At 44.5% G+C, this 72,089-nt stretch overlaps 1 protein-coding gene across 1 annotated transcript; it reads right to left on the bottom strand.

Annotated features, from left to right (window-relative positions):
• Positions 1-13,688: 13,688 nt before the first annotated feature.
• Positions 13,689-54,976, bottom strand: SCML4 (Scm polycomb group protein like 4). The gene is made up of 7 exons (XM_058802717.1): positions 54,776-54,976; positions 46,252-46,381; positions 43,536-43,736; positions 40,142-40,336; positions 26,293-26,565; positions 18,056-18,201; positions 13,689-13,814 (listed from the first exon to the last, which is right to left on the bottom strand). The coding sequence occupies exons 1-7, from the start codon at positions 54,974-54,976 to the stop codon at positions 13,689-13,691; spliced, it is 1,272 nt and encodes a 423-aa protein (XP_058658700.1).
• Between the last annotated feature and the right edge of the window lie 17,113 nt (positions 54,977-72,089).

Below are 72,089 nucleotides of genomic sequence, written 5' to 3'. Positions count from 1 at the left end.
TCCTTGTGGAACTGGGATGTGAGGCCCAGCTGGGATCTTTAGACAGAATAGTAAATGAAAGTGCCTCATGGCCTGTGTTATTCAGTGATCTTCAAGATCAATGCTGGCTTCCTGAAGTCCAGTCTACTCTATACACTTCTCATAATCAAAGGAAGGAGCTTTCTCCCTCCCCCCATTATTTATTACAGGCAGTGTCTGAGCTTCAAACTGAGGCCACAGAGTCCTTTGCAGACACATAAACCAGCGATGAAGTTGAATTGCTTCACCTCAGAAACCAGGCTCTAAATGACTTCAGACAGCTTCTAAATATATTCAGTCAGAAGGAAAACTTTCTTCTGGCTTTAAAGCCTGGAGATAAAAGAACTGTCTGCTGAAAAAAGGCAAATTTCTCCTTGTCAGAAGAGCCAAAATGCTGCACTTGATTGTTTAAGGGCACAAGGGAAATACACGGCTTAAGTCAGGCTTGTTGTATGAACTGGGACTCACTCAGAATATGAGCATCCATATCAGGCAGAGGAACCTCTGGCCATCAGCAGGAGTTGGCCCAGAGCCTCCTGTCAACTCTGCCAAGGCCTTTGGCCTCTCAGAACTGGCATATGTGCTTTCCTGCCCTTTCTACTGCCCCTGGAATAGCAGCACAGCCACAAGCCACAGCTGGGGATGAGCAGCAGCTGGGTTTCTGTGTGTCTCACAAGCCTTCGTTTTTGGTCTTAGCCTGCAAAGGCATAGCATGAGAAGAAAACAGCTTTAAAACATTTTTTTTAAGTCTACCTTAAATTCAAGATTCATAAAGAGAGTCCAGAATCAATGAAATTAAGGGGTGTCCTGATTCATCTACTTTTCCTGCAACATTAGTGTTTGCATCTGATTTCTGTCTGATTAGGGAGAGCAATAAGAAGATAGAACCCAAAGACTATTATCCAGGGTCTGTACTCACTTTCACTGACATGGATGGCAAATTGACTTCAAGGGAAACTTCATCAGGCTGTAGATTTGATAGCATCATGGAGGAAAATGTAATTAAAGGGCAGAAAAGAGGGGAATCATCCAATGCAATGTATTTCTTGGATAGCTAGAGCTGACTCTATGTAACAGGGAAAGCATTTCTTATTTTCTAGGAGAAGATTTTTAATGATATTTGAGCTGAGATTTTTTGGCTGTTTTTCAGGCGTTTTATTGAGACATTGCTAGAGTATTCCACTAGCTGCTAGAGTATAAAGGGGGCAGATGAACCTTGAAATATTATGTCCTGGGACAACTCTTGCTCTTGTTTTCTCCCCAGTATAAATCCAGAATAACTGTAATGACTTCAGCCGAGCCACCTCAGATTTACATCAACACAAATGAGAGCAAGGCATGCCTATGCAGAGGCAGCCTGGGATTAGGAGTCTGCCTCAAATTGACACCCCAGCCTTAATTCAGTGGAGAACCCAAGGAACTGCTTGCCCTGCAAATGAGCATTGGTGCTGATGTATCACAGCGGGGATTTATTGAGAGGCTGGCACCTCAGTATCCATCTCTTGTTTACATAGCAGAGAAGGGTGAATAAATACATGAGATTAGCTCTGCACTGGTCAGAATAGGAGGTAATTCTGGCATTAGGAGAGCCCAGCCTCAGGGAGCATGGTAGGTAAAAGTGCTTTGTGTGTTGAACACAATGAATATTGCAGATGCATAAACACTGAGCCCAGATCCTTTTTTAAAAAATAAGGTGTATTAGAGAAAACATACATAGAACCAAGTAAATACAATTCTTTATTTAAAAATACAGAAATAATTTTGCAATAGTAAAAGAAAGTACTGGCTTTTTCTATGAAACATAAATCTGAAATTTTAGGACATTTTTACCTTATCACAGCTGGTCCCCTTCCATACTACATTCTTAAACATACTCCATCAACTTGTGAAACCCAAGCAAAAGTCTGTACAAAATTAAGGGTACAAAATTAAGAACATTTAGACCAGAAATACTCAGCTTATTTAAGATGCAAACAGTATCATAAAGCACACAGAACAGGCAATATACAGCTATACATTGAAACATGCCTCTAAATAGTGACAGAGAATCCACTGGATGGTATAAATTGCAGTTAATAAAGAACAATGTCTGAAGAAATAGAAAAAGAATCACAGTTTGACACTATATTTGGTAAATGGCTGCACATGTACTGAAACACTGTACATACAAAGAATTATTATATTGGTCCCACCCATACAGAACATGCTAAAATAACTTTTTATTTGGCTCAGATGAATGAAAATGTATGATGGGCAGGTGCATATCTGTGTACATACATCAGACCAGTGCATACATACACGTGGAAAGGCACACACCTCCACAGCTGAAGACAAATCACTTCCAAAAAAACCTTTGAGGCAGGGTGAGAGCAATACTAATACACTGTTTGTCATAATCCAAACTCCTGGATTATGACAAACAGTGTATTACTTTGGGAATCCAGGCATGTTATCCCCACTTGTAAGTTCCACATTCATTTTACCTCAGCTCTCCCAGGTCTGCATATTGGCAAAGTGAATACAAAACTATCCAATATAATGCAATGTTCACTGTTAGAGATTAGTTACTGAGGGAGGATTTGATAGCTGAGAAACAGCAAAGTATGAAAGGGTTTGCATTGTTTTTCCAATAAGAACTAAGGGGCAGATGTTTTATCCCTGACGATTGTTAGAATCATATGGTAATCCTGGCATAATTAAGAATTTATCCTGTATGTTACCTTTAGTAAGATTTTTTGGTCAAAAATGGAGAAGGCTTATATTAAGAAGAGCTGTAGGCATCTAAATCTATGTAGGCATCTAAGCAACCCAAATTGTTTATTATCTCCTGACAGTAAGAGAAAAATAACGTTGAAATATGGTGATAAGTAAAATGAGTGGACAGCAGAGTGGACATTAGGCTTTCCAGAATCAGAAATTACCAATATTCAGCATGTTGAATGTACAGCTTGAGACAAAGCTCAAGACTTATGGCAATGGTACAAATGTTCAGGCTTGTCATGGACTGGCACAGAACTGCATTGCTGCATGGGGGCCTTGAAGCTGCTCAGAGGCTAAGATGCTTTCTTGTTCCTCGTTGAAAGAAAGCAAAACAAAACAGCACCAAGGCAAAGATGTGTAAAAGATGAATACAGAAATCCTGACTGCTCTCTCGTCAGTGAGTGTGCCATGGGTAGCCTTGCACTGATGATCTGGATTTATACCAGCATCAGGAAAGAAACAGCAAGGAAGATTTGTGTGCTCAAACACCCTGTAAAGCTGTGTGGTGCTAAGGACTGGGGACAGGGGTGGGAGAACTCTGAGAGGAGTTGATGTGGTCTTTTCTTTCCAAGGGGGCACTCAGGCAGCATCACTCCTGTCATGGCCCACAGGGCTGCCGTTTACAATGCTGTACTGCCAGTGTAAAGAAACAAATAAATAAATAAATAAACCTCACAGCCTTTTGCCAGCAGGAATAGAGTAGGAGCCTGGTGACAGCAGCATGGTAGTGCCAAGTAAAACCACACAGGACAGTGAAAGGAGGGGGACAATCTGAGCCAAGGACTTTTGAAAGTCCTCAGCCTTACACACACCTCACATCGAGTCACAGAATCATAGAACAGAATCATAGAATAGTTTGATTGAGTCATCAGCATCGTTCAAGCCCATAATCTTATCATGACAGCATATTTTTAATAAATAGGAAATCTAGTTATTTACATTCTATTTTGAATATATAGTCTGGCAGGTGAAAGAACCCTGGTGAGCTATTGTATGCACACTGACTTCTCTGTTATGAGGTCACTGATGAGAAACCTGTGCCATGTGCTGGACAAGCTCCTGTTATCTCCTTTGGGATTTGCATGAGAGCAGTCACAAATGTGTTTTTTTAATGATATGAGATGTGAAGATGTGCCTATCAACAGTAAGTGGTATAGGCTGTAATAAATTTGGGAGTGCCAGAATGCAAGTTTGAACTCTTGATTGTAACCAAATTGCTTGTCTAGTCAGGTTTGACTCTCTCTAGCAGATATTACATATGCTTGAAAAAATTAAAATAACTATATCATCACTTGATATGTGATGCCTGTTACAAAATATCTACTCCTAAGGTTGAACAGTACCAGGAAAGAGCTGTCATTCACCTTTCAAGGTTAGTAGATATGTAAACAATTCCAATGTTATAAAATATCTGCAAGATGTGATGAACGATGCCCTACCTATATAACTGCTGCAGAAATGGAGGCTTATCTTGCAAATTACAGAACATTAAAAATCAAAGCTAAGACACTTTCACCCCAATTAGCAATACAAAAACTGATAGCTGTACATACATCCAAAAAAAGCCCTGTACATGCTTCACTAGCCCTGGAAGATAATGCTGAGGATTTGGAAGAGAACTCAGAACAGAATTTAAATAAAAAAAATTAAAAAGTGTGAGCAGGAATTGCCTCTGTTTTGTGGCCTGATTTAAGGTTGCCACTTTCCAGCTAGATATAAATGGTTCTGCTCTCATCCTTGCTCTGTTTGGAAGCAGAGACCCAGAGCCAAGATCTGATCTCATTCCTACTGGTAGAAGTATGCAGTAGCCCCACAGAAGCTACAGCCATTACTGCAAACCCGCACTTGTGTGCAGCCATGCATGCTCTGCCCTGCACTATTGCACATATTTCAGTATGAAGGATGATGCTGTAAATATTGAAATGCCAGTTGCCGCACAGATTTCTTTCCCATCCTCAATACAGGTTTACAAGCCTGGCCTTCCCTCACTGCTGATATTGTCTATCCCACCGCCACCTTCCAGCTGGCCAACATCACTTCTCTTCTTCCTCCAACTGGATGGTTCTTTCCAACCTTCTGTTGCCCTTATCACTGGCAATGGGCACCTCTTCTTTCCAACCAACTTTCTGATGCTGGCTGAAAGCAAGCTGGACCTTCTCCAAGCCTGGGGAAGCGATGCTGGTGGCTCTGTACACATCAGTGCTCACACCTGCCTAATGGTGTGCCATTCCCAGGTCCAAGCCTGCTCCATGTGGCCATCAGCAACAGGGTGGGAGCCAAGGATTCATCCCAGTGAGCAGTGTAACAGGGACTCTTCAGAAAAGGAGAATTTTAGCAGCTTGACTATCAATAGGCAGCACAGGAAAAGATGGAAGCTACGGGGAGAAGCTGCACTTATCCTTCATAAAAGTGCTGAGACTTTAATGAGATATTTATTGCAAATAGTCATCAGCCAACTAGTTAAAGACCATTCTCAAGAAGTGCCTTTCATGCTGCTGAATGAAAGCAGCAGAAGAGTTTTTCTATGAGATAAAGAGTATGTCAAAAAGTGTACAGACAACCTAATTCAAAGATGTCAGTGCATGGTAGTTTCTGTCACAGTAGAACTGGTACAAGATTATCCTGTAAAGGGCACTTGATTGAAAGGAAAGAAAGGGTTGCAGAAAATTAGACAAAGAGAGAGGGGAAATGGAAGAACAGGGAAGAGCCAAAAGGTAGAGAAGGAATTGTGGCAAGGATGGAGGAGACGTGCATGGTTACTGAGAGAGGGAAAGGAAGGAAAAGAAGAAATGCTGCAGGAATGGAACTGGGGAGATAAAAATGAAACTACAGTGGGAAGATAGGAATGGAAAGGGGTGGGAAGCTCCAGGGGAAAAAAACCTACATAGCAGAGGAGAAGAATGAGTGCAGGGCAAAGGACTAAGTGATGTTTAAAGGCCCATTTGGGTATTATTTTTCAGATTCATAAGGATGTAATTAAGGGCTGTGTGAGGACACAGATGTGGACAGCACTGGGAGAAAAGACAGAGTATAGTGAGAGCAGAGGGTCTTGTGGCTAAGGCACTAGATTCAACCAGGAGGCTTGGGTCCAGATCCCTGGCTTCACCAAAGGCCAGGCTTAAGAGTGTTGGGAAGGAGGCAATGATGCTCACCTTCATGGAAGCTTTGCTTCATTTTTCTCAGTGTTCTGCCATTTTCCACTCACATCATTGTGGGAAATTCATGCCATTTACTTCTATTTTTTTCAGCATTTATCTACAATAGAAAACAAAAACTGTCTCCAGGAAACCTTTCTCCTTAGGTTGTCTCTCTTGCCCTACGAAGCTGTCAAGTCTCCAAGACAGGCTGAGCATCTCACAGTATCCCTGCACAGCATTGGACACAATCCTTACATGTCATTGTGACACAAATACTGATGGCAAGTTTTGATAACAGCAGCCAAACCAGCTTGCATTTAAATTTCAATATTGTCAGAGGACAGGTCTATCAAATGAGATACAGATTTTGTTTAAACTGATAAAAATGTGTAACAACTCTACTAAATTTAGAGTGTCAATAACTCTACTATAGTTAACACTGCCATTTACAGGGTCAGTGGAAGACTGGAATCTAGGTTGGCTTCTTGTATGTACATAGACAGAGTAAGCAAAAGATTTTTTTACTGCTAGGTTTCTGAGAGGCATAAAATGAAAAGCTGGGTATGTTGACCTGCTACACAGCTGTGGCTATAGCTGCTTTCTGAAGTTTTGTGCCACAAGATTAAAAAATTTTTAAAAAAGGAAAAAATATGTTTTTCTTTAAATACTGACTCTTACCAAGCTGATCAGAAACTTTCTGGATGCTATGGCATATTAGAAGAACCATGAAGAAGACAGATAGTTTTTAGAGACAGTCATTTGGTCTGAGTGGAACCTGGACATGCAGATCTATTCACTGCACTGCCACTACAGCAAATGCTCAGGGCCATAAAACAGGAAACCATCAAAGTGAGGGATGATATTAATCACTAGTCTTTCACTAGCTTGTAGTCACTTCAATTCAGAAGTTATTTTTCTCTCCTTCTACATTTCAGCTGGAAGACATTGAAACCTGTGAAACTGCTCCACCCTGAAATGTCCTCATTCCACTTGGACTTCAGATTTTTGCTACTCTTCATTCTTTTAGAGATGTCTGACAAAATGGAGTTGGTTGCACTCTCAAAGGGCAGCGTGATCCCACTTTTATACAACACCATGGGAAGACACTGGGTAATAAAGACATGCTGTGCTATGCAGGGCAAGTTCAGTACAGACAGGGCTGCCTGGAGACAGGGCACAACCTCCCTGGGAACCCCAGGGAAGCCAGAGGCTTTCCCATTTTTAAAAGCCCCTCCTTCCTAGATGCTCTGTCCTTCCATTATTTCACTCACTTCACAGCCTGTCTGTGCAGCCAGGCAAGCCTCTCTGAGCAACCCACAGACACTCACACATTCTCCCCAAACACTGCTTTTTGGCAGCTGCCCATGGAGCAAGAGGAGCAAGACTGTAGTCAGAGATGGAGTCTCTTCTGAAGCTCTTTGAGCTATTCCTGTCCAATTATGGCACTACCAAGAGACTTGACCATTTGAAGTATGATGAAGTGTGGTGGATGCTGAAGGAGCCAAAAGTTGTGGGTCACTGAGACTCATTTTGAAAAATTTTATTTTTAAATTCCACCTCAGCCTTTGCCTCAGGAACATGTGGAAATCTCCCAGTACAGTCATGTTCGGATCAGTGCAAGTTTCTGCCCAGTGGCACAGCTGAAATCCTCGGGGCATGGGCTTTGGTTTGCTCCAAAGTGGAAAACCCAAACCACCTTCCATGAAACTCATAGCTAAAATGCAGAGCTAACAGGAGAAGGTGTTGGGGTCAGGTAGAGGTGCAGCTGGAAGAACTCTGTTCCAGTGAGCTAGCAGCTCTGCTGGGAGCAGGGGAGAGGGAGCTGGCCAGCAGCGGTCTCTGCTCTTTGTAAGAGAGCATGGAATAGCTTGTTAGGCTCTGGTTACTATGGGATATGGCTGAAGCTTGACCTGCTTTTTGAGCCAAGCCCCAGTCTTATGAATTCAATAGAAAAACTTTTGCAGACCTCAGTGGGACCTGGGTTTGGCCTAACATGCTTTATTTAGAGTCTTGAGTGAGGGAAACATTTTTCTTTAGATTACAGTTGAAGGATTCTTGGGTTTCAGCTTAAGTCTTATGGTGGCAGGGTATTGTACACTCATATTTCTTTCTTTTTCTTTAATAAATCACTTTTCTCCTGTGCTTAGCCTCTGACCAAAACCTGTCTGCTTGAACTGCTGTAAACCTGGCTGGTCAATGACATCTTTGCTGAGAGCAATCTGCTCCAACCACACCATGCACGCACTGGCTGACCCCCAGGCTGCCACATCCCTCCAGCCTCACCCCCTCTTGCTCCAGGTACCTGGTGGGGAGCAGAGGCTTTGGGAACGAAGGGAGACAGAGACTGTAAATACATCTTTCTGTAGCTGCACTTCTGAGGCACAGGGATTTGCTGGAGCTGGGGCCAGAATGAGCGAGCTGTGCTCGAGTCTATCGGATTTGTGAAGTACAGATGTGATAATTCCGCTGCAACCACAAAAGAATTTACAACAGGAAGTGTTGCAGCTGTTGCTTATTAGCATTAGTACAAATTATGTGAAGCAAATTGTTAGCAGTCATGTTTCCATGATATTTAACTCATGGCAGTGAATAAAAGTGATTCTTTCTCAAGGAAAATTTTAGATTTCCAAGGGAATCAAATTCCAATTGTCCATGAAGGAAGCATGGATTGGAGAACAGCATGCAACTCCTTCAAGGCATCAGAGGCAGTGTGTGCAGCTACATGCTTGTGTTCTCTGGTAAAAATGTGTGAATTTAGGGCCATATTCTGGAAAGGAGGAAAATCCCTATGGCTCCATATGACCCAGTTGCCAGTGGGAAGGTGTGTGGGTGTGTTTTAACTTTACCTCGGCCAAAAATCAGCACATTCTGCCCCATAGTGGAGCTGCTGAGTAAAGGTCTGCCCACAGAAGTGCCTGGAAAGGGAAGGAGGATCTTGCTGACCTGCTGTTTCCCTGAATTTTTACCTTCAATGCGCTTGTTATGACTTTCTTCCCTAGCAACCCCAAGCCTGCTCATGTGGAAGCAGCCTGTGCCAGCAGAGCAGTTCCCTAACACAAGCTCAAGAAGTTGGATTTGGAGACAAAATCCATGCTGCAACAGACTGAATGTGCAATGACTGAAGGTGCAGACTGAAACATTGGGGTGTAACCTGCATGTATCTGACAGGAAAATCCCCCAGACCAAATCCCTGGGCAAATCCCTCTCTCCAGCCAAACCAGTTTCAAACCAGAGTTGCAGCTGATTTTGGTCCTTCCATGCCTGCTGCCTTGCTGGATCAGCCAGCAGCAGGCAGTCCTTTCAGGCACCTCCCCTGTCTCCCTCCTTGCTGCTTTGGGAAGAAGTGAGAAACTGGCTCTGTGGAAGGAGGCTGTAGGTCGGAGAGGGGAAGGACGTGAAAAGCACTTAATTTTAATTAAGAAAAAGGGGGCATTTAATTTTTGCCTCCCTTTCTGGTGCAGAGGGAGGATCAGTTGTATCCAGGCAGATGTCTGACCATGGAGATGCTCCTCTGTGGGGTGAGCTGAAGGGTCATTCACAGACTGCTTGAAGGATCTGGGGATCTCCCTCGTGGTGTCTTTCTTTCAGACAGAAGCTATTCAAATGAAAAGAGTAGGCAGGCAAACAAAGAAGGCACTAACTAATTAACTGAGAGGTTTGGGTATATTTTGGGGCAGTAAGAGCTGAGATTCCTCCCTGAGATTGCTCAGCCCCTAAACAGTGCAGCCAGTGATGGGGGGTGCTGCATCCATGGGCAGGAATGAGCCATGGGGTGGCTGTGCCAGGGCGAGAGGAATGACCACCCAGGGCTGCTGCAGCCAGGACCAGGCTTCAGAGGAGGAGGGTGTGTGCTCCTGCTGCTGATCCAACAGCGGCATTCTTTCCACACAAAAACTTTATCAGCCATTTTCTTGTTGTTTTGCTAATTATTGCTGGTTTTGCTAATAATGTTCCATTTAATCTCTCACAGCCATCCGTCCTTTACAAAGGCATGAAGTGTATCTCATGAAGACTGCTGACAAGCTATAGAAATCCAGCCATCAGTTTAAGGCCAATAACAGCCCAGAGTGATGCTTTACATGCCCGTCCCAAGGGTGCCTGCCTGCATGAATCACGCTGAGCAAAGTTGCTGACGCTGCAAAGGCTGCTGCTCTCCTCTGCCTGCCAAGCAAGGCAGTGGGCTCAGAGAGGTGGAGGCATTCCCAGAGGCATTTCTTGAAATGCAATTAGGTCTGGCTGGGAGGGAGGCATTTGCTGGTGCGGGAGAAGAGGCAGGTGGATGGGAAGCAGTGAGGCTGGCCAGTTCTGGCAGCTGGGGCTGAGCTGGTCAGCCATGGTAGATCCAAGAAGATGGTGTGCCAGGGAGCACTGGCTCTGTGCTCCCAATGCCCTGTAACCACCACTCAAGCACAGGAGGAATGGTCCCCAAGTCCTTGGACTTCAACTGCTTGCTTTTTTAAGGAAAAAAATAAAGTGAAAGCTCACAAAGAATTGAAACTGCCTGGAGCAACCAAAGTGCCTTTTGATCCAAATAGAAGTGCTTAGAAGAAGAAAAGAGGCACATGTGTTGCTTTTAAAGGTATTACACATCCACCCACCTGTTGGGAACAGTTAAAAAATACAACTGGCTGGCTACAGTCTGAAGGGAGAGCTGTGAAAGGAATAGCAAGCAAAGTAAGTTCTACAGGCAAAGCTTAAAGCAGCAGCCAGTGGAGAGGCAGCTGACATGGATACTCTGGTTCTTTAGTGCCTGTTCTGAGGAGACAGCCTGACCCCCTCAGCACAGCAGAGCTGCTTAATTACCTTCTCTGACAAGATTTGAAAGATAAAAATTAGGTACAATTTCTATATTACAGCGATTGCAATAATGTTTGTCTCCTAATTGCCTCTCAAGTGAAATAAAACAAAACAACATCATGCAATGAGGAAATTACTTGCATGTAAAAGGACTCCACTAACTGCCTCCCCTGTGAAAAACAGAACATTAAATATCATGGCCTGGACGGTCCTTGATGTACCTACAAGTGTGATATCAAATGAGATGGCACCACTGACTGTGTGTGTCAGGTGCATACACGAAAACCATCTCAGCATGTTAAATCATGTGCATGAACATCATTTCCACCATGGAGTCTCTTCACACTGTGTTGGTATGGTCAGCCCCCTCATCTGTAACATCCAGAGTAGGGGCAGGGAGTGGAGGGAAGGGGTGAGACACAGAACAGGCGTTAGACACAGAACAGAATCAGAAGGCTTCTTGATGAGGAAAATCTAGCTGTGGGTTGTGGTTTTCCCCCCTCACTCTCAGAACAAAATGTGAAGCTACAGATCCTCCAGGAAAACACAATCAAATGCAAAAATATTCTTGGAACAAAAATGTTCCACTTCCAAAATGTCAAAATGATGTTTTGACACTACTGAAAGCTGTAGTTTCAGTTAAATAGAATTTAATGTTAGAAAGTGACATGCTTTTATGAAGAGTTTTGATTTTGACAAAGTGGGATTTTCCAGCATTGAAACCATCTGATAAAGTCTAACCAGCTCTGATTACTGATACATTACAGCAAGGTGGGATTTTAAGTGAAAGAATTAAAATCCCATTTTGAGAAATGGAGAGAGGTTACCTAAGTTTGTAATTATGAGGGGAAAAAAAGATTGTTTGAGGACTCTCTGAAGGAGATGTTACTAATACAGCAAGATTTTTACATGTTTTGGGAATGTAAGAGTGAAAAATGATCTGTACAGGTTTGCTGTTGATGGAATGTCACCTCTGCCTCAATCAAACAGCTGACCAAAGAGACTTCCATTCTTTATACCAGAGACACAAAGTAATGTACATGGGTGCTGCATTACAAGCATTGGCACGTTTAGGGTTCCCTATATTATGTCACTCAATGACACATATGACTTTTCATTTAACACAGTTCCTCAGCTATTCCTATTTAGGGTATTTCAGCATGCAGAGAGGATTTGCTGAAAGATGGTCAGTCCTGTAGAGATCCAATCCTGCAAATTTATGACAAGTTTTTTGAATTAGGAGACCAGTCCCCAGGAGTTTAGTGAAAGTCTTGTAGGATTTGGTTTCTCCTACTTTTAAGGATGTCCAGGAGCACATCTTTGAACGGGTATCTTTTTGTAGGAGTTCTAGTCTAGCAACATGCATCAAGTTGAATTTTATTTCATGAGGTATTTTTGGTAACATTCTTTTCTACATAAACAGGGTCAAACAATCTTGCATACTATCAGGACCCTGTTTCTCAGTAAAGTTGAGCTAACAAGCTCTAAAATCACCTGCATGACTTACAAACACTTGCTACCTCTCCCTGTCATGCACTAGGGGTTTGAACTGTATGGATGCGTCCCTTCATAGTCATCCTTTGTGGATGAAAGTAAGGATATACTCATTCCACAGATTCATACACATTGCTCAGCCTGAGACCTGTTTTGTCCCCCTCAGTTACATGGAGTGTCAATAAGCACCTTTTTGATTTGTATAAGAGGCAGAAGTGAATTTTCAACTCACTTGAGATAGTCCAACACATCTGTCTGTGTACTGAAAGCCACACCACAGTCAGGAACCAACCCTACAGCATTTGTCCTGGGCCTGTGCAAAGTGCACAGCAGGAAGAATCACACCCAGCTTCCTTGTTTTTTAAAGATGCAAACAAAAACAAGCGCAGGAATTCAGATTTCTCCGGGAGTGGCACAGAGTGTGTGGCAGACAGGCGGCTCGGGGAGCGGAGCTGACAGATGTGCGCACCAGACACCGTGGGAGCCATCCATCCATCCATCCATCCACCCACCCACCCATCCATCCATCCACCCATCCATCCTCCATCCATCCCATCCATCCATCCATCCATCCATCCATCCATCCATCCATCCATCCATCCATCCATCCATCCATCCTCCCTGCCTCCCACCCCCCCTCGGGGGGACAGGAAACATCCTGCCACAAACACTCCCTGCGTTCGGGCTCCCCTTGAATGGATTATCTGCAAACGGCGGCGGGAGCATCCCGCTGGGAGCCCGCGATTCCTGGGCGGTGTTTACGGACGGGCTCGGTAGGAGTCATGACGGCCAAAGCCCATCGGACGCAAAGCTCCGCAGCATCAGAGCTCAAGCCTGCTAGGGCTGCTCCCTCTAGCGGGATAAAGTTCTTCAGCCGGGGGAAAAGCCTTCCCCTCCCTCTTTCTAAAATTATTTCTTCTTCTTTTTTCTCCCTCCCCCCCTTTTCTTTGTTCTTGTTTCTTTTTAAGTGAATAATTCAAGTTTTGCGGATAGTGCAAGACACGGGGCAGTTTCCATCAGACAAAAGGTGACCAAAGGCTGCACTTTTCCAGCCCTGTTTAGGGTAGAGCATGGAGAGTGGAGCTGGTGCCCAGGCAATGCAGGTCAGCGATTACTCCTCAGAGGCGGCAAGCGAGGGACTCTTGGTTTGTCTTCTAGCAGTCCTATGCATATGCTGCAGCTGTGTTTGGTTTTGATTTCCCACTTCTGGTTACAAAAATAGGACTTACTATAATCATAATAATATTAATGATACAAAATAATTATTGTAATTATATACTTTTTGGCAAATTATTAACACAAAGCAGCCCAAAAAGATCCCATTGGATTAAAAAAAGGTGACAATGCACAAATGTCAAAAAAGACAAAGTCTTTGATAAAAAAGAAGGAAAAGCAATCTGCAAATGAATGCATTTCTGTAAGGCAACGTTACCTTTAGTCTTCCATCTAGATTTAGCTCAGATTCTGTTGTTCAAGAAATTATTAGAACTTGGCTTGCTTGAGCTTATCAATGTGGTAACAGAGTTTCAGTGCTGGTCCCAATTTCAGCCCCAGGTATTTCATGATCATGTCGCTTTTCAGCAGTAACAAAGCATTACCATCAATTTCCTGGTTTCAAAGAGAGGAAGAGAATCAAAATGTGTTAACCCCCATTTAAGTGCTGTGTCCTGACACATTAAACAAGGTGAATTAAAAACAGCGTGTCATTTAGGATAGAGCTACCTGAAATGTCATGCATTTTGAAATTTCATTAAAAAAATTGAAATCTGAGATGTGATAGGAGAAAGCCATGAAGGAAGGTTTAATTAAATATTACTTTTTATTCTTCAAGGAACTATAAGATTAGTTTAGGTTTTCAATTTACTTTGCAATTAAAAGTAGAATTTTTTAAAATCAGTGCTGTTCTAAGTGCAATTCTGAGAAAAGCCAGTCAGCCTTGAGAGAAAGGTATGAATGATGGAGACAGCGAAGGATGAAATCATATTAAACTGCTAAGAGAACACCTCTGGATCTCAGTTTCAGTTTTGTCCCCAGCTATTTGTGGGTTTCACATGTCCCCAGTACACTTATACCCAGTGTTGCAAGTATATGGTATACGTGCATGTGCGCATATATATATATGGGGTTTTTTTGGATTCAAGAGAGTAATAACTTGCTTATTTAATTGCATTTATTATTAAATTTGCTAGATTTTAATTTAACCCTCATGTAAATGGAGTAAATTGCCACCAAGCTCAGCTGTTTATCTCAGAACTGTTGGCTTGAAAACCTTTTGAAATTATGAAGTACTACTGCAAAAGAAGCCTGAACCCACAGTGAAACAGACTCTCCTTTACTATGGGCTGTAGACCCATGCTTTCAGCTGTACTGTTCTTCCTTGGACCCAAAGCCTGTCTGTTTTATCCTGAGTCTATCAGTGGATCTGCCAAAAAATACTGCCTATTCCCACAGCTTCCAGCACATTTACACACTTGAAGTGTCAGAGCTAAAGCATCGCAAGTGCTATGTGTGTGTGCAAACACATACACAGATACACACACACCAATGCTGTCTACACTGTGTTCTATGGTTTTGATGGCCAGATCTTTCCACTGTGATCCATTGCCTACTTATTAAGCAATGCTATGGATCCTAATTTGCCCTGATCATTATTATTCCATTCACTAGGTGATTTATCTGATGAGCAGTTAAGGTCACTTTCTGATTAACTCAATCAATTAATGCTGCTCATTTTGCAACCCCCACTCTATCCATAATAGCAACTCTCTCCACCTCCCCGCTCTCCTTGCCATTATTTTAAGGAAGCTAATGTAAAGTGAGAATAAGTGTTACATATAATTACTATTTGCATAAGAAATAAAATAAGAACTCCTTTAACTGTGGTGCCATAGGGTAAAAACACTGTCAAGGGTCAGGTGTGGAGGCAGCTGCTTCTAAATGTTGAGTTCAGCATTTTATTATTTCCATTATTATTACTGTGTAGGGGTCAAGATTAAACTCCATGACAATAGTATACCAGAGGGAGCATTCATATCCAATTAAATAGCCCATATTAGCCATTTCCCTGTGCAGGTCCTTGGCTTGACTTCTTTACAGTATTACTGTGTCAGCCCTTTTAAAAATAATTTTAAGAAAGAAGACTTTGATAACGTGGTTCCCACATGTACATTAGCCGCAGCAGATTTTGAACCAGGTCTGGAACTGGTAACATTCAGTGCCATCAGGGCCACCTTTCCCCTCCTCCATTTCCTTTCCCCCCTATCTTTCTGCCAAGTCTTTCCTGCTGATGGAGTCTCCATGGGATCTCACACGGTGCTGCTGCAAGGTCCCTGGCCAGGGCAGGGGCTCCTTTCCGTGAGCCCAAGAGCTCCATCAGTGATGAGCTCGGCTGTCCCTGGCACACAGCCCTGCTGAAAGAGCAGGGAACAGCCGATGGGAGGTGCAGGAAATTTCTCAGTCTTTAGTGGACACTCTCAGGAGCTACCTGTGACAGAGCTCCTCAGGTGTCTTGGCAAGAAGCAAAGCTTCTGCTCCTGGTGGGAAGAGCAGACAGAGCCAGGACATCCTGTAGCATCTTTTGGGGCAGTGAGGGATGTGGGCTGCAGGCTGGAAGAGCTGGGTCTCAGGACTGAGGTTGACACCCAAATGGCCTGGTAGAGCAGTAGGGAAGCACACTGCCCACGTTCAGGATACATCCTCCAGCTGTTTTCTTCCTGCTGGTCCCAGCAGCCTCTCTCTCCCAGCTCAGATGAGCTGATTGCCAAAGCAACTATTTCGGGCAATAGCTGGGCCTTGTCAATGACAGTGAGTGCTTCTAAGTAAATTATGCACCTGCTCCATGGAAAGATTGAACGTACAGGAAGATATGGCTGAGGTTAATGGACTAATCACTTGTGTCTCACCCCTGGGGTCTTTGTGCTAATCCAGATGAGGTTTGAAGGCTGAAAAATTGCAGGGATATATATAACTCAAAGGTGTAATTGAATTGAGTTGTGTGGCAATCATACGCAGGTTCTCACGCCTATGGCATATTTTACAAGGAAACCAATGATAAGTAGAGCCCATGGGTGCTGGGTGTGCAACAAAGGATGACAGGGACAGTCTTTAGTGGCAATTTAGCTTGATCTCTTTGGTCGCAGAGCAGCTGCAGTACCATGGCATTCTCCAGTGCAGCTGGCCCATGACTGCCTGGAGCGTTCCCAGGCCCTGCTGCTACATAAAAACACACTTTGCTACAAATGGGAACTTGACAAAATTAGTGCTTTTGCATTCTCCATATTTACAATAAAAACTTTAAAAGTTGGGGGTTTTCCCTTTGGGATATACCTGTATGCCTCAGACCATGTAAATTCTCACTCTCTTGCATGAAGATTTTCTCTTGATGCACAGCCCCTTCTGATATTGTCAGAAACTCATTTTATAGCAAGGTCCTTCAAATCTGAAAGTGGCTTGTTTATCTGCCTGGTTGCCCACATGAGCAATATAGGCCATGCTTTCATTTTCAGCTTATAAGGCAGAAGGCAGGAAAAGCAGGTCAGCACCTAACCTGTACCCGCAGATCTGGCCCTACACCGCTGTGCCTGCTGCTGTTCTCATCCCACAGACCTGCCTACAGAATGGCAGATGGCCCCAACACCTTCCTAGGGGGAGCAGACACCAGGACCTCTGGTCATCTTCATTTTCAGCTGCCCCTCAGCCACCTCCTCTCCTGTACCTGGAAGCCCTGGAGGCAGAGTGTAGCTGGAAGTGCATTTGCCTCCCTCAGCTCTCATTTGCAGCTCCACAGCCCCACTTGTCTCTGCTGGCACAGGGTCAAGGAAGGATCAAGCCCTCTTGTTGTCTCTGCAGCACTGGGTGTGCTGGTCAGCACTAAGGGCTGGGGAGCAATTCTCATTCAGACCTAGGTCCAGGCACTTACATGAAAACTTATGACCCCCAGCCAAACACAAACAAGTCACTTCTAGAGTAAAATCCATTTTTCATAGCCAGACTGAATTGATTAAGGAGAGATGGAGAAGGCAAAAAATGCTAATAGATACATTGGTGTCAAGTCCATATACAGCAGCAGAACAAGAAACTCCAGATCAGACAAGTTTTGCCTTTACTAATTAAGGATAATAAAATTTCCGTCACTGGAGGTTATCCTCACAAAAGCAACTATCATATCCTCTAGAGAGTCAGAAGGTATGTTAAATTTGGTTATGTAGTTACATAATACTGAGGGGGAAAAGATTAAAATATTGGCTGTTTTGGGTTTCTCCTGCTAAATATCTAGAGACACATAAAAAATGCTCTTCAGAGAAGAATCATATATATCCTGAGAAAAAAAATTGTCATTGAAACGAGGCTTTTTTGTGCCAATCTGACAATGAAAAATGAGCACCAGATCCTCAGTGCTTTCTCTAAGCCTTGGCATAGAAACAATTTATGCTGGAGTAGCTGGGAATAAACAGTGAGCATTTTCTAAAGATACTGTTATGGTTTCCCCATTGAAGTATAAATGAATAGAGTAGCATAATATAGCACAAAATAGAGTGGAATGGAATGGAATGGAATGGAATAGAATAGAATAGAATAGAATAGAATAGAATAGAATAGAACAGAACAGAACTGTTTCACTTGGAAGGGCCCTACAATCATCGAGCCCATCCTGGTGTTTAACGACCATGTCAAGGGATAAGTGAAATTTCTTCAGCCCAAACCCTCCAGAGGTGCTGAACTCCTGGCCAGGCCCTGCATTCAACCTGGTTGAGGAAGCCCAAGGCAGCTGAGGGGCTGTGTATGACATGTGCTGGCTGTCTCTTATGACTTAAATTACCTAGAGGTGGTAAGGGTAGCCTTCTACATACGTGTTTTCTGAAGAGCTCCACGTGAGGGCCTAAAGCTTGAGGGTCTGCATCCTTCACAAACCACACCACGTCCTCCACCGTCCAGGTCAAAGGATTCTTGCTTGATGGCCGAGCTGCATCTTGTCGTTCAGGTGAAGGACTTGAGGCTACGGTACAAAAAGCCCACAACAGTGTGTTACAATGGCACCCACAAATTTCCTCAGTTCGGGATTGTGAGTGTGCAGGGCTTTGGCAGCCTCACTGCAGCCCTGGACATTGGCTCTCTGAGTGCAAGTGTTGGCCTGAGATGGTGGCATAGGGGAAAAAGGGGACTTGCAGGAGTTTCCAATCTGATTGCTTATTGGAAGACATGATCCCAGCTGGTGAAGTGTGTTAAAATAATGAAAGCCTTTGGTCCCTGCTGGAGAAGGAAAAATGTGCCAGCTGCCAGGCTCTTAAACCAAGCTGCCCCTGCTGTCTGATCTGCAGCAGCAGGGATCTTGGCCCAAGAAGACACTACACTCACACCTGGAGAGAAAAGTTCTTCAGCACTAAACAAAGAAGTTTGCCATTGAATGTGAAGGCTAGAGGATAAAATCAGGATTTAGCAAACACGGTTTTTAATTTGCATTCAGATATTCATACTTCTTTTAGAGCTTAGCTGAAGGTTTCAGTATGTATCTTCCTAATCTTAGACTCTCACAGAGCTGATGGTCCCCAGTGAATGCCAATTTGAGAAGTTACTAAAACATGTGAAGATGAACATTGCACATGTGACTTTTTAATGGTATAACCCCTCAATGATTTAAGGCGACTTCAGCTTGCTGTAGCTTTAAATCAAGCGAATAAAGGCACATTGGAATGAAAGTGCATTTATGTTTTTATTCTTAGTCTCTGCAGAATTATAAATCTCAATCTCCACCTGAATATAATTTGTACCCCCTCTTATCCTGCTTCTTACAACAAGAACTATATTATGCTAGGCTATAGGAAAGCTGTTTCCATTTGTTTATATCCACACCAAGCAAACTTTGCATTAGCAGGCAGCAGCACACAGATGCATTAAATGTTACTTGCTCACATCTGCTCATCTCTTTCTGTCAAAGCCCAGTTTTTAATGAGAGAAGTGCAAATGGAAAGCAAGTACATGCTGCAGAATACCAGAAATCACACAGAAGAGTGTGTGTAGAGGGAGATCACAGACACCTAAACTAGAGCCTGGAAGTGCCCCAGGTAGCCAAGAGGCAATCCCAACTGCTGAGGAGAGAAGAGATGAGCTCTCCAGAGAAACACTGAGCTTACAAAGACAGATGAGACGTGTGATAATCTCCATGCATGACTCCAAACACAATCCTAATGCATGTGAGTAAATGTGGGTTGGGACTTGTGTAGATTGTCATTCTATTGACTTCAATAGAGCTCTGGTGATTTATATTAGCTGAGACTCTGCCCATATACACCCAATAATGGGTTTATGTGCATATTTGTCCTTCTTCCCTTGCCACCATGCTCATCTTACAGTATAATGTAACAAGGCGTATTTGCAGTTACTCAGAATGAACTCCAGAAAGCAGCAGTGCTATGAATGTGCAAATCTGGTCGATGGTTTTCATAATGAGATGAGATGTAAATATCATGATAATTGCACTCTCATTTGCTAAGTCCCTGTTCTGGATACAAAGGACAAGGAACAGCCGCAGGTCCTTTTAATTAGACAGCGAGGACCGGTGTTTGTATGGACTCAGGTGACCCTGGGCTCTGCTCACAGAATAAATGCAATACACAACGGTACAGACACCATCTGGAGCCTTTGGCATGAAACAATGAAGACAGAGAGTGCAAAACAACAAACAGGGTAGTCTTGGCCAACCCCTGGATCATCAGTAACAATGAAGAACTCTGTCAGGGACAAGTGGGAGAACTGGGACTTGTCTTGGAGGCACAGAGGTATTTCTCCCCTTCATGGTCAGTCGATGGTTTGGATGAGAGCTGATGTGTGGAGGCATTGGGCACTCCATCACCTCAAACCTAAGGTCAGGAAAAATACCAGGCTTTTGCAAATTAGTCAGAAAATAGGGGGAGGAGAGAAAGGTTTGGCTGTGAAAAAAAGACTGCAGAAGTTTCTCTGCTACTGCCACAACGTGGTCAGGGTAAATGTGTCACTATTGAGGAGAGTATTTTTTCCCTTTAATTTGTATAAATGTAAGGAAAGCCCAGAGGATTTAGCCTTGGATTTACACCAGGAGCAGAAAGGGCAGCCTGCAGCACACTGACTCCTGCCTGCAACCTGCCCAGGAAAGGGCAAAGGGGAGCAGAGAGCCCCAAGTGCAGCTGGGAGCCTTCACAGGTATTGGAAGTATCTGTAATAAAAGGAAGGGGGATGAGAAGAAAAGGTTGAAATGACAGGGGGAATCTATTCACTCCTTTGCAATCTAGCAATCAATAGCATAAATGTGATTTCTGAAAGACAAATATATAAATGACCTTTCTAAAGAGACTGTATGGCTAGAACTCTTCCAGACCCTAGCAGGTGAAGATAACCCTTTCAAATCCATGCCAGAGAGATAGCAAAATATCATAATATACAAACAACCATTATGTGTCAATACTACTTCTTAAAATACTTTGTGTACCTACCTAGTATCAAGTTTTGGATTCTTTGCTGCTTTTTCATGAATTAAGGTGTGTTAATTTACTTGTGTGAAAGAAGCTACCTTTAAATGTTATTAATAAAACTGAGAAACCCCCAGTTTGCAGCAAAATGTCAGGTTTTAGCTGATGAGTCTGGAAACAATCTGGTTTTCCATATATTTTATAATTTATTTTGCTGATTAATTTATTTGGCTTTTTAATTTTGTAGTTTACCCATCTGAGTGTAATTTCTCAATTTACAAAAGCAAATAGATCATTTCATGTCTACACAAAGGCACGGGGTTTCTTTCAATAGCATCACTTTGGTGAAAGATTATATGAAGCACAAAACTGTTTGATGGCAGCAGGGCAAGTGCTATACATTCTTTTCATATCTGAAGGTATTCACACTTAACCTAAGAATTAGATAAATGAGGAAGTCTCATGTCTCCTGGGTATCCTATGCCATCCTGTCATCAGAATTAATCAAGATGATAATGAATACTCAGATTACAAAGAGATGGGAGTGCTTGCGACCAATAATTATTTTTAGAGATCATAATCTAGGTCAAATCCAATTTCCTGTTTTTGACAGGTGGCAAAAATTTGTCAAATTAATGGAATGAGATATGGAAATTTAGGTAATCAGAGGGAAGCACTTTCCCCTCCTGCCTCAAACGATATTGGGGAAGGACAGTGAAGAGGTTCCTCTGCAGGGGAACGTCTCCAGGCATCCCAGTCAAGACCATTGCCCACACAGAAACAGCTGGAACTACCAGATCAGTGGCAAAAGTTGAGTGAAGCTGGGAGAAAGAGGTGGCCTGGCTCAGTCTGAGTTTTCACCCCATACCTTTCTCTACGACTCATCTCTAACCTCTGGACCCTCCTGAGAAGGAGAATGGAGACAGAGTCAACAGCCAAATGGCTGCAGAGGCATGACAAGGAAATAAAATGCTAAAATGGAGTTAAACCTGCAAAAGAAGGAAAGACAAATAACAGACTCCCTAAATATGTTCTTGGCAAACAAACAGAGCCCAGAGGGAATACAGTCATTGATAGATAAGAGTGGAAAGCGAGTGACAGATGAACTTTAATATTGCTGCAGGCCTAAATGATTTCTTTGCCTCAGGGGAAGGGGGTGGGAATGAAATTTTAAAAGGTTCTCTCTGATTGCACTGGAGCAGATAATAAGGAGTAGCAGATCTACTGAAACTAAGCAGAAGTAGCAGACCCTCAAAGGTGCAGGGAAATGGGAATTATTTTTAAAAACAAACCACCCTCCACTACAAACAAGGAAAGGAGGAAGGCTTTAAAATACTTTTCTAAAAATCTAGGGTACACCAAGCAGGAGAAGAAGAGATGCATCAGACAAGCAGGGGACTGGGAGAACACAACTACAGGCTGTTTGGGGCAGGGCAGGGTGTTGACAAGCCACGATCAGCAGAGAGCTCTGCAAAGACCAGGCTCAGCACACCTGCTTGCACTGGCCGGCGCTGGCAGGACCTGTCGGGCACCACCTGCCTGGTGTCCTCGCCTTGCAAGTTGTCCCAGCAGAGTCCCTGTCCCACGGGGTGGCAGCCACTCCCGCGGGCAGCACCGCGTGGGGATGCAGCATCACCAGGACCAGCCAGCATCCACCTGCACAAGACGTGGATATCAAATATTTATCTGGGCTTTTCTTGCTTTGCCTTGCTTTTGTAGGTGAAACAAAAAGGCAGCTCTCTGGAAGCACTGAAACTTTCAGACTGAAATGTCCTAAAAAATTAGCAGGCAGGCTGTGTTTGCTGAATACAGTGCTGAGGGTCATAATGTCATCAGCAGCTGCTTTGCCTTGGGGCAGTGCTGGATCTGCCCCCAGTGAGCTGCTTGCAGCATTATTCTGGAAAAAGAGAAATTTCAACTCCCATGCCCCCAGATGTTTTCAGAAAATATGTGTACTAATAAGCAGGACTGCCCCTTTAACAAAGACCCTCAGGTGAAAATAATTAACTGCTAATACTGGATAATAAAATCTCCATAAAAATAACAAGCTACAGGGCGAGGTTAAGGTTATTATTTTGTGGTTGAATACACAATTCTTCATACTTGGGATAAAGGCTTTGTCTGTTATGTAAGCAAGCTTTGAAAGGTTTATGATGTCCTTGACCATTCCTTCCCCAATTTAAAAGCTTCAATTTGACAAATGATGACAGGGAAGTGCATGTTTATCTGTTTGCAGCCCCAACTGGCTTTCTGAAATGAGATTTTTTTTTTTACATCTTTTTTTTTCAGAATTTTTTAGCATAATCAAGGAGAATTAGGCATCAAGCTTCCGATCGCATTAATGAGAGCTTTGAGGTTTAATCTCATCCATTCCACTTGAAAGACATGTTCTGCTCTGCACTGAGATATGTTTTATGATTATGGCTTTTTCCATGATATTTGCCCACCATGATAAATAAGGTAAGCTATTTTTCAAAACTATCCATAAATAAACAGGATTGGTTTGAGGTTTCAGAGATAAATTCTTCCTCTTTTTAATGAGCCCGTCTCTGCCTCATAAGTATACAAACTGAAGAGGATAAGAACAGAGACTGACATGCTCCACTTACTCATCTTTCCTTACTTATGATTCAGCAACATATAAATTATGCCTAGAAAGAAGAAAAACACATCCGCAGATTGTTAGGGACCTTGGCAGCAAACCCTGTATGGGTTTGCATGTAGGCAAACCCTACACCCTACCTCTACTCTGTCACCCATGGTAGACCCTAATCTACAATGGGTGATATCAGGACTAATAAATGCCTAAAAATTAGGAAATCCTCAACAACAAAGATGAATCCAAAACCATTTTAATGATGGTCACTGCATGCATTTCTGTTTTAGGAAGCCTTTAGTGTTGAGCTGGCCAAATGACCCAGAGACCTCAGAGGAACTAGGCTATGCAAGTGTCAAATGATTGTCACATAAAAATTACTAAGCTGTTTTCGGATGAGTTCTGTTAACCCCAGCTAGTATATATAGCAGTTTCAAGTCACTTGTGACTGCTTCAGAGGCACTCATGTCATGGATGCCTGGTTCAAAACCAATCTCTCCCTCTTTGCTCCTCAAAGTGCTTTTAGTGATTTTAAGCCAGAGAAATACAGGAACCTGTAAAGCCTATTGCATGACCACATGATGACTTTTTTGTTGATCTAGTTCTGGAAAAAAACATGAGCCCTATTTCAGCCTTCTATTTTGTAAAGACTGCAGATTTTGTGGGAAGTCACAAAAAGAGAGATGGAGGTGTCTCCTGAATTTTAGCTTCCTGCTCGGCACTATGTGGAGGTTTCACAAAACATTCGCCAAGACTGGGAAACAGTGACATTCAAAGTCTAAAACAAAAAGGGAAAGCAATGCAGCTGAACAAGCTTAAGAAGCTCTGATTTTAAGCTTCAGTCCCTTGAACATCGTTTCTGTCCCCTGATACTAAGGGTTTTCTCCACACAACACATTCTTAGGCACAGAAGTTCTGTGTATTCTGAAAATTCACAAAGTATTCAGTAAGTCACCAAGTGATCCAGAGGAAAAAAAATCTGTGGAGAGTTACTATGTATGAATCTACCACCTCTGGTTGAGGTGATCAATCTTTGCGCCACAAATTCCTGAGGGCAGAAAGGGATGCACCACCATCTCTGTATTTGTCCCTTTCCTTGGGGCACGCTGCTCTTTCCTGCTGCAGACAAGATGTGTGGCTAGACCAACCTTTGCTCTGAACTGCCCTGGCTCTTCATTTGTGCTACAAAGAGATGATGATTGATCCCAAGAAGAATGATCAAGATTTTTAAGGCAAATAAGTATCAACATTGTTAAATCTTGGCTCCTCACAGCTGCCAACTATAAAGCTTGGTGAAAGGGTCCCAGTTCTGTTAGGAGGCTCTAAGGAAGTGGTGGGAGAGGGGCAAATGAATCCTCTGCAAAGTGAGCCTCTTGTTCTCCCAACACCTGATTATGCCACTCTGAGAGGCACTGAACAAGATCTGAAAGAAAATGGCTTTTCATTTCCTTTTCTTTGTAACTAAGGCCACCAGTTCCCACCAGTTCCTAGTAACAAACTTTTACAAAATGTTTGTAGAGTATTTCTGTACTATCCACTTTGCTTTGATTAAAGTTGACTCTGTAAGTAAAGAATGAGATAATTATGAGAACCAAACACTTATCAGTGGTCTCTATAATAGACTAACACAGAGCTAAACCAGGAAAGCAAGTGTGTAAAAATAATAGCAAAGTCAGTGATAGTTTTGGGTGGGTATTGAATATCTAAGAAGGCAAACCTAGATAAACAAATAAACACAGAGGGAAATACTTGTAATACATATTTCGGAAGAATAATGTTCTAAAATATTAAATAGTGAAAGTTCAGGAAGAAGAAATAATACAGATGTTGGGGAGGTGAGGAATGTGAAAGAATTAAGTAAAGATTAAGCAAAGGATACTAGAAAGAGGCTCTGGATTGGCTTCCAAGCAAGAATATGCAGAATCAATGGAAGCTTCCAAGGGAAATGCAAGGGCAAAAAGACAGTGTAATGTGATAATGGTAGACAAAGGGGCTAGGAGAACCAGTAATCTTCTGCAAATATATCAAGATTTAAAAAAAATAGTACTAGAGTGGCAGTAGATTCCATTAATAAATGAGGAAGGGAAAAAAAATTAATGACTTTAAAATGGCTGAAACATTCAACTCCTTTGTCAGATCTGTCATCAGAATGAAAAATGCATACATGAAGTTTGAATAATTAGTAAGAGGTGAAGACACTGTTGGCATCACTACTGATAAAGACCTGTTGACTGAGAATTTGGAAAATGCAAACAAAGTTAACTGAAGTTCAGTGAAATAGCTAACCCATCTGATGAACTTGGGTAATTTCAAGGTGAAAAAAAAATGTGGCCACCAGGAACTGTAGTAGAGTAGAGCAACTGCCCCAGCAAATGGTAAGTGAACAAAAATACAAAGAAAGGGAAGAAGAATCATCAAATGCAGTGGTTTCCATAGTATTTCTTGAATTTGCATATAAACTTCTTGTGACTTTGCTTCCTGAAGAATAAAAGAGGCTTAAGCAATAAGCTGAATGATTTTTAAAAACATATGTTTTGTTGAGGAGTCTTTTTCAAGCAAAATCTGGCTTGGTATGTAATTAAAGGGGCAGAATGGGCACAGAGCTAGGAAGCAAAACCTCTGGGTAAATGCTTTGAGGTAGGCACTAATATTTGGGTTTGCTCTGCATCACCTCTTGTACACAGCTGGTATCACACAAATAACAGGAACCTGCCTGTAGGCAGTATAAATTTTTGGGAGGAATGCCTTATATATTAATGTCTTTAATGCTGATTATAACAAGTGTGATTGCCACACAATTATATGTAATGCATATGTTTACATAACAACAGCATTAGAAAACTTCCACCTTTTTACTTAATGGGGAACAGACTGATTTTGTGTTTACACAGGTTATTATTTCCCCTTCTAAATGGAAGCAGGAGTGGTCTGGATGGATTCCATCACAGAACCACCTTACCAATTTTCTTGGGAATTTGGGAATGAGTTAAGACTGCAGCACAGCAGCAGCACAGCAGCACACATTGATAAATGGAAGGAGGTACATTACCACTTCTTTGGTGGTTTCCTTCAAGATAGGCCCCATTCCTGGTCGGACTGGAGATCTGGTGCCGCAGCCCAGTAGCTGAGGAGCCCCCTGAAGCCATGTGGGCAGGACGATGGCTGCAGGAGGAAGAGGAGCCTCCAGCAGGGTGTCCATCTGCAGGACTCTGGCGCACGGTGTACACGGAGCCTGCGGAGCCCAGCGCAGCGTCGGCAGGATCCGCGCTGAACTGCTTCCTGTTTGGAGCATCGGCCAGGCAGTCCTCAGGTATGACTGTCTCTGCTCAGGAAGACCAGGCACAAAACATCAGCAAAACAGAAACCTTTTTAATTCAACCCTTGAAAAAAATTTTTTAGCCAAAATTCCCTTTTTTTTTTGTCACAAAGTGCAACTCCATTATCAGCTTTCTGTACAGACAACTGTCCCCAGGAGAGGTCCTTGCTGAGAATGAAACAGTGAAGGGGAACACAACCATTCAAAGTCAGTAGAGTCAAAAGAGCGAAACCATGGCTTGATATGAGTCATCTGTGTCTGCTCACAATATTATTTTCTGTAAAATCCTGGGCCACTTAGCCCAGGTCCAATTGGACTCATGGTGCTCCTCAAATACACCAAGACCAGAGGATTGAAAGGAAGGAGACAGGGGAAGACAACAGGACAGGCAGTTTGTTCAAAATGCCTGGCAGCCAGTAGGAAGGAGTGAAGGTAATAAAGCAAAGCATTCTGGCTGCAATTACCAAAATTAATCAAAAGCATCCTCAGCTGCAGACATCCATCAGGCCCAGTATCCCACAAGGATACAAGCTTGATGACTGATGAGCACACCCAAGGTTTTTCATGGACAGTTCTGTGTTATGTGTGAGTCACTTGGATCTGACTCAGGTTCAAATGTGCCAACATCATAGACAACTGCAAACCATTGCTGTGATGGTTCCTGTTCTCTTCATTGCAATTTTCACACTATGTAGGAGCAAAATACCATCTTTTCAGATTTCTGGCAATTAACCAAATTCTGCACTTCAAGACCTATTTTGGAGACTTATGCCTTACACTCCCTTATGCTTGTCTAACACACAAGAATGAGGCAGGTCTAGCTCCAGGTTTTGCAGCACACAGGTATTTTTTGCCATTTCCCCTCACATTTAGGCTCAGGTTTGTCACTGACACTTCCATATCTGTGTCACTGACTTCCTCCTCCAGTTTACTCATATCTATGTCTTTCCTATTAGCCTTTTTTTTGTCTTCACAAAACATGGCCACAGGTCTTCCTCCTCCTTTTTCCCACTACCATTCTCCCTACAAACCAGGCCTCCTGTCCCCCAGCCCCAGTATCACTGCTGGGATACAAGCAGAGCCTTTGGAAACCTCTATGAGATCCCAGCCTTCACAGAGCCCTGCTGGCAACCTGCACTTCAGAGATTCCCACTGGGTGTTAACACCTGGCAGGCAGGGAGCCCCTAGATTAGAGAAGTGCCTTCCATTGCCCCATGACATTTTTCTGAGCAGTTGAAAAGGCCACTTTCCTCATCATGAGCACTCTCCCTCCAGAGACACCTGAGCAGGGTGAAATTACCCCCATGGTGTCACACATCAGCTCCCTGGCCTGAGCAACACTCTCCTCCTGGTGTGTTCTTCAGCCTTATTGAGTAACAAGAAGAATTTGTGCTGTAATTTATGCCATAAGACACAAACTCCATTGCTAATAGATGTTGAGGGTCTATATAACAGAGTATTCCTTTTAATTTACATTTTCACTCTTTTCCTTGAGAAAAACAAACCAACTTTACTTGGCTGCTGTGTGTAGTAGTTGATGGTAAATGAACATGATTTATCTCAACAATTCAAATACTCAGGAGTTGTGCCATGATATTATCTTGGCTTGTGTGTCAGGCCACAGCACAGGTTTTTGTTACATTGTTCTATTTTATTGTTTCTTTTAAAGTTTTGTCCCATTCAGGGCTAAGGCTGGACTCACCATAAGGCAAACATCAAATTTGAAGGAAAACTGCAAATGTGAAATTTCCTCGCTTTTGGGCATTTGCCTTTGCGACTGCAAGTAACTTTCCTCTAGCAAGGCTTTTTTCCCTTGGATGATTTGGATTCTTACAGCATGCATTTAGGTGTCCTGCTGCTTTCTGCCAGGAATTTCTGAGCTTGATTCCCATATAAATACAGATAGGGTGTAATCCAACTGAATTCAAGGGAGTTCAGATAACATAATACATAAGAGAAATGGGAATCAAACACTCTGAACCTTTCCCCCTAACGTCCAACAGATGCCAAAATTATATAACAATTGAGCTAAATACCTTGCTTTTCAAACTCCTCCCAATAAACCAAGGAAAATCCAATCAAGCCTCCTCATTCAAAGGAATTTAATTACTGTGTAGAACACTTGCAATAAAAGCCTCTTATGCATAAAGAAGATGGCTCTTTCTGCTGCATCCTGCCTGCACTGCATGGAATAATTATGCCTCTTGTGAATCATTACCTCTTTATTCCAGGAAAAGAATGCTCTTTTAATATGATTACAATATGAAGAAGACATAGACTATCAAAACAACAAACAGCACATTAAAAGAGCCCTGCTAAATAAACAGCATATAGCTTTTATTGCCATGGGTGTAAATTACTCCAAAATTTTTGAGCAGACACCAGGGATTTTTTGACGGATGTCAGACTGTCTCAACAGCCTGTGTGAAATAAGACATGCACAGATATCACCTCCCTGTGGAAGGGAGAACACCCATGAATTGTGTACAAGACTAAAACAAGAAGCCAATCTCCGTCAGATCTCTTCCTAACTTTTCTTGATCTAGATCAATTTATTCCACATCTCTGCTTTGGGCTCCAGAGTGGGAATGATGATACCTGTTGCCATGGAACAAGACAGCGCCTCCATTCATTACTCTATGAAACATCCCACAGTGGAAGGTGCTCTGGGAATTTGAAAAGTTGTATTAATATCTTCATGAGACCAAGGGGAGCAGGGATCATCTCAAGTGGCCCACTGCCCTGCCCAAAACCAAAAAACCCCGTGGAAGCTTTTGTATTCCTATTTTTCCAGCTCTCTGTTAGTTTGCACCACAGAGAAGCTGCATGACTTGAGGTTCCACTGATGATGTGCATAAAAAAATTCTGCATTTTGTAAGCTCCCAGAAAGCCTTGTAAAGTGTACAGCCATCACAGCTTCTAATCCCACTTTGGCCAATTAGGGAAAAAAAACACTTTTTTGAGACAATAGAAGAAAATATAAATTTCTATAGGGGTTGAAATGCAATAGTTCATAAATCTGTAGCTTAGCCCTTCTGTATTCTGACTCACTTTCATATTTTATTTTGTAGGTAGTCACTCCCACATATTAGTGAGAAACTAGTACACAATGCTTTAAAGCAGGATTTATGAGAAAGCTGCTTTGAGCTTTTGCTCTGAGCACAGCAGTCTCTGTTACAACTGCTCAGCACCCCGAGATGCTTAAGCCGTTTTGGCAGTTTTCCTTTCCAGGAATGGTCCACAGGCAGCTGGATTGAAAAGCCCAAGGCTGTTACGCCCGGCACACCTTAAAATGCATCAAAGGAGAGAAAAAAGCAACAGTTGCCTTCCCAATTAAATAAATGTGCATTTCTTTTGCTGAGCTTCTTGAAAGTAGCAGTCTGTAGGATTCCTAGCCAAATTCCTGAAGATGTGTGAGCTGAGAGTTAAAAGAGCCTGAGAATGTGCAGCTAACATCCCACCTCTGCTGCAAACCTCTGGAGTGACCTTGGTCAGGTTATCTGTCATCTCTGGACCTCAGTTCTCCATTAGGATGAAGGAAAACTCTTGTTTTGTCTCTCACTTCTGTAAAATGTTGAGTTCTTTGCCCCAGCAGTACTCATTTGCCACTGTGGAGTGCCACATGGATGCATGCTGCATGTGTGACTGCAGAGCACAAACACTGGGCCATTGGTAGCATCTGGGAATAGAGACACTCCAGAAAGACTAAAGAATTGACTCTCATTCCACATGAGGAAAGCAAATGAAATCCAATTTCAAGTCAAGCAGGAAATGAAGAATAGTATATACCCAGGAAAGATGATCTCTAGCTGACCTTTTCCTGAGCAGATCTAATCTCTTACTTTTTCTTCTACGTCTTAAAAAAAGCCCAAACTTAGTTTGTTAGAATCTCTCCCACAGGCAAAATCTCTTTGTACACTCCAGAGACACTCTATTCTGCCTTCTCTGCTCCCGGGCCAAACATGTCTTGCACCACTTTCCTCACCTGCTGCTGCTCCCGCATCACTGCTCATGTTACATCTTTCTCTCCCTTTTCCTCTCTCAGCCTCCATTCCCTTATACCCCCGCCATGCTTCTCCCTCTGTTCTTCCCTGTCACCACCTCCTACTTCTCTTCTGCCAAATTACCACTATTTTGACTTGATTCTAACACTGCTTTCCTGCACCTACATCACCCTTTCCCATTTTGCCAGTTATTTCCCTATCTCTCTTTTCTACTTTCCCTCCTGCCACACATATGATTTTCAGAGCCATTTTCTCCCCAAGCTGGTCCCCTTCCACCCATCTCACACTTTCATTGATCCAGATTTCCCTTTCCTGGTACTCCCATGCCTTTTGCTGGGTTCATCCCCGGATTGCTGCCTGGACAGCAGAGCCCAAGGTCAGGGCAGTGACATGCGACCAGAGTCCCTTTCCCAGCTAACAGGCCATATGTTGAGGCCATGAAGTGGCTGCATCTGGGTGAAGGCTGCCTTGGCCACTGCTGGAAACCCACACTCCCTGCTCTGAGCCTGCTGGACACTGATCCCCAAGCCAGGCAGGTCCCCTTTTATACACCAGTAGCTTCCCAGGACAGCTGCCCTTCCTTCCAGGACAGTACTTTAATGTCATTTCATAACCTTTTACTTTACCACCTGCAATGCTCCATCATTTGTATTTTCTTTAATTAAATTTCCCATTAACTTCTTTTCCTCACAGTCAATACAGATTTATTTCTGTCTTTCTTTTCTCTGCCCCCACTATTCCTTTTTTGTGTCGTCTCCTATTCCTCACATCATTTAGTGATGGGCTTTGCCCTCTGACCCTTCCCTGTACCTTTTAAAGTGCTACCATATATTGTCTATAATGGGCTGACCAGATGTGAACTCCATATTTTAAGCAGCATGATATCATAGCTTCCTCAGACCTCTCCTTTCTCATAGCCAGGGACAGCCTTTTTTCATCTCCCAGTCATTTTGAGAGGAGCCAGCCACAGTGTCAAAATCCTATTGAGAGGCTCCTTCTTTGCATGGTTTTATCTTTGCCTGTATTTTATAGTTCCTGAGCCCGGCTCCTGCTCCCTGCACAAGGATGGCATTTGCCCTGTTGGGGAGGCGGCAGGGGGGAGGGAGGAGTGGGAGAAGGGGGGAGGGCACAGGTTTAAGCAGCAGCTTAGAAACCCTGCATCTCAGCCTTCACAAAAGGAAAAATAGAAGTGAGGAAACACAAAAAGCAAATGCTGAAATGCAGGAGGAAATCCTTCAGATGAGTTTAACCATCAGTTCGATCTAGTGTAAGCCAGACGGGGAGAGAGCAGAAAGGTATAAACAGTATTTGAGATTGTGAAAGATATGCCTTGGCTCTGAACTGCTATCCTCTGTTTTAAACATCAACTCTTAAAAGATTTTAAAAAAGAATTTTTTCTGTTCCTTCCAAACAGCCTCACACATTTCAGTCCAGTCATGAATGTACCACGGCCCTTATCTTCCCTGCAGTTTGAGCCTGCATGCATCTATCTAAAGATAAGAGTCTCCTGTGATAGATTAAGACTTTCCAGCTCTGGCTGCTGTGATTTACTCTGGGATTACTGCACCAGCCCATTCCTTTTAGCTCCGTTGTCCATCCAGACACGCAGCACAATGAAAATATGATGTCACCCCTTAGCAGATGTTTCTGTACCGTGTCAGCACCACTCTGGTGCATGCATCTCCCCCTACACAGCTGGGCAAGGACCAGGCCTTTTCCACACCAACCCGTGGCTGGACAAGGGAAACATTACAGCAGTGACATCTGGTTTGTGGCAGCAGAGCCGAGCCGCTCGCTGCCTGCCAGGGCAGAGTGGCACAGAGACATCCCCAGGGAGCCACAGCATCCCTGAGGCTGCTGCAGAGAGGCAGGGAGGGAGCAGGCAGCCCAGGGCACCCACCAGCAGCGGGCCAGGGCTGTCACGCCTGCGGTTTTCAGTCTATGGGAGAACATTTGCATGGGGTATAGGAACACACAGTTGCATCCACAGGGGAAAAAAAAGGGGGGTTGGTAGTCAGTCAGAACAGGAAAATGTAAATAAGTCTCATTCACTTGTGAATGCAGATATTATGAACACTGAAACTATGGTCACACTGTGGAGATAAAACCTGAAATGAATTCTCCAGGGTTTAGTCTGAGGCTTTACTGCACCATGTATCATCTAGCTGTGTCCTAGCTGCTAGAAAATATTTTGCAGTAACTGAAATGCTGAGTCCCCCAAGGAGAAGCTGCCAGTCAGTTAACATCAAGAATCTAAATTTTTTAGAGAATTTTCCAAAATCCAGTGTTGTCCTGATTAGGTCTTCAGCACAAGCAATTTTTTTTTCATTATTTAAACAATTTCCCTTGAGTGTTTGCAGCCCAGACAAGAGCCACATTGTGCTTAATGCAGTAGAACTAGGGAATGAAACCAGCTGGGAACAGATCAACATGGTTTTATTGTCCAAACTGAATAAAAAGGTAGAGTAAATTCAAATGCTAGCTGCTGACAAATATATTAGATTTAGTAATAAAAGGTGCTCGTGTGAATAAATAACCCATTGAGGAATTTTTTCCATTTTCAAAGTGCTTGGGGAGGATTGAGTAAATGCATTTGTTACAATAGAGAGATTTCAGTCCTATGTTACAGCACAGGCAAATTGTTTAGGCACACGCACGAGTGCAGGCAAAGGGATTTCAATGACACAGGGATCTAGGCTGTAGTAAAAGTCTTCCTTCGGTCTCTTCCACCTGATTTCAGACCTGCTCCTCCTCTCTCTTCCCTCCTCCCTTGCCTTTATGTTATACCAAAGTGTACATCATGAAAAGAAGATTTATCAGGGCTGTACAGTTTTGTGTCTCAGCACAGCAATGGTTCTGCCATGGCAGAGGGAGGTGGGAGAGGCTGCGATCGATCTTTTCCCTTTCCAGCTTCTAGCAGTAGCTGGAGGGGTTTTTCTGTCAGGGTAGTTTATAAGGCACTCTGTATCCCTATAAATCAGCATTGATAGAAGTCACAAAAAAGCTGTATACAGAATAGACTAGATGAAAATGACTGTGTTATTTGAAAATTTCAAGGTATTATATACTGGGATTCTCTGCAGACGAAGTACTTAGTGCATTTCTGTTTTGCTACCACCACGATGAATGTCCCTTAATCATATTGCTTAGTACTGGCTTAAAATATTTAACGGTAATTTTTTTATTGTTTGAAAAACAAATAATCTGAGATGCAAGAAGTGAGATGTCTACAGCAAAATGCAGTGACTGCAAAATAAGCTGTGTTTGCTCATTAATAAATATAATATTCTCATCCAGAAATTGGGTAGAATAGTACATATAAAACATGAGCCTGTGCACATGATTGTATGCAGGTATAAGATCTTTTATAAAGTCTTTTCTTCATTTCTCCCTGCCCAGTGCTGCTGCTCTGCTGAACTTTCTGATATTTCTTCTGCCATATAAGAACAACATATATGAGCCCTGAAGTCTTAGTTCCCCTTCACAAAATCTTTCTTTTCCTGTCTTCTTTGCTTCTGCTTCTGACATACCTGGCAGACCTCAATCCCAGCAGCTAGGAACTTGCCAATTCCCCTTTGCTGAGCATTTTTATCCCCTCCTCTTTCCATGCTCCAACAGAGCCAGTTTCCCTCCACATCACTGTCTGTGCCACGTTGCTGGGGAGCTGGGCTTACCCCTGGGACCCCATCCTAGGACTCATCCCCAGCCTCATCACTGCATTTTCATGATATCCAGCCTCTCTGATGAAGACCATCAAGCCACTGCCACCTTTTTGTTTAAGTCACTTCTGTACCTTCACCTTTTCTTTTCCATGAAGAATCTCACCTTAAAGGACCTGATTCCCTTCCCCAAGCCACCTTTTGCAGCTTATTTTCAGTCAGAGGATGTAATTCTCTTGCCCAGCTGCTGGTGGTGCAACTCCTTGTCTTGCACCCTGACCTTGCTCACTGCTGTCCATGGCCAGCACAAACACCAAACTGCATGTCACCACCAACAATTTGCTTCTGGTACTCTCTCAATTGCTTTAATCCCCTGCTTTGCACTCATTTTGCCAACAGATTAATGTTCTTCAGGCAGATGCTGCGTGTTACTACTTTCCTAAAGGCATTTTGATGTACTCTGTATAATTACTGCAAACAAATAAATCCTGAGGAACTGGGGAACCCTGTTGATTAAAAAGTGGCCAAGACTTTTTGAGAAAAAAAACAGTGAATGATTTCCATGGAAATGCCACTGTGTGTGGGTTTCCATTTGTTTTTGAGTGAACTGGGAAAGGATAGAAAGAAACAGAAGGTAGATAAAGACAGATAAGGGAGGGATGACAATAAAAGGCTAAAAAAGAGACCAACAGGAGGAATGTGAAAAACTGAGCTGAAAAACTGAAGAACATCCAAGCAAAAATCAGTAACGTCCTGTGCAAAAAAATTCTGAATCTTCTTTGAAACCAGAAGCATGTTGAAGCAGCCTAAATATCAAATTCCCTTTCCCCACTCTCAGCTTCCTGACATGGAGGTGCAAGCCCAGGCCTTGCCATAGACACCACATACCAGGCAGTCCCAGAAGCAAGGGCCCTCGAATCCAGATTCACAAGCAGAAGTTCCCCTTTCTTCCAAAACATTTCTTGTTTCACTTAATAAGTGCTGGATCTTGAGGTTCACCTTTTTTCACACTCGTATCTTTGAAAACCAGGTGAGTCATATTGATTTACGCTTGCAGCACTTGCAGAGGTTTCCCACCCCCAGTTCTGGCTTGTGGCCCGCTCATCTGACTGCTTGAAATACTGGTATATTGGATCACAGGTATTTGGATCAATATTTTAAAAGTTTAGGAATGAAAATTCCTGTTTCAACTTTAATTTATACTATTTAAAACAAAAGCCTGGATTTCTAGCTTCAGATATCTCCTAGAGGAATCATATAACTCTAGGGAGAAGGTCTTAACCATTTAAAACAAAGTTAAATCTAAACCTGGAGCAAAAACAGAGTAACAATCACATAATTTACCTGACTAGGGCTCTGAAAGTGTCCGTGCTTCCTCCACATGACTGCTTGTAAAGCTTGAATTAAATGCATATACCCAGGGGTATTCTTTTCTGTAGTGGATATGATCTCATCCATCATGCTTCATGCATTTATACCCATCATTTCATCCACTTTCCTTATGCATACCCTTTGATATGGAGAAATAAAGCATCCTTAAATTCTATTTCATAGCTTGGCTCTCTTTTCCAACCTCCATGTCTGCAGCCCAGGCAATATCCAGCACTGTTGGTGTCTGTGCCACAGCACTGAGCACATCCTGGGCTGAAGGACAAAAAGGCCTTTGGGCTTTTCCCCACTCACTGCTGAGAGCAGAGTGCCTACTCCCCCCCAGGGGTAGCTTTTCAAAAGGGATGAACTTCCTTGCAGCCCCTCAAGTCAGTGAAGGCAAAACAGCCCAGCATATTGTGGGAAGGAGGATTTCCCTGGGGCTGGCTGCTGAAGAGATGTCTGCTTACAGCTCCATTCCTTAGCATCCACAAAGAGATACAGTTTCATAAACTTAAAGGAAAAGAGTCTTCATTTGTGAGTTAGCAAACAATAATCTCACAACTTAAAAGTCAGAAAGTTCAATTTATCCAATTCTGCCAATTCTATAGAGTCCAGGCAAAAAAACATCACGGCTGAATTTTCTCTCTTCCATCCATCTCTTATTTTTCTTTCTGCCAGGATTTGCTACTTAGTGTGCATCAGGACCTCAGCACCAGGGTCCTTGGTTGGATGCCTTGCCTTGTGGGCAGGTATGTCAGGTGGGGAGGGAGAATGCAGTGGAAGGAAGGAAGGAAGGAAGGAAGGAAGGAAGGAAGGAAGGAAGGAAGGAAGGAAGGAAGGAAGGAAGGAAGGAAGGAAGGAAGGAAGGAAGGAAGGAAGGAAGGAAGGAAGGAAGGAAGGAAGGAAGGAAGGAAGGAAGGAAGGAAGGAAGGAAGGAAGGAAGGAAGGAAGGAAGGAAGGAAGGAAGGAAGGAAGGAAGGAAGGAAGGAAGGAAGGAAGGAAGGAAGGAAGGAAGGAAGGAAGGAAGGAAGGAAGGAAGGAAGGAAGGAAGGAAGGAAGGAAGGAAGGAAGGAAGGAAGGAAGGAAGGAAGGAAGGAAGGAAGGAAGGAAGGAAGGAAGGAAGGAAGGAAGGAAGGAAGGAAGGAAGGAAGGAAGGCTATCCCAGCCTTTCTCAACTGTACTGCAGGCTCTGCCATCAATCCAAAAGCCTCAAAGACCATATAAACTTTTTATATTATACTTTGTTGTGGCTGGATGTCTCTGCTCCCTCTTTAAGACCGACCTTAATGTTTTATTTATTGTTTAAAAGATAATGATCATGGTAGAGGAATATATGAGGCAATAAATGGCCTTTGCAGGTAATTAAATGCTGAGGAGCACTGAAGCTATTGATAGCCATAAAAGTCATTTATTCTGAGTGTGCTGAGAAGCCAGGAGTGCTGTTCCTCATAGCATGCAACAAGACAAGATTAAACAAGCCATGGTACTAGAAAGGGGAAAGACAGCATTTTTCTTACTCTCTCAGGACTTGAAAATTCTGAGCTGCTGTTTATTTGGTGTTTGCAACAGAAAATATTGATTGTAATAATATGTGGTTTTCCATCATATTATTCCTTTTTTCCTAGCTGTTTTAGAAGAGCTTTGCACATGTTGTCAAGAATTATTGCCCTCCTTTGACACATACTCAAATAAAGGCACAGCAGGGAAGAGTGGCTTGCCCACATAATCAATAGCAAAGTCTCTTATAAAAATCCAGTTCCCAGGCCAGTGTCTTGCCTACTTAGTCACACTCCTATTGTGCATTGATATTGTGCTTGTCATACCAGCTTTTCGAGGGCTTGTGGATAGGAAGAGCCCACCTTCCTACAGACAGGGGCACTAGCATCCTGCTGTGCTTCTGCTCCATGTAGATCCCTACTTCCAGCCAGTGCCACCAGAAGAGAAGCTGTTCTCCTGTGGATAGTGGAAGGGAACTCCGTATGGTTCCAAATTTGACTCGGCCATGGGGAGCAAAGCAGCATAGGGACCTTATTTACAGACTTTACCACTTCCCCTGTGGTAAGTAAAATACAGTGTGGCCACCAAAGTTCTTGCATAAAGTTTTGCTGCAGCCACATGCAGCCGTGCTATATGTGGAGACTTCAACTGTCTCACGGCACAAAATAGTCAAAACCCAAGGTTTGGGACAGAAATAGCAAGGAAAGGATTGACTGAAAAGGAAAGTGGATGTTTATCAGACTTAATGCTTCCCACATGAGAGAAACTTCTTCCATTTCTGTGCCTACCACCAGGTTACCATCAGAAGTTTTTTAGTAAACATGGTTTCCTCTGAAGAATAATCTAATATCTCATAGGTGCATGTCAACAGTGTATAGGTGTCCTAGAAATGAAACTTTCACATGCTGCCATCCAAGCCTCCATCAGCTGAGCGTGAGACAAATGGTGAAATCTGAATGCAGAGTGGAGACACTTTACAGGATCTCTGTTGTCTTCCCATCATTTAGCCCCTGTCCCACTTGACAGGGTTTTCTGCACAGGTCACCCAGGTCTTGCCATCATTTTAGCTCAGATTGCTCTACTGTTCCCATGGAAAATGTTGGGGCGCAGGTCCAGAGGTGCTTTGAACCCCGGTGCTGTGGTGACAGGTAACATCTCAGGATTTGCCGTAATGCAGACCAGAAGCTGGGCATTTCCCAGGAGGCCTGGAAGTCATCCCACAACTGCTCCCACAAATCACTCTCAGGAGCCAGAAGGTCCCTTCACAGCTGAGGAAGAGCCCTGGGCAATGTCCCATGTGAGGCATGAGACAGGTGAGGGCCCTTGGCAAGGCAGGCAGAGCGTGGGGCTCAGCTGCAGGGAGGGTGATGCACAGCCAGCAAGGCTCATTGCAGAGGCCACCTCTAGGCACAGCCTGATGAGTGTGCACTTCCTGGGCATGTACAACACAGTTGTAAGTGAGATGTGCATATGTCAACAAATCCCACCTGGCCTGTACACAGCCATTAGCATCTGGCAGCTTGCTGTGAGCACAGGTGAGTTATGGCTTAGGGGCATGTGCTCTGGGGCAAGGTTAAGAGGTGACTTCTGTGTGGGGTAAGTGGATTAATATGGCTGGACACGATGCTGGCTTCTCCTCTCCCTTCTGATGGTGTAAATCAAGGGTAACTGCACCAAAGTCAATACCTGGATTAGATTCATTGGTGCAAAGGGGCTGAAAAGCACATGATTTTAAAAGAAGAGACATCTCGATTACAAGATGGGGAACAGAAACAATGAAAAATGTGGCTGCTTTGTGTGACTTCCTATGGTGTTTTTTGTGGCCCTGCTCCTTCCATGAGAGCTTTACCCCAACAGGAGCCCTCACAGACCCAACTGGAGCAGGGCTCCTACTCATCACTGGCCCTCCTTGTCTCTGCACTGTGGGGAGGAAGCCCTGTCTCTGCTCTGTGCAGCAGAGGAACCCCCATGCTGACCTTGCTGCAGAGAAATGCTGGCTCCTGGGGGGATGGAAGGAGATTTAGGCAATGCAGCATTAAACATAGCCTCAGTGCCTCAATCCAACCTGCCTTGAACACTTCCAGGGATGCAGCACCTACAGCTTCTCCAGGCAACCTGTTTCAGTCCCTCACCACTCTCACAGTGAAGAATTTCTTCCTCATGGCTAATTTAAACCTACCTGACTAGCCCAGGCTGCCCAGCCCATGCTGCTTCTGGGGGGCTATTGATAGCACACACACACCCCACCCCACAGTGGGAGACCCAGGAGAGAAGCTTTGCCTACACCCACATCTCTTGTCTAGTCTGAAGGAAAAATAATGTTTTGGCCATCCTCAGTGTCTGGGGAGATCCAGTGAAGATGGTGGCAGGGAGATCTCCATTGGAATTTTGTGGGGGTGGAGATGCTCAGAGTGTAACAGCAACTGTAAAAACTCTGGTTGAGGAATTGCTTTCTCTCACACACAGCCCTGCCGTGAGAAAGTAAATGCAAATGTACATGCAAATTAAAATGCAAATGCAAATGCCAGGCCTCCTGGGCTGCACTCCTCGGTGCTACAGAAATCCCTTGACCTCTCAGAAGAATTCAGCTTGCTGCAAATGTCCTAGTGGAGAGGAAAGTAAAATACTGCTTTTCAGTCTGGGCTCCTGCCTTTCTTCCCCCATGTGCAAGAGTGGCAGTTGGATTTCTTTGTACAAAAAGGTGTGTGTACACAGCCCTCTCCTATTCATTGGTTTCATGTGAATTGTTTTGACTCATTGACCAATCAGGATCAAGCTGTGTCAGACTCTGGAGAAAGAGTCACAAGTTTTCATTATTATCTCTTAGCCTTCTGTAAGTATCTTTTCTGTATTCTTTAGTATAGTTTAGTTAGTATTCTTTTATATAATATAGCATCATAAAATAATAAATTAGCCTTCTAAGAACATGGAGTCAGATTCATCTTTCCTCCCTGCCGCAGGACACCCTGCAAATACAATACAGCACCAAAAAAAGGACAGTCATTCCTTCAGCTGGATTACATCTCGAGTCAAGGTGACCAAGCAGCCTACCTGCCTCCACCCGTGTGCTTTCACAGCCCTCGGGGCTCTCTGTGCTGGCACTGAGCTGCTGGAAGGGCTGGTTGCTGAAGAGATTGTCACACAGCAGGCTGCGACACAGCTTCTTCAGGAAGCGCAGCACGTACCCAATGCTGTTCACTACCAGCAGGCTCTGGAGATGCTGCTTCCCCTCAAAAGAAGCTGAAACTGGAAAGCAAAACAGGAGCAATTCAGTACCTGTGGGTGCATGGCAGAAGGGGGAATGACAGCACGGGAAATAATTTTACTCAAGTATTTGCATGTCAAAAATATTTTGCAAAATTACTCTGCCTGAAGCGCACAACAAACTGGAAGAGCTTAAGCAGCTGAGTTTGTGTGACCCAGATCACCTTTCCCCTGGAGGGCTGAAAGATGCTGACTGGCATGGCCAGCAGTGCAAGGCTTTCTACTATATGCAGCCACCTGAAAATTGTGTCGTGTGATTAGAAGGAAGCTATCATGATATACTCCTCTAAGGAAGGGCAGAGAAAATGATGTGCAGTGATCACCAGTAGTGATGGGTAGGCTGACTTCAGCAGCACCCAGGGTTATAAATGATAATGGGGAGATAAGAATTAAAGGCAGGGTTGTGAAGGAATGAAAGGTACCAGGATTGTACTGAAGAGAGAGGTAACAGCTTCATCGTTGATCTTTATTTACTGAGTTAACTGCTTTTATAGGCAAGGGAATGTTGGCAGTTGTGGTCAATCCAGAATTCAGTAGAGAATGAGAAATCTTGCATTAAACTGGAAATGATTGCACAGGAGGGGTGGGTCAAGAAATGGCAACAGGGTCTGCTGGCAGGAGACCCCAAGTCCCAGAGAGAAGCCAGCAGCAGTCTGTGCTGGCACAAAAGAGATTTTGTGGATGCTGTAATCTGGCAGACATCACCAATGGAGAAGAGGCCTGGGAGATTGCACAGAAAGGGTTGACTGATTTTGACTTCCGTGATAGTAAAAATGGGTGAAAAAAAATCTGGAAAACAAACATACAAAATGTTTAGAAATCCGTAACTCTTTGAAGAGGCTCAAAACAACCCGGTGGGACAAGAAATGATAATGCAGGCTTACCAGATGCCCATAAAACAGCAAGGTGACAGAGTCATGAAAAACTCAGATATATTTCTAGAAGGTGTGGAACAAAACATTTCCAGAAGTGTTAAAAGCACTATACAAAGTTCTGGAGAAACCTGAGATAGATTGATGGATATCATCTTGGTCATACAGGCTGAAGAAGAGGGAATTCACACTTGCAGAAGTGCACAGGCAGACTGCATTGGTGTTTGGGGAACATAAATTTTTCCTGTGGTATTGCAGCCACCACCATCCTCCTATGTGGGACTGTGCAAGACGCCTGCACTCCTTTCACTGGTGCAGTTATCTTCCTCACCTGAAAGGAACTGTGTATTTCAGCCTAGCAAGATGGGGGTGGCTCTCTTACAAATACATTTAAGGGTAAGAACAGGGCAATTAAAATTCCTGCATAAGCTTGTCATGGGGGCATACTTACCCAGGAATCAAAAAAAGGGCATAAAAACCATGGGAGGGGTGGAGGGGTCAAAACAGATCCACCAGGATCAGTTGTAGCAAGACACATTCAATTTCAACAGATTTGTAGGGAGGACAGCATGATATAGCTGCCTGAAGTCTTCCACCTGGAAGGTTCTTTCCCAATCCTATAGTTTAGCTCCCATCACTACTAACAAGAAAAAATTGCAACATTAGACTTATAATTTTGGGGATAACTTCAGAGATTTCCTGTTGGCCTGAGCTGCTGTGAGGGATCATGCTCCACAGCTGGTTGAGCATCTGTGAGCCAAGCCATGGGAAGATTGGAAAGCCTCTGACAAAACTCATCTGCACTGCTGGGAGTGAAGTGCAATTACAGAGCCACACCATGACTAGGAGGCCATTCACCCCTCTTTGATGACTAGAAGAACCATGAAATTGGGAGAAATGTTGACCAGGTGCTTTTAGTTCAGGTGAAGTTGAAGCTGAGCCAGCTCAGAGGAGCTGAGACCAGGGATTTTGGCAGGCTTGGTGCATAATATGACTCTCCTGATTCTAATGAAAGTCATATATGCAGCACAAAACTAGGCAAAAATGAAACTTTGCACTGAATTGATTCAGTCTTGTGTTTCTGTGAACAAGTCTGGATCATTCTCAGAGTATTTTTGGCGTCCCTTAGGGAAGGCACACCTGTGATTACAGAGAACTTGAGGAGAGGAAAGAAGCAAGATTTATATGCTGCACAGAGGGCTAGAGCTTGGGCTCCCACACAAGAAGGTCCCAGTGGCACAGCTGAGCATCTGCAGTCCCTGTGAAACTGATTGGACTTGCAATCCTTGGCTTTGTGTCTGTGCCTGACTCATCTGCAGCAGCTCATTGGAGAGTGCTGATCCCCTATTCCCATCATTGTTTCGCTCCCACTGCATCCCCATATGCCAAAAGAATGTTGTGACACAAAACTCTTACTGTGATAGAAGAAAAGTTCACATTCACACTGAGAACCAGGCCAGGGGATTCATTGTGGGACATGGGATTTTCATTGGGGAACATGGGAGTTTCATCAGGACACAGCAAGAAGTGCCACTGCAGGAAGACAAGGAGCTGCTGGGAAGCTCCCCTTGGTCTTTGATTCTCTCTGATATATTTGTGTAGACTCTGTGCAGTCCTGCTGCATGGGGAATTGCTGTGGGACTTTTGCAATTCCTGCAGCAGACAGCAGGTTTGGCCCATGAGCTGCAGGCAGGGCAGCTAAACTCCATTAAAATTGTCCTTTTGTGAAAGACAGAATCATCAAGTTATATAAAGATTTCAGCTGGAAGGGACCTTTACAGGTCACTTAGTCCAACCCTCCTGCAATGACCAGGGACATCTTCAGCTAGCTCAGATTGCTCCAATACACATCCAGTCTGACCTTGAATATATTTGAGCTTGGGGCATCTGAGTTTGGGGCATCCATCCATTGTTCTCTGGACAACCTGTTCCAGAGTTCTGCCACCCTCATCACACGAGGCATGCATGTGTACTTGTGGTAGCAATGTGTGTCATGAAGTGGGCTGGCATTGCTGCCCATGCTTAACAGCTGCATGGAAACAGCTCTCAGCCCTGGCCTCAGCACTGTTCCAAAGAGTGGTAAGAGGCACACTCTGGAGTGCACATTCCTCACCTGAATCACCACTGCAATACCCCTTACCAACATTCTTTCATCTGACTCCGAGGTGATTCCTGCAAGCAGCTCATTTTGCAAAGGCATAAGTGATATTCAGAGCTGGTTACCATCCCACTGATGGGAACAGGACATCCAGGGCAGTCAGGATTAGGGAGCATATTAAGCACTTCCCTACTGTGCACAAACCCCTTACCTGACACCATCTCTCCCCCGTAGCCCTGCCTGAGGAGGGAGAAGACCACCTTTTGCTGGAGGGCACAGTCGATGCAGGCTTGCACTGCCTGCTGCAGGGCTGCCGACGGCCGCTCGGGGCCAAAGTGCTCCGGCAGCTGCTGCACCTTTCTCCTGTCCAGGTACGGCCCCAGGTTCGCTTGCTTGTTGACATAAATGCAGACTGTAAACATAAAAGGCCAACAAGGTTATTGCAAAACAGTCCTGGGAGCATCCTAGGAAATGCTAGCATTCTACATTTCTATTCATTTCCCAAGTTCTTCCTTCACTGGTGAATTGTTGTCACTTGTGATGGCAGAGCCAGACTTCCTTGTGCTAATGACCCATTGCCAGAGCAAAGCAAGCTGAGTTTAGGTCTAGCTCAGTGTCACAGGCTAGGATAAGCTACATACATCTCAAAAAGCTCCTATATATGCCTAGGGTTTGCTGTCTTGAGTCCACTTTGTCCATGCAACTTGTGACCAGAAAAATGTTTTGGGAGTGCAGGACAGTGACTAGCAGTGGTGACTTCACAGCAAGGAGGGAATGCCAGCCTGAGGTGTGTTTTCAGATTATTTTTTTCCTTTGTTTTTAGACTGGTTCATTGAGAGCTGCTATGAGAAGCACTGCTCTGAGATGACTTTTGTAAAGCCTTTGGATGATTCCTTCTTCAAACGCAGCTGTAATTTCTGGAGGGTTTTGCTGCACAGTGCCATGGCAGAAATCTGGTCTTTGGGAGCTTCCTAACTCTCCATGACCAACCTAACACTCTACAAACTGCATTAAGTTGAGGGAAAGTGTACATGGCGTGCAGAGCTACATTTTGGGACTGCAACAACGTGTCTGTGCTGCAGAGGGGTCCCTGAGGGAGTCTGCCCCAGCCTCTCCACAGCCAAGCCCTGCACACCCCCTCTCATAATCTGCAAAGGCAGTTTTTCTACATGCCATCAGGCCTGCCAGCAATAGCCAAAAACTGAGCGTTCTCCTCACTACTGTGAACTTATTTTAAGCTTGGCTGAGGCTAACTGCATCTCAGGGGAAGCAGGGATAGAGCTGGGTAACTAAGGGCGACTAAGACACAGCCTGAAGTCAGGCTAAAGTGAGACATATTATAATAGCTGGCTGAGTGTGCTCGACCTGTCATCTCTCAAACAATATAACATTATCTTCTGACAGAAATCAGATATGTGACAAAAAAACCCCATCAAGCAGAGTGGAGGACATGATGACAGCTGTGTAAAGTTGGAAATAATTTACAGTTTGCATCACCATAATGAAAATCTAGTGCAACTGTCACAGTGCACTCTGCTCCCCCATCTTGCAGGGACTAGCAGAAGGGGCTCAAGCCGTACATCCAGGGTAAACAGAGGGATAATACCAATCATACTTATCATTACAGTGCTTCACAGCTTCCAAGTGCCAAACAAACAAAGGGATAGTACACTGAAAATATGGCAGCAGCATGCAGGAATTGCAGGGAGATGTCAGAGTGCAGCTTTCCCAGAGTGCCACACCTTGACAAATCTGTAGAGTGTGGTCTCTGTGTGACAATCCACTGGTTTTGTCGGGGCTCAGCTGTGGGAGGGACTCTGCAGCTTGCAGGCAATGTGCTGAGTCCCCCACTGCAGATCAGGATCCCTACAGTCCTTCTGAAGCAGAGAGGGAGATAAAAGCTGGCTTGAGCTTCCCTTCACCTCCTGGCAGGCCCACTCTGGTGGCAACCTGCATGCTCTGTAGGGAGGAAAGGTGCCAGTGGCATGAGGATTGTGGGCTGACCGAGGTGTGGGGCACTGCCTGAAATGACCCACGGAGCCTTTGGAGCCACCCTGGTGGCCTGGCAGGGCTGCAGGACTGTGCCTCCCTGTCCTGCTCCAAAAGCAGCCCTGGGCACAGCCTCTCAGGGCACTTCCACCCACTCAGCTGCTGTTTGCCAAGCGCTTTGCAGACTTTGCATGTGAAGGGATAAACGAGAATAAAATATATTATTGTTGTTGTTGCTGGGTTTAGTATCATTCTGCCACCAGAGCAGATGGAAAACTTCTCCTCTGTGCATCCCAGCTAAGAAATAATGGGATTTATGTGTTGTGTTTAGATTCTAATGTTATCTAATCCATTTCTCTGCTGAAATCTCAGGGTAAATCAGCTGTCTTGTTGATTTTCTTCTTATTTACATCTGTTTAAAAGCCTTGACCTATGTTACTTTTGGTAATATAAACAAAAAGAGGGAGTAAGACCGTGTTTTCTGACTAGATTTGGAAATGACGATGCCTGCTGCTGTGATAAGGCATTGGGGTTTTTGTGCTGGCAGCCCCGCCTACAGTCAGACCATGGCTCCTCCCATTCTTCTCCCCACAGCTGTAACAGATGCTTCATGTTCACACAGGGATTTAGGTTGATCACTGCAACATATTAGATGGGATGAAAATGTTAGGTATAAAATGGAGCATTCATTGGTTTTTGATGTTCACATTTCAAGAGCAAGGGGACTGACATATCCACTAAACTTGACACACAGCAGTCAAAATACAATCTTGCAGGATAACTCTGCTCCTTGTCACTGGTCGCTAGACTAATCTGCAAACACCCCATTTTCATGAGCTCCCCCTGCTCTGGAAAGCCCAGCATCTGGCTGTGACATCTGGCTGTCAGCTCGTGGCTCCTGCTCACCACTTGCCCAAGGAGCACTTGAGGCTGAGTACCTGTGAGAGCCTGTGGGGTGTCTGAGTCGGGTACCGTGGCTGCATCCTGGGGGATTGAGCTGATATCCGGCTCCGGCGTGCTCCTCGGCGGAGAGATTGCTAAAGGAGTCATCAGGACACGAGATTTCAGCTGCAGAAAATAATGAAAGTATACACAAGATATTCCAATTTTATTCTATGGATGTCACGTCCCATGAACTCCCACTCATTAGCAATCTGCTATTGCATCACTTTCTCCAGGCCAGAAGATCCATCCTGCTCCCAGGAGGATACTGGAGCCTGAAGCCTGACTGATTTGCTGCAGACAGCAATGCCTTAAGCTACAGGATGCAAATATTATGCCACCCACCGGGTAGTTATTTACACCTGAGCAAATTGAGCCTAACACTCCAACAAATCAGTGCAATGGCATTTTATGAGCCATTTCATGCGGGTGTAAACAATGCTCCACAGCTCAGAAAAAGGGGGTCTTTAACTGCATCATAATTTAGGGCCAAATTCTGCTCTTGGTTGCAGAGCTGTAAATCTTGTATAAATCCAGTGGCACCAAGAGGCTACTCTGGGCTGACACCCATGTAAATAAGCTCACACTGTGGTCCAGACTGTGCTATTACCAGCTAGTAAATGCAAACTGCTGCGCTGCTGCACCCAGTGAGCTTTGCAACCTGCAGCCCAGCTTGGAAAAGAGAAGCATGATGTGAATTTGTGGTGCAGTATCACTATGTCTTTATGCTGCCAGTACCTGACAACATCTCACCAGTCAAATGATGATCAGGTCCTCATATTTAAAAAGGACTGAAGTGATGGATGTGACCTGAAGGTACCACTCTCGTTTTTCTTTTGGTGAGAAGGGAAGTAGGGGGAAGCAGAGAACCAAGCCCAAAGCTTGCTGGTTTATATATTTACATGTCCTACAGCAAAATGTTCTTCTGAGAGGTATTTATTTCCTTTTGTTGTGTTTCAATGGACAACGTAGAAAGTATATTTTAGGTAGAAATGAAGTCAGACAACTGCGTCCAAATCAAACCTTGAGCAATCCCGGATGGAGAGTAGAAGTTGCTTTGGATGAAGACCTTTGCTGTCCCTGACTAGGAATTACAAATGTCTAAAATAATTGTCACTGTTTCAGTATAATGATAAAACTAGAAAGCTGGGGAAAGGAGAGGAAAGCATGTAGGACTTAGGAAGATCTAAGTTAGTTTTTACCACCACCTCCCCTGGGGCAGGCTAAATCCTTTTGTTTTCAGTCTGAAAGGGGGAAAAATAATAAATAAGTAGATCTGGGACAAGCTGTGGATTTGACCTCCTGCTGTATGGCAGTTGTACAGTATGAGGGACCCTGAACTGGCCCCTGGTTAGTGCCATTTCTCACTTGCCTGTGTTGTCTTGTTTTTGCAGAGTTGTCTTGCCTTCAGATTGGGATCAATAATGATCAGCAACAAAGTGCTGTCAGTTTGTTTTCACAGAATCACTGACTATGCTGAGTTGGAAGGGACCCACAAAGATCATCAAGGCCCTCCACAGGACCATCTCCAAGAGTCACACCCTGTGCGTGAGAGCATTGTCCAAATCCTTTTGAACTCTGTCAGGCTCGATGCTTACTTCCTTGGGGAGCCTGTTCTTGTGCCCAACCACCCTCTGGGTGAAGAACCTTTTCCTTATATCTAACTTAAATCTTCCCTGACACCACTTCATGCCATTCCCTCAGGTCCTGTTGCTGCTCGCCAAAGAGAAGAGATCAGTGTCTGCCCCTCCTTTTCCCCTCATGAGGAAACTGTAGACTTCAATGAGGTGTCCCTTCAGTCTCCTCCAGGCTGAACAAACCAAGTCACCTCAGCTGTTCCTCATATGTCTCCACCTCAAGGCCCTTCACCATCTTTGTTGTTCTCCTTTAGATGCTCTCCAATCGTTTAATATCTTTTTATATTGTGGTGCCCAGAACATCACCCAGCACTGGAGGTGAGGCTGCCTCAGTGCAGAGCAGAGCAGGACAATCCCTTCCCTTGCCTGGCTGGTGATGCTGAGCCTGGTGCCCCCAGGACACCACTGCCCTCCTGGCTGCCAGGGCACTGCTGACTCATGTTCCACTTGTCATCAACCAGGACCCCCAGGTCCCTTTCCACAGCACTGATTCCCAGCCTCTCATTGCCCAATCTTTCCGTGTATCCATCCGAGGTGCAGTATCCAGCACTTTCCCTCATTAAAATTCATATGGTTGGTGATTGCCCAATCCTCTGATTTGTCAAGGTCTCTCTCCTGGGCCTCCCTGCCCTGGAAGGAAGCAACAGCTCCTCCCAGTTTTTCATCATCTGTGACCTCGCTTAGTGTCCTTCCAGTCCTGCATCCGAGTCATTTATGGAGATGTTGAAGAGCACAGGGCTTGGGATGGAGCCCTGTGGGAAACCCATCAGTGACAGGTCACCAGTCCAATGTCACCCCATTCCCTGTAACCCTTTGTGCCCGACTGGTGAGCCAGTTGCTCACCCATGGCATGATGTGTTTATCCAGCTGCGTGCCTGACATTTTGTCCAGAAGGATACTGTGAGAGACAGTATCAAAAGCTTTACTTTTGAATGGTAAGAGAATAGAATTTCAAAAATCAAGGTCTCCATCCAGTTTGGGATTTATTCCATCTAAGAAGGTGAGAAGCAGCATGATTTATTACATTCTAAAGCAATAAGTCGATTATTCAGTTTTCTATGGCAAAGTGGGCTGGCAAGGTGAAACTTTGGGTAGCCCCTATGTTAGGATTCTGGGCTTCTTTTTGATCACACATATATATACACACACATACACAAAGAATGTAAATGTACATATGTGCATTTGTACGCACTCTGTATTTATTATATAAAATATATATGTTTATAGAGAGATGTGCAGATATAGAATCACAAAAGCATTTAGGTTGGAAAAAACTGCTTAGATCATCGAATCTGATCATTTCCTAACATTGCCAGGACCACTACTATACCATGTCCCTAAACACCTACATATCTTTTGAACACTTCCAGGTACAGTGATTCCACCATTCCCTTTGTTCCCTTTGCTTGAACACCCTTTTAGTAAAGACTTATTTTTTCCAAATATACAATCTAAACCTCCCCTAGCACAACTTGAGGCCATTTACCTTTTCCCTATTGCTGGTTGTCTGGGAGAAGAGAGCTACACCCTCCTGCCAGGTGGCTGTAGAGATTGAAAAGGTCTCCCCCGAACCTCCTTTTCTCCAGGCTAAACACCCCCAGCTCCCTCAGCTACTCCTCATAAGACTGATGCTCCAGACCTTCACTGGCTTTGTTGTCCTTCTCTGGACAGGCTCCAGCAACACTTGTATGCTCTCACTCTTACATTTCTCTATATGGATACTATTTTTGAGAGAGTACACCTGACAAATTCTGCTTCACTTACATGTTGGCTCCCTAATATCCTTACTGGCTCACGTTCCTGTGGTCCCAAACAGAGGCACAAAAGTCCCCTCTTCAGCCCCTGAGCCTCGTAAGTGTGTGCTGCCCCACCAACGCTGTGCACTGCCTCACCAGCATCATCAGACCTTTTTCTCCTCCTAGATCTTGGAGGCCCAGGCAGGCTTACATTCAAGAGCAAAAGAGCAGAGAGCAAGGCTCGTGTAAACTCTGTTGTGTGGAAGCCCCTTTCTTTGTTTGTGGAAACCCCCCTGTTTTAGTGAATAATTTACTGCAAAATTAATTGCAAGAAAATGTGCTCTACAGCCTCTGGGTAGAGATAAATGTCATTTTATTAGGGGTAGTAGAGAACTGGCCTTTGTTAAATCAAAATGAAACAATGTGTGATTAGTGCAAGAGATGGAACATTAAGCAAACAACAGTTTAGCTGCCTCCTGGCCATTGAAATCCTGAGTAGTCCCTCAATATAATGAAGGGTAAATCTCAAAGTATTCCACTTAAAGATGTCTTTTCTTGGACTGAGTCTTCTCTATGGAAAAGCCAACCCAACCACCAGCTGACTGACTGAGAGCTTGCCAGTAGAAAGCACATATGTGTGAGAGTCAAAAAAAGCAGTGAAGAAGAGGGAAAGAGAAGGAGAAAAAGAGACAGAGGAAATCTGTCAGAGCACATTGGGAAATCCTTGTGGTAAGGCATTGGAATCAACTTTTGACTATCAAATGTTGTGAGTTTTAATATGTACAGCATGAGATGTAAAAGTGGTCGCTTTAAAACAAGATCTACAACCAACCCCCCACTCTTATGGGCTTTCTACATGGAAATGGGATTAGGGAAAGATGAACAGGGATTTTGGGTAGGAAATAAATGTGTCTACTTTCTCAAAGTCACCATGAATTAGATGCAGAGAGAGTGGGCTTTTGTGCCATTGATGATGGCTACAAGTTTGAGTATGCAGTGGCTGGGGACTCTCCTGAGTCCTGGAGTTTTTATTACAATCTGCACACCTCTTCAGAGAAGCCTGGATTCATCTAACTGGTATTTATGTCATTCCCCATCAAAAAAATGAAAGAGGGTAAAGAACATTTGCCAGGCAACTTTTTTTTTCTTTCTGAAGATCTCTGCCAGCTTGTATAATACATGGGAAAGTAACATGATGAACCTCAATACAATTTCCCTGCAGTTTTCTTAAACTATTTAGATGCAGATTCTCATTTTTATGGCTTCCTGTTCCATTGTACCAGTTGTCCCTTGTCCTGAAAAAAGAATTGCTAGAAAAGGCTGGGATTCACCCCATCCCCGTGGGTCTTTGTCCTTCCAGAGGGCAGAGGCACCTCCTGGCAATGAGAGCTTTTGCTGCCAGAGAGAGAACCATCTCCAGCCCCTGCAAATGTGCACTAAGGTGAGTGTCTGAGCCAGCCTGGTCCTGCCAGGTGGATTTCTGATGGCTGGACAGAAGGTTGCCATTAAACATACACCAGGGAAGCACAGAGCTTCTGAGCACATGTTTTGGGGTCCGTGGCTCTGTGCATTTGGCTGTGAGTGAGGACACTCATAGCACAAGCCCAGTCACTGAGGGTGAGAGGGGAGGTCAGCTGGCAAAGGCAAACACAGTCCAAGGTCTTTCCCACCTTTCCTTGTGTTATGCAATAACTTCCTTCTGCACAGCAAATGATGCAAGCGAGTCTGCACACAGCCTCCTACATCCCATCAGCGTTTCACAGAGAATGAGGCAGGTAACCTTGACAGGAGGATATACAACCTTGAAATCCAAGGCTGTATCACAGGACAGGTGAATAAACAGGACACTTTAAGGTTGCCTGTGCAATCTCATTCCCAATGCATCCAAATCCTGACTGCTTATTTGTCATCATTAGTATTGACTCCTAGGGCAGCAGGGTAACCTGTGCCCCGTAATGGAGCTGTCACTCCACACGTGTGACACTCGCTGCCCACCCCACCTGGCTGATGGCTGGGCTGGGGCCACCTCCCCAGGTGGGAGCTGCACTGGTTGCACAGAGGGACAAGCTGCCCTCGAGCTGCTCAAAGGCTGCCATGGCTTTGCTGCCCTCTGGGAGGGACAGAGTGTGGTGGTGTGTGCTGCAGTGCTGCCCCATGCGTATCCCTCCATGTCCTCTGACAGGGCAAATCCCTGCAGGGTGCTAACAAACCCTTCCCTCTTACAGCCTTCCCAGGCAGCTCTTCAGGGCTGCTCTCACTCACAGCCACAGAAATAAAACCCATCCATCGACTAACCTCCTCCCCTGGCTGCCAGAATAGGCTTTTTCCCAGAGATTTAGACAATCAGAAAGAATATTGTATTTTGGAGAAATGTAACATTTTATGGCAAATAGCTCCACATAAGGTACAAAACGTTTTTTGGAAAAACAGCTGATGAAATTTTATAGCCAAAGCTGTGAAAAAATAAACAGGATAGCAAAGAAAGGACTTTTCTTGGTGATGAAGTGTGATGAAATGTCATTTCAGGAAGACATAGATATTTCCTTTAATATCAGTGAAAACAGGCAATGGGTCACCTGTCTATAAAGAGCATGTGATTGAAAATGCCTGTTACTCACATCTTGGTCAAAATAAATTTAAATCTAGGCTGTAAATTCCGAGTTTCTTAAAAATTCAGAAGTATTTTTCCATCTGTTCTGTAACAATTCAGCTCTCTGGCTGCTATAAAGAATTTGGTCGTCTGCCATTTGGGCAGGGAGTCATTTTTTAAAATGAATTTAAGTCCTGTGGTATCTGAAACTCATACAATTATCGAGCTAATTAAATCAAGCTAGAGTTCCCCATCAAAAAATGTAATTTTTGACTCAGGCTGAGGAAGTGCTTTGGATGGAGAGGGGCTCACTTCAGCTGAGCACACAACGTACAAAGGCGCCTCATGGAAAACATTGCTTTGGTGTGTGAATCCTACAGCTCAAATCAACCAGGCCAAGTGCCATGGGTGCTGCAGCTCATCAGTGTCAGCCCCATCCACCTGAGCCACTGGATATAAAAGGATGCCTTGTTATGTGCCATGCTCACCAAGAAGGAGCCTATCTCAGATACACTGCTGAAGGAGGAATGCTGTTGCCTCCTCACCAAGTGCCTGGGGACAAAGAGGAGGAATGTGTGGTACCCAGCAGGGATAAAGTGTCCCTTTGGAAGAAGTGGGGGACACAGCAATCAAATGCTCGGCCACGTAGGTCCAAAGCACAGTGTTACTGCAGCATTTTCAGGAATTTAAGTCTACCACTTCTCCCCTTTATATATGTGTGGTGATTGGTGAAAGACTTTTTTCCAGGTGGATGGGTACATTTGGGATAGCATGGAACATATTCCTCAGCATTTTTTTTGGTCAAATTACAAATCAAATGCAAATGCATGAGCAAGAAGTTGGGGTCACCAAGACAAGCAGGGACAGAAGGGACAGGGTCTGAAAAACCCTGTATACTAGGTCATTGTTGTATTTGGCAAATCACTAAATCTCAAACCTCAAAGACCCAATTTCAGCACATCTCCAAAGTATTATTGTCCAGACTGGATGGTTTTGATCTGAAGAGTCTGCAAGTCACCCATTTACTGATAATAACTAAATTACTTGAAATAAATATGATATATAATAAACTTGATATAAGAAATACCTCTAGTAAAGCAATTCAGATATTTCCATCCTGGAGTTTTATCCTGATATGGAAGTGAAAAAATAAAAAGTATTTCCATATCCCACATTTTACAAAACACTTGAATATTTGTCCCAGTCTTAGCTTGGAGTTCTATTTTGGAGTACTGTTAGACAGAGATTAGGGGAAAGGAGAGAAAGGTAAAGATGAGGGTAGCCTGCTCTAGATTAAGCTCAAGTCCAAGGCTCACAGCAATCAAACAGTTGGTCCCTGTGTCCAGAGCTCAGCCAGCAGCACCATGCATGGGATGTCGTTGCCTGCTATGAACCAGGAGAGCTCCATGGAAGAGCCAGGCAACACCCCAGACAAGACCTTCTCCAGGAAGGCTGCGTCAGCCTTGTGCATACCCTGATGGTTTTATTTGCTTTTCTGTCTTGAAACCACAAACCCAAGCAGCTCTGATTTTCCAACAGTCTGCAATTTGCCCTCCTTGTGCAGCACTCTGCATGTCTGTGCCAGTGCCCATTGAAAACAAGGAACAGGCATGGCAAACATGCACAGAGCCCCGAGCTGGCTGGGGACGGAGACAGAGAGATTAACAGAGCAATCTGCTGAACACACAAGACCCCTTACTAAGCTGTGGCTCAATTTCACTCCCCAGAACAAATTCTCCTTCCCTAACCATCACAGTCCCATTTTTGCCTGGTGTGAGGCATCACAGTGGCACTGCTCCCACTGGTGCTGAGCCCACTGCAAGTGTGGTGGGAGAGACCCAGCCCAGCAGCAGCAGCAGAAGGGCTTAAGGCACTAAGGACTCCTGGCTTTCTTTAGTTCTGCCTTTGCCCCAGGGCTGCACAGAGAGCTGGGCAGGGAGCAGACAAATAAAGTGAAATACCATTATTTTTCTCAAATGCCCCTCTTTTCTTTTTTCCTTTGGAAAGTACCTTTTCTCCCTCCCCCTCCCTTTATTTCCACTCTCCTTCTCTGTATTGCTTTCCTTCTCTGTTCAGTTTGTTCAATTTCTAATCACCATAAGTGAGAGAGAGGAAAATGAAAAATGAGAAACCCTTCCCCAAAGGTGTGCAACCATCCCACACACCACTGTGGAAAACATTTTCAAATAGACCAAATTAAAATAACTTTAACCTTTGGGAAAACACACATGGTGTGGTTCTTGGGGTGTCCTATGCAGGACCAGGAGCTGGGCTTAATGATCCTGATGGATCGCCTTCAACTTAGAATACTTTATGATTCTGTGATTTTTTTCACCAGCTCAGGTAGAAGAGAAACCATCTTCTCTTTTGTTTTGTTTTGGTTTGGTTTGGTTTTTTGTTTTGTTTTGTTTTGTTTTGTTTTTTCTTTTTCTTTGCATTGCTCTGCCCCTGACTTGCACAACTTTTCCTCTGTTCCTGCATTTCAGCTGAAATTCCAGAAGAAAATGCATGAAGACCACCAGGAGGTGGAGAAGGAATGTGAAAGCCATGCATCTACCTTGTGCCCAGGTTTTCTCCCTCTCTTCTTTGGGATCTTCATGCCTGGCAGAGCACTGGCAGGCGCTGAGAAGAGGTTGTGAACAGCCATTTTGATGGGTGCTGGCTGGAGCGGGGGCCGCCCTCGCTTCTTCCCTGCCATCCTGGGGGACTGCATCTCCCCAGCAGCCAGGCTGGGGTCCAGGCACGGTGGGTGGCTCATCTGCCCTAAGGAGACCAAAAAAAAAAAAAAAAAAAAAAAAAAAAGCAAACCAACTCTTTATTTAATTTTCATTTTAGGTTTTTGGTTTTTCTTTTATCCCAAGGCAGTTTTCTCGATGCTGTCATTTTCCCTCTTACCATTGCTCACAAAGCAGCAAGAAACACACCACAGATGTATGACCTTGGGTGGGATTCACCTGACCACAGCCTTATCTTCACCTGACCACAAAACCCCTATTTTTCCCATTTCCCTCTCCTGACCATGAGTACAGTAGGGAGAGTTGCTCAGGTGGTGAGGCTTCTATTGCAGATGTCCAAGAGGTGAATCCCACAACCTTGGGGATACCACCTCGACCCTGCATCCTGCAGATAGGTGTGATGAAGGCTTGATCTTGCAGCCATCAGTCAGAGGGGTTTTGGAGTAATGATCTCCTGCCAACATGGTTTTTCTCACAAATTCTGTGGTTCTGCAAATCCTGCCTCACCTCAAAAGTAGTACCAATACCAGAATGGACTTCTCTCCTCTTCATCCACAGCCCTCCTGCGTGGGGAGGCTGGGCTGGGCCATGAGGTAGCCAGGACAAGGTAGCCATGTTAGAGGGTAATTGCCAAACATTTCCTTTCTGCAATTTTACAGCATCTGTTACCATGCATATTAGTAGTGGGCTTTTGGATCTACTCCATCAACACAGTTACTTCACCACAACTCCATGCAGCTGCTGAAGTTGAGCACGGATGATGGAGTGGAATTTGGTCCATTTTCCTCTGCCCAGATTTTAATAAAGAAAACAAATATACAGCTATATGCACAATGCCAAGGGAACAGACAGCTTCTGGTAAGGGTCACCTAAGAACAAAGGTTAATTAAAAAAAAAAAAAACAAACAGCTGAAGCAATATGTTTCCAAATGTTGTTTTGTCCAGGCATTTGATTTCCTGCATATGGGCAGAATAGTAGTCCCAGTCCTGCCTGCATGCATTGCCAGGCACAAAGGTCCAAGCAATTCTCATAACTTTATGATAAACCTTGCAATGGCTAATGTTATCAAAATTGTGCTCCCTCAGGCCAGTGATAATGGAAGGTTTCCTGTTTTCGGGGGGTTTTTTTCACAGAGCAGGCTCATAGCTCTCTCAGCTTCAGAGAAAACCTAAAGATGTGGTTCAAGAGCATTCTCTGCATAAAGTAAATAAAGGTTTGTTTATTACTACAACTAAAATTTTTTACAAAATCTATAAACTATAAAACCTACAAATTTCCCAGAGCCCTACAAATTTCTCAGAGCACTTCAAATGTCACAATTTCAGAGCCCAGTGTGACCAAGCTGATGCTGCTGGGAATGAAATTGGGATTGCTCATTCACGTGGTAGGAAGGGTACCACTTGATAGGGGCCTCTGGGGCCTATCTGCAGCTGGGGGCTTCTTTGTTTCAATGGCAAGTATGTTATGCCTAGTTAAAACTCTGTAAGTGTGACCAACCAAAAAGAAACCCACTTTTAAGGTATTATCCATATTATCCAGTTTACACAATCTCCAGTATGATAAAAAATAGAGGGCTCCCAGCCCTACCCCCCAGTAAATGCATTTATTTGCAATATCTTAAAACCTGTGTGTTTTCAATAATGCTAGGGGCATCTGCTCTGTTTAGGTAGATCCACTATATCTGATGGGACTCCTAGATTGATTATAACACTTCCAGCCTTCAACCCCACCTGCCTAAACCTCTCAAGCAAACACTGAATGTCAAACATCAGAGCAGAGCAAACGTGCAGTGCCTGATTTACCACCCTGTCCAGAGCCATTGTGGTTGCACTCACTCTCCAGGCATGCTCAGCCAGCTCGGGAACCCCATGAAAGCCTGTCATGAGGCTTTGTTTTTTACCAAAGAAAAGCCTCACAACATTTTCTTTCACTTGTGTCTGCAGAGAGTGTCCTTTCAGGGTTAAAATAGTCAGGCTTGCCACAGCAGGAGTTGAATGGAAAGGCCCAGCTTATCCTGAACATCACTGCTTTCCTTCTGCCTTCAGCAGTGCTCATTTTGTTCGCTGTAGTGCTTTCTGACAGACACCCTCGATGTCTCTTCCACCTCCCAAAGCAAAACATTCCCAGGATCCTTCATTACAGGCTGTCTGCAGGCAGGCAGTTCAGCAGGGAAAGGAAATGCAACAATTCCACTGGATTTGGCACCAAAACCCACTGAAAGCCCAGTGCTGCAGGCTCTGCATTTCGGTCTGCTTTAAATAAAACCTGGCAAGGTAAACCTTTGCAGAGGAGCTTGTTGGAGGCTGAGGAAGACAAATGCAGCCCAGGTTTGCTCCCTGCTTGAGGAAGGGAGTGGTTCCTGCAGAAGGGGCCGCTGGTGGCCATGGGGCTGTGAGACAGAGGCTGTGCACCTGCAGGGAACACCACACTGCATTGTCTGTTTCACATTCTCCTCTGATGGTAAAAGTAGCTGATGGCACCTCAGAAACTCTAAGCTATCAACCCCCAAAACAAGAGGTACTGACCCAGAGAACTGCTTTGTCAAAAATGTTGCTTTCTTTTGCAACTGGTGAAGTATTAAATGTGTGGTGGTCAGGAGACACAGTAAATTTTAACAATCACAGATGTTTGTGTTCTTTCTGCCCTCCCAATACTTGTGACACTGTGCTTTGGCAAAACCTCTTAGAGCTCCTCACCACATGTGAGGAGCTGACACACAAAACCCAGATGAACTGTGCACAACAGGATCTCAGTGTAACATACTTGATTTGACACAGCAAAGACATTGTCAACTTAAGCATCCAAGCTGTTGTAATTACATTTCATTACAAGCCCAACCATGATTTGATTCTCCTTTCTTGTGTGCTGAGGGAAATGTGAGTGCTTTTGGTGGCATTTGTTGTCACACTGCTGCAGATCCTGTGGGGCTCCCCAGCAGCAGGGAAGGGCAGCAGACACACAAAAACTGCTCCTGCCTGACAGTGAGGGGTCACAGCAAGACCTTCCCTGACAGCCAGGAGGAAGCTCTTGGGCAGGGTGGAAATACACACAGCCAAATTGCAGGTGGCCAAAGAGGTCAGAGGGACACAGGGGCTTGTCTGACTGCCCCCAGCAAAGTCAGGGTGTTACCTTGGAATGACTTTCCTGGGGCAGCTCTGGCTGCTGCCACAGCCTGGCCTTGACCCACAGCTCAGTGCTGGAAAGCTTGGTGGGTTTGATGAAATTTAAGGGCAAATTCAAGGAAGCAAATTACAGGCTACTAACAAAGGCTCGGGAAAGCACTGTAGTGCAAATAGATGTTGAAAATGCTCTGGGAGGGAAATCAGTGTACGTTTGCCCTGTCCTTGTGCTTTTCCAAATGCACTAGCTTTTGGATGCCCAAGAATGGTGCAGCTTCAGTCTGACCTGGGCCCATCACTTTTGTATTCTTAAAATAACTTATTAAATAAATTCTTAAAAAGTTTAAAAATAACAGCAGGAAACTGCATTTATGGCTTCTCATCACTTAATGCAGGACTAGGCCCAGGGTAACCTCTCCTGACTTGTCTCTCAAGCACTGTCATTTGGAAATGCAATTTCTAACTCTGTCTTCCTCATTGCCCCATCAGGTCCCAGAGAGGAGGCAGCAGGGAAACACCTCTCCCCACCTTGGCAAGCACTGCAGGGAGGGTGAAGTCTCATCCCCCCCTGCAGCAGAGGTTCAGGTGTGACTTCAGAGGATCCTGAGGAGCACCCTGTGTACAGCAGTCTGCCCTGTGGGATGCCAGGGGTGGGGAGAAAACATTCCCTAGGCCAGTGCTGAGCTGTAGGGTGTTTCTTACATGCTTTGCACCATGCACAACTTGCACCACGTGTTGGTGTGTGTGCTGCACAATTAGCAGTGCAGATTACCATGCTGGAAGCTACAGCTGAAAGCAGAGAGAGCTATGGTGCATTTCCTCCCAAGCTGAGTGTTTTTGATGGACTGCAAAGATCCATTCTTAATAAAAATAAATGTCTGCAATAAATGCAGCTTTTAAGCTGCACTCCAGTAACTGCAAGGACTGAAAGTAAAAATACCACATTAAATTTTATATCGGTAATTCCACAGGATGATCATTTAAACTTGGTTTGTACCAGGTCTCATGCAAACCTGTGCCTGGACAGGCACAGGGATGACACATAGGGAAGGAACCAGCAATTCCTGCTGTAAGCCAAAGGAGCATGCAGGGGTGCAGTCAAGTAGAAAATGTGCCCGTTCCTCAGCAGCTGAAGGAGATCGCCCTTCCCTCCCCTACACCCATTGCTCCCAGCTGCAGAAAGACTCTGACCTGTCAGCATTTGCAGCCCTGCCTCCAACTCTTGACTCCCGCAGAGCTTTGTGTCTCACTGATCTGCATGCCCAACAGTGGTATGTGGAATGGGGAAAAGAGATAAACTTCTTGTTTGTCTGTCTTTTCTTCAGATGCTGTTCTGGAAAGCACGTTTGTGGGGGAATATCCCATTGTTAAACAAGAGGGAGGGGATACCTTTCAGCCAGTAACATGACTATTTTCTCCTTTTCTCTGTGCACAGCAGGGCAGCCCTTTGACTGTGACCGCTCAGAGATGATGGTCTGAGGAGTAGGTGAGCAAAAAGAAAAGCACTGTCAGATCCAGAAGCCAAGCTTTAAACCTGCCTGCTCCTCCTGGGGAGTATTCAGGGACACGAGACATTACACATCTCTTCGTCATGAATACCAAAGCAGCAGCGCAGAGTACATGAAAGGTAAGGCTTTAGTGAAGCAGACAGTAGGAATTTTTGCTAATAAAAGCACTGAGCCAATATTCTCTGCATGTCTGTATGTGATTGCCTAATGACCTCTCACGGTTGACACCCATTTCACCATTGCTCAAAGAAAGGTCAGGATAATTTTTATCTGTGGCACAGAGTTCTTTTACAGTGATTTGCAAACCACTTCTCTTTTCTTGCCTATTGCTTTGGGGATTGAAATGAGAAGCTACTTCTCTGAGGGACTCTTTTTCTCATTTTGACCCCAGGAAGAGAATTTCTACATAGAACTCCTGACACTGTCTAGCCAACAGGATATAAGTAGACAGGCCTATTTTCCCAAATCAATCATTCAAGAAAAAACCCAAACACAAATATCTGTGCTAGCTGTGGAAACCAAAAATGGGATTCATCCCACCTAATTTCACACCCCAGTTTATCTTCATCTCATTATAGTTGCCTCTGGTCATTTTAATGTGATACCCTGTGTCACATTAACATACATGTGCTGAAATATCTCACACACTTCAGGTCATCTAAGTGTTGAGATATTTCCATCTAAGGTGGCACAAGATGACTATTTTAGACAACCAGACTTAGTAACAGATTATGACACCCAAATGCCTACATTCAAACACTTGGACATAGGTGTCTCCATGGGTGCTGGATGTCTGACGTCCCACGGTGTCAGGACAGATGTGTCCGGTGTGGCTGAAGGCGTGGGGATGCGACGAGATACAAATGTTGAAGGTGTCCAGATATAAATGTAGTTTGTGGTGGCTCTAGGGTCCACTGATCAGGTCCAGTTTGTCCCTTCCTTCTAGACATCTGTATTTAGGTGTCTTAAACCAAAATTTTTCTCATTTCTAAAAGGTGGGTTTGACTTATGTATTTTATACCCAACACTAGGGTGAAGTTTATCATGTCCTATGTGTACTTGCTTCTTCTAATTATGAGTCCAGAAAAACTCAAACTCATGTCTAGATATCTACAAGGCCCTTGTGAATCCTGCACTTTGTGGCTCATGCCTGTGTGCAGTGGGTAGTTCTGTGTTGTCCTGTGCTCCTGGTTAATAGTGCCTTACATTGCAGAGGAAAGAATTGCCTTTTTGAAAGTGAAAACTCAAGCTTCCTGGGTAGGAAAGATGAGATTCCTGGGCTTGTTTCAGCCTCCTTGTCAGGTTACAAGTTAGGAACTTACTATCCTTTCAGTGCCTCACTTCTCCCACATGTCCCACAGAGTCCCCTCCAGGGGCCAGAAGACAACCAGACATGGAAAGCAACTTTCCTGGGACAAGGGCAGCTGATTGCAGGATCCAGGCTCTTCACACTCCCATCACCCATACCCAACCACTGCCACATGTTGTTTCTCCAGCAAAAGTGAGCAAAATATTTCAGTACCCCTCATCTGAGTAAATTAATATGTTTCCCCCCATAGTTCCTTGAGTGGTTTGGTTTTGCCAGCTATTTTAGGGTTTAGGCATTTTCAGAAGCAGTTTAGAAAAGCTGAAGAAAATGCAAACACATTTTCTTCTTGAAGGCACTCCCAAGAGGATTGATCCTGAGGTATTCAAAGAGATATTTGTGAGTTTTCCCTACATAGAGCAGTGCTACAGTGAAAAGTGTACCCAGATACAAGAGGGGTGAATGTGTTTATGTTCTGGAGTGTAAAAACATGGATTTCTAATGAGCTGTAGTCTCTTGTTGGAAGTGGTAGCCCTGTATCATCATCTCCTTGCAGCACAGAAGAAATTTAACTCTCCTTCATAGAACTGAAAGTAGTTGCAGCATCCAAAACAACATTCAGTGGCATCTGTCACTGCATAGACTCTGTGTATCTTACCCTGGAGCCACTGTGTCAGCCAGGGACACTGTGGGAGATAACAGTTTTCTTCAGTGACATCACTTTGTACCTGAGCTGCGCATGGCAAAAAGGTTCATTTATTTAGTTTACTTTCCTGAAGAGTAAGATTTCATGTTTTCCCAGACTCAGGCTCTCCTTCACTCCTCATATGACTTTTGTGGCTTTGTTTCAAACAGACCTGATGGAGCACAACAGCAAGGAGTGCAAAGGCTTGCAGTTGTAGTGGAAATGTGTAAAAGATGGAGATGTGAGACCCCAGTTGTGCTCCTACAAGACAATGAGAGCAGAATACATAATATAAAAGTTAGATGCTGGGAAAAAAATCTTGTGGGACCTGACACCTTCCCAGACACCAGAATCAGGCAGTTACAGGTCACCAATGTCACCATCTATAAAAAACCAAGCATCCTTGTCTCCTCTGCTCAGGAAACCACCTGAGGCTGTTCCTGTAAACGCTGTGGTTGATTTTGTGCCTGCCCTGTGGGAGCTGAAGGAGGTGCAGCAGCCAGTCTGGGCATGGGTGGCATTCTGCTGGGTGGCTTTCACATCCTGGAAATTGGCACATTTCTCTTTGCAGGTGGTTTCAGGCCTTTGCACCTGCATGCCTCCAGCCTGTGCTGAAGGTTACCCTGCAATAGCAATTGTATAGTCCTTCATCAAATAATTTGCCAGAGGATCCAAATCAAACAGAGTTAAAGCAAGGAAACACCCTTTTACACCTGCAAACATGTCTCAGTGAGCAGAAACCCATCAATGTGTCTGCCACAGGTGCTTTGCTGGCTGCTGCAGGCTCAGGAGTGTCAGAAGGGGTCCTGCAGCAGGCTTGCTCTTCAGGTGCTGAGAGCAGGTCCTGGTATTTTCAGTTGCTGCATTGGGGTGAGAAAGGACTGGGCAGCAGGCAAGCAGTGTCTGTGCTGTATCCTACCCTCTTCTCCCTCTCAACATCTGGTGCCTTAATGAAGAGACAGGGAGGTGGTAGGGAAAAACCACAGGATTCTTCAAAATCCAGACAAAAATTGTTGATGATGTCTGCACCTTCTTTTGTTACTAAGAGCAAAAGAAAGGGAAAATGGTTCCCAGTGCCTTCTTAGAGCCTGATTTATTTTTTTTAGTTAAATTCATCAGCAGTGACAGTGCTGTCCTTGAGGAGGTGTTCTTTTGAAGGATAGCACCCTGGTGACAGCAGGTAGAGCAGTAGCTGCATGCCCCTTCTCACTCAGGTTTGCTTAATGAGCCAGAAGAACCTGCAAACCCAGGCGAGAATGGGACCCCCAGGAGCAGCTGAGGCCAGCCTTGCCTCCTGATCTTACCTTTCTTCATTTGGCCTGACATTTTTGTTGCAGATGTGCAGCCTGTAGCAGGGAGTTGGGGGAATGAAACTTTATGGAGAGTGAGTGAGTACAGGCAGAGCACCAAAGGAAAGATGTGAAAAATGGATGAGCGAGGCCGTGAGAGTGGCAAGGGTCACTCTGCAGAGATGGCAAAGGCAAATGTGCACAAAGAAAGGCAATTCCTTCCTTCTCTGTCTGTCTCATGTGGGGCTAGTGGCCCCACCTCTGATATTGCAAAGAAGCAAGAAGAAATAAAGCAGGCTTGGTGTCCATCCTTGGTGAGCTGCAGGCACAGGAGGGGTTCCACTTGCAGATCTTTGCCTCAGACTGTGGTTTACCATTTGCAAGACAAGGTCCCCAAAAAACAACTTGGATCCCTCCCCTCATTGTCCTGAGACTTCCTGCCTCAACTTCTGTGTATGCACAGGTGCCATTTTGTTTTGCTAAAAAGACCCTCTTAAAATCCCCTCTCCTGAAATCCTGGGAGTGGTAAAATGGGCTGCTGAGGGATCTGTCCAGGAGCTGTGCAAAACTCCCTCTGGGATCTTGGAGAGGCAGGATGGAGAGCTAAGGCCAAGGGCTGAGTATTATAAGTTTGGTATTTATTACGCAAGTAGAAGCTCCTGCAGACTTCCAAGCTCTGCTTTCCAGGCCTTCCTATCAGGCTTCCTCCAATTCATTTCCTCACCTCCCCTTGCCTGATCTGAGCACCCTCCCCTTGGTGCTGACAGGCTGCAAAGTCTCCAAAGGAGATAGGTCCTCTTCCCCACTGCCTCCACAGCCATCATACTCCTGCTTAGGTGGCTCATGAGACCCCGAATCCATCCCCAGCATCCCTCTGGGTGTAGGGATGTGTAATGGAGGGCTGCTCCCTTCCCAGGTTGCAATCAGCCTCCACCTGCTTCTCTGCCACCCTGCCTTTGTCCATCTGCAACTGGGACTGAGTGAACTTTCCAGTGACTGGGAGGACTGTAACACAGAGCACATCATTCCTCTCTCCCTGACCTACCAGCTGTAATTTCCAACACCAAGATCCTCAACTTTCAGTTTTCCCTAACTCTAACCCCAAGTGCTGGAGATGCAAAGATGTCTGACAGTCTGACATTAATTAATCAATTAATTAATTAATTATATGGCACTGAGGCTGTGATTCTGAACCAGCAATTTAATTTAAACTGGTCTGATCCCTGAAATCATCTGCAATTAACAGAAAGAATCTCTAGAACAGAAACTGGAGTCAAGTTGAAAAACTCCCTGTCTTCCCCAGATTCAGATTAATAAGAAATATAAGAAACTTAATATGGTAAAAGAGAAAATTGCCATGATGAACAGCTTGAGGTGGTCTGGATGTTTTGTGTTGGCATTTATTGCCTCCTGTGCTACTCTCAGTGGTTTACACACTGCTATCCTGAGTTACCTTGGCAAGTAAGTACATTTCTAACACAGAGACAACCCCTGTCCTGAGTAGAGTTGCCATAATTCCCCATTGTGAGCTCCTTTCTTGAGCTCATAATGTGGGATAAAATCTCCATTTTTCCTTCTTTCCCAGATTATATCTACTACGTGAAATCACCAGGGCTAATGTGCCTGTTTTGGAAAAAAAATGTGGAACTCTCCCCTCTTTCCCACTGAAATATGCCTTGCAGGCAGTCCCCTGCTTCTCCAGTTGCCCACCGATGCCATCCCCAGCATGCTGGGGAGCCCTGGGGTGCTTGGCTGCCGTGCCCAGCCCCCTGCTCCTGCACCAGCCCATGTGCTGCCTCCCATTCCCCCACGAGGAACAGCCAGCCCCTGACTCTGGCAGGGTTTCTCGTGCCTACCACAGATATCTGTCCCAAGAAATAAATTAGCCCCCTAAATCTGAAGAACTGATATTAAAAAAGTCAGTAGGGAAATATCTTTTTTTGGGCAGAGGGCAGAAATTTCACACATTTCTCACATAAAGTTAACTTTATTCCTTAGGGATCTGATGTACTTTTATATTACATTTTGAGAAATAATACTTATAAAAGATTCATAGTTTTCTGGCATAAACTGGAGTAGCTCCTACGTTTCTGTCTTTAGAGATTTCAGGGACCATAGATTCCGAAGATGCTGAAAGCTTCCACTTCCATGCATGAGAGATACATTTATATTCAAATCACATTTTAACATTTTAATTGGACAGCATGAATAAGAGGATATTAATTTAATAATTAAGTTCAGGAATAAGAAAAGCATGTGCATTACTGACTAGAGCCTGCTGTGTTAACCTGGACTGTTTGAGAACTGGGTGGTCAGCCCAGTACCACTGCTTCCCACTCCAGCAGAAAAGCTCTGGTGCCTCAATGATCACTTGGCAGGCTGGCAGAGGGCACTGGGGAAGTTTCAGGCCATCAGCTGTGATTGTTTTGCTGGCAAAGAACCCCTTTTGGGAAGGTGAGTTCTGGCCACTCCCAGGCTTGCTGTCTGCCTGGACACTGGATCTGTCCTTGGGGGAGGCTGCAGGTGGCTCTCAAAGTGCAGATTAGATACATCTGGAATAAAAGCATCCTGGGAAACTGCAAAATATTCCAGACCTAAGACTGAAGCATGGGAATATTATGCAGCAAGTGTGCAAGGAGCAGCTCACTGTGATTGGGGAGCAAAGCTTTGCTAACTGGGGCTGATTGTTAAAGGACAAGCACTCTAAAGTTCACCCCTGTTTGACTATACCTGTAATTCATTTTCCAAATAAATATATAACCTTGACTTTTCAGAACTGTTTTGATCCATATCCTTCTCCAACTAACCACCATTTTCTGTTTTCTCAATGATTTTTACATTGTGTTTGGCAACAGCCCTGTTTTCATCACCTAGAAACTCAATATTCGGTGTAAAACCTCTCCAGCTGGCTCGTGTGTCAGAGCCTGCATACCTTCGGCAATAGAATCTGCAAAATTGTACTGATTAAATGTCTGCTTTTGCTGCTATTTAAAAAACACACCCCAGATGAAAGGTGCCTCTGAATGAATTTTCAGTAGGTTTGTGCTTGCAAGGGCTGTCAGTAGAAGGCACCCTTCCAAACCTGATCTGAGGGCAGCTAACAGGAAGCTTTCAGACATTTTATGGAACCAGAGTTTGGCCCCTGTGTAATCTGACAGCGGATGGTGAGAGCAAACACAGAGTACTAGCAGAAGGCATGAGTGCTCTTGCAGTACAGCTTAAACCTGTGCAACAGGGCTCTGTGGGACCAGAGAGGAACTTGCATTGCATACTCAGTCCCTGCACACAGGGATTTTTTTCCCCACTCTGTACTGAATTGTTTACTGGTGCTCAAGGTGTCACCGTTTTCATATTTTCTATGTCTGTAGCACTGAACTGGCAAGAGATCTCTAGAATGGCAATGTCTTCCATTCCTGGCTACACTTCTTACTAAATGGGACAACAGCTCTGGTCACAAAGACAACTCCTCACAGTTCCATGGAGATACCAGGGGCTGCCAAGGAAGAAATGCCTTCAAGCACAGGCTGAGGCACACGCAGCATGAGGCTGACAGCAGCCACCCAGGGCAGCAAATTCTTATGGACCACAGAAGTTTCTGTGCTCAGCAGGAGCTCTGGGAGCTGCTCAGTGTCTGAGGGCTGTCCCACTACATGGATCACCAGAGGAGCAACACACAGAATTACTGGAGGCACCTGCCTTCCTCAGGAGACCTCCCTCCATCACCTGCCAAGCACTGTGGGCACTTGGTGAGAAGGGCTCGGGTGCCTGCACAAGCTCTGGCCAGAAGGGTGGACTGTTCTGCTCCCCCATCACCTGAATCCCCTTAATCAAAAGCCTTCATAAAGCCCCTCCATGCCCCAGGCACACTTCTTTGCTGCAAAGTCATTTCAAAATTGTTCGATAAAACATTTCAGCTTTTAACCTCTTTCTTCTGCCAGTGAGAAAACACAAATGAATATGAGACAAAATATCTGCAGGTCATAGTCCATTCTGCCTGCCCCTCTGCAGGGGATGCTCACAGTGGATGGAGGTAAGTCATCCTTTTTTATTGTTTGTGTGTGTGACCACATAATTTATTAACAGATCGTAAGCTCTTTGTGGCAGTGTTTGAGACAACTAGTATGTCTCTCTTCATGAAATCTCTGTGATATTGCAAAGGAAATGAAAAACCAGATCAAAAAGCTTCTTACGTCTCTCTTGAAAATCCAAACCAGTCTCTAAATGTGGATCCTGTGTGTTTCAGATGCCCACAGTAGTACAGGCAAAGTGGCCCACTGCAAACTCCTCCCTCTGCACCTTAAAGCCCAAAATCAGATTTACTCTCTTGTGGTGTAATTCACATGGGATCCAATGCAATCAATGTCATCATCCCCCAAATTCTTTGTCAGAAGCCATTTTCTCTATTCAAAGTTTATCCTATTTTCCTTGCTAGTTTCTCCCTTATCAGGAGGCTGTGGCATGGTGCCATCCATAGCACATGATGATTAAAGCTTCCTGAGTACCTGGAAGAATTTTAGACTTTATTTGTTTAATTTTCCTCCCACTTTCCTCTAATTTTACATTCCTTTATGGAGTCTCCTGGCCTTCCCAGCCCATCTTTTGTCCTCTGATGCTTAAAGGAACCTGTATTAACCAGCCTGAGCAGCTCCCTCTAGCAATCACAGGCAGCATGACCAGAGTGTCAGGCTTTTCACTGTCCCAAAATTAGCATAAGAAACTGGCATATGGACTGTGACTGTAGGCAAATGTGACCTTTTCAGAGGCTGACTTTATTTATTTATTCTGCTGCCATTTATTTCTAAGTTAAAAAACAAACAAACAAACAGAAAAGTCAGGGATATAGTGCACTGTCTCCTGGACCTACTAACAATAAATAATTACAATACTTCTGACTAGCAACACTTCTTCATGGAACTTTAATTAAGATTGCAGTCACAGCCTGGGACACAGGCTGAGTACACAGCAGGACCATCATTAGCTTTTCCAGTTCCTCTGCACTTTCATTTAGGTGGTAAAGGGCCAGACACGAGTGTCCCCGTGGTTGTTCATGTTCCTGCATGCTGGCCCTGATGGGAGAAATAACTGAGTAACACACACAGCCCTGTTTGCCACTAGACCTGTACATCACATGTTTCTATAATCTCACATCATTTCAGGGAAAACCAGCTCGTGGGAGGTCTTAAAGCACACAGATGGGCATGCATGGCAATTTTTGCCTGCTCTGAAATGCTCTCTCCCTCTCTGGCCTCAGGGACCATTTCCCTTGGCACAGCCTCCCACTGGGTTTGCTGTCAGCTGCACTCTTTGAGTCGTGCTCTGAGCGCCCCCTGAGCACACCTGAGAGGGGCTGGAGCCTCACTTCTTTCTTCTCCCAGCTCCCTGCCTGCCCTGAGGCTTTCACCCAGGCAGGAGGATGAGCTTCTGTGTGCTCATCATCCCCTCCGTATGTTCCTCTGCATGAGACCCCTGTATCTGCAGAGCTAGACATTAATGAGTTTGAGAGAACACACCAGCTTCCAAATTAATTAGAATAAATCACCCACCAGAAGTCTCAATCAGTCCTGCTCTCCTCATTTCAGAAAGGAGGCTGCTCCTGCATGCCTACCTCCACATCACACATCCCAACCTCCCTTCATTTTCTCCTCATCACACAGCAGCTTACTGCCTAGCCAGGTAAATAAATACTGCAGCACAGAATCACCAAAACATTTAGGTTGGAAAAGACCTCAGAGGTTATGGAGTCCGACTGCTAACCCAGCACTGCCAAGCTCACCACTAAACATCAGCCCTTCCCTGGACAGACCTTCTTGCTGCATGTGTTCTGAGCTCCTGGAGAGACAAAAGCCCTGGCACGAGGTTACTGGTAGCTCTCCTGAGCAGATCTTTCTTCTTGACAAAGACAGATCCCTGAGTTTCTTTGCCATCTCAGCATCTCAGGTCCCTGCTGTCGGCAGAGGCTGCCACTGCTAAGCATGTAAAAATAATGTGTAAAGAAAAGAAACAAATCATGATTTGTGCAATATTGTCTCCCAGCTCAATAATCTCATTTAATTAGAAATCAGAGGTAACAACCATGGCAGGTAAATTTAATATATTGAAGACTGAAGGAATTTCACTATCTCTAATAATCTAGTTAAGAAAAATGTCCCTGAAGTTGCAGGTTTCTCCCAGGCGTCTCTCCCCATACCACACAGCTCCATCCCAAACTAACCATCCCAGAGGACTGGCACAGGCCACCAGCACATTTTGTGTCTGCTGCAGGGTGCCCTGACACACCCAAGCGCATGAGTGCAGGTGTAGAAGGAACACAAACCTGTGGTCAGCCAGGGTCAGGAGCAGGCTGAAAGAGCAACACTGTGGTCAGTCCCATCAGCCTAATCACTTGATTCTTTTTTGTTCCAGAGGAAATTTACCCTCATCTAGTCAGCTGTGAATAAGAGAAGAGCTACATTTTCTGGCTTTTTAGCTTCACCCAAGAAACACATGTTCTGAGAGGCAAGGATATTTGCACAGGCTTAACTTCAGTGACCTGATGCCACTACAGCAATCCCAAGAGGAACACAACATGTTAACACGTGTCCAAAGGTTTCTGAGCCGAGCTGGGGGTGCAGCAGGGGTTGCACCCCCCAGGCACACTGCTGACTTTCATACATATGGAAAAGGTGGAAAAAAGCCATGCAGAGGGGGAACAACAATAGTTGTTTTCCCAGAGCACACCCTGCCCATGCCTGCAGCCTCCCCAGTGAGGCAGGACCAGTCCAGCAGCCCTGGGGTCTCCAGACAGGGAAAGCAGCAGCAAAGCTCCCAATGCACAGGGGGACATCCATTTTTGTGGGAAGGGAGACAAGCTACACCACACACATGGGTAGAGCCCAGCCATGCTGCTCACTGACCTACATGAATGGGACTTCCCAGGTGAGTGAGTGAAGGCAGGAGAACCAAGCCTGACAAAACCTGAAGGGACACTGCAGCCCCTCCCAAAAGGTAGCAGCATTGGGGCACACAGCAGAGCCTTTGGTTGGGAAATGGGGAGCACTCACAGCCACACTGGGAGCTCCACAGAGACAGAGACATCTTCTCCTTGCTCTTGCCTTCCACCGAGCAGAGCTGCCTTCACTCCCATGTGAAATACTGGTTCAGCCAGGACTTAACCCTGAAAAACTTCCCTCCTCTGTGTCCCATTGAAGCCTGAGGGTCTGCAACCACCTCCAAATGTGTGCCAGCTCAGAGGTGACACAACAACCTGCACAACAAGCAGCATTCTCTCTTCCCACATTTTAAGGAAAACTGCTCATATATCAGCACCAGAGCGGTAGTTTAGATTGCTCAGCATCCTCTGGAATAACTAAGCAGCAGTGAGTAATATGTATTTACATACATTATGGTCTATTCCCTCAGTGGAAGGCGATTTGTGCAGATAACTTCCATTAATGTTAAAGGGAGTCACTCACATAAATCCTTGGCACATTAATGGCCCATGAGCCTCCTCTGTGTAGTAGTTCGTGTTGCTGCATTTAGCGAGCGCGATAGGAGCGCGGCCAACTTAATATGCAAATAAATTCAAGTATTTACTGAGCCATAAGAGATAGTTACCAGGCACATCTCATTCATCCTTTACGGGCAAATAGATGGAGCTTGCCAGATTAAATCGGGAGATAAATGCTACAAACATTTTTTTTAAGGCAGCAGGGTACTGAGTCTCCACATACACATAAATAATGATCATAAACAGTTTCTTGAATACATCTCCTCTTCTATTTGTTTTTACTCTGTAAGTGTCTTTACTACACATCTGCACTGAAGCACCATTTGTTGCATTGCTGTTGCCTGACAGTGGCACAGGAGTCCCTTCTGTCTCTCAGGGATGGAGGAGAGCCCTGCACCATCCCTGCTCCCTCACTCACCACCTCCTTGGCAGCTGCACAAGCTGCAGGAAGGGAACACTTTCACTTTTAAAAGATGGGCCACCCCCTACAACTCCATTTTTCCCAGCACCCTTCCTTTATTGGCACCTGGTGCAGGAAAGAAAGGTGACTTTTTGCGCCGTTTCTTCTCACAGAGGTTCTCTTGAGAATCTGCACTGGACATTTGCAAAACAAGAGTCCTCACCAGATCTGTACTTTTCAGAGGAAGAAAACAGACTTCTTCTGTGGGAAACAGATCTTAAAAATGCATCAGATGCAGTATTACTGAAGTCCTCCTTCAGTTCCCTCTGCATGATTTTTTAGATGCCATGCCAAATGGATCTGTCCTCCACAATATATTTCTTTCTGGGGTTAATGAATGAAATAACACTGATTCACTTTGTTCTTTCTGATGGAGAACAAGGAAAAATTCTCTCTCTCTATTCAGTTCAATAAGAAAGTTCCCATGCACATACAAGCTCATGGAAATATGCAGACACATATATTAAAAGGCCTTATCTACCATTAGACTCCACAGCATCTGCTGGGCTGCAATCCTACTGATGCTGTGGGGTTTTTCATAGGAGTCACCAACAAACCCTGAAGTGATCCTGGAATCCCTGTGTTGGCTCTGGGCTGGTGTATCTGCCCAGGCTTTAGAGCACATCATTGAGTGTGTGCAGGCATTTCCCTGCAGAGCCAGAGCCAGGCACAGTGGCAGCTCAGCTCAAAACCAAAAAATTATAGCAGAGACAAAAGAAAACCTCATGATCTCTCAGGTCCTTTAATATGGAACCCCTATTTGTAATGTTGCCCTTTGGATTTTTCCTTAGCTAAAATCCCAGAGCTCTCTTTTACCCTGTTCAGTGCCTGTGTCTCCTTTCAAGATCTCATCTGAGCACCATCTCTGGCCAGGTGGGAAGACCTCTCCTAATCTTTTACTCCTGCCTCCAATCATGTTTCTCTCCCCACAGTGTCCACAGGCGTCAATGGCTGCAAACCACTGATGTGTACTTTGGAAATCATGTTGTTTTACATACTGATCCTGTAAAACAGAGGTTCCCCAGAAGAGCCTCCACAGCTGCTTGCAAGGTGCAGTGCAGATCTCATGGCTCAGGTCTGTCCATTTTGCCCCAAATCCAGGCTGCTGTGGGGGGCTTGGGAGCAGCAGGCACCCAAGAGATGACTTTGGCAAGGGGACCCAAAGTGGCAATAGGACACCCAGCAAACAAGACCAGCGGTGAGGCCTCATTCGCACCTTTCCTTTCTCTTGCCTTGATAGACTGAGTGTTGAGTGACACATTCCCTCAGGCTGTGAGTTTAT

Source organism: Ammospiza caudacuta, chromosome 3 (genome assembly GCF_027887145.1).
Source record: "Ammospiza caudacuta isolate bAmmCau1 chromosome 3, bAmmCau1.pri, whole genome shotgun sequence".
NCBI lineage: Eukaryota > Metazoa > Chordata > Aves > Passeriformes > Passerellidae > Ammospiza > Ammospiza caudacuta.
The sequence above is the reverse complement of the archived record's forward strand: the minus strand, read 5'-3'. Positions and strand labels throughout refer to the sequence as shown.

Coding starts and splice junctions, on each gene's coding strand:
- SCML4 (XM_058802717.1), bottom strand. CDS start 54,976: ATGAGCCACCCACCGTGCCTGGACCCCAGCCTGGCTGCTGGGGAGATG. Junction 26,566..40,141: donor AAGCACACGGGTGGAGGCAG/GTAGGCTGCTTG, acceptor CTTCCTGAGCAG/AGACAGTCATACCTGAGGAC. Junction 18,202..26,292: donor AGGAAACCACCAAAGAAGTG/GTAATGTACCTC, acceptor TTTGTACCGTAG/CCTCAAGTCCTTCACCTGAA.